General features: G+C 44.6%; 1 protein-coding gene across 1 annotated transcript; it reads left to right on the top strand.

The window, feature by feature from the left end:
* The first annotated feature begins 29,579 nt into the window (after positions 1–29,579).
* IRS2 (insulin receptor substrate 2) lies at positions 29,580–61,264 on the top strand. The gene is made up of 2 exons (XM_034936972.3): positions 29,580–33,705; positions 58,805–61,264. The coding sequence occupies exons 1-2, from the start codon at positions 29,688–29,690 to the stop codon at positions 58,807–58,809; spliced, it is 4,023 nt and encodes a 1,340-aa protein (XP_034792863.1). The 5' UTR covers positions 29,580–29,687; the 3' UTR covers positions 58,810–61,264.
* Positions 61,265–72,089: the final 10,825 nt, after the last annotated feature.

Raw genomic sequence — 72,089 nt, 5'->3', positions numbered from 1 at the left:
TAAATCCAGGGTTTCTCAACACCAGATCAATTGAGATTTTGATCTGAATAATTCCTTGTCCTGGAGGCTGTCCTGTGTGTGGAAGGATGTTTAGCAGCATCTCTTATTTCTACAACAGATACCAGTAGCACCCCATCCCCAAGGCCCCAGGTGAGAATCAAAAATGTCTCCAGATATTGCCAAATGTCCCCTGGGGGACAAAATCACTCCCAATTGAGAACCACTGTGCTAAATATATCTACCCCAGTTATACACCCAAAAACTGGGGCAATTAACACAATGTGTGGGTCCTTGTAGCCACTAAACTTGCAGGGACTTTGGTGAAACACCTGGCCTCATTACCCCCACTGCAATCACAGGGGCAAGATGGTGACTTCGGTTTCCTAGTAGCAGTGTCTGTTAAAGCTCTACACCCAAAAGTTATCAAAAGAGCAGAGCATTTCTCTTTTCCCAGTGTGCCATTGCCATTGAACCACAGCTGGTGACTTTGGGAAGATTATTTACAGAATATTCTGGGGCGGTGGGTCTTTTCTCAAAGGTGCACTGTCTCCCCTTCAAATCAGAGGGCTCTGGGTCAGTGAAGTGGCCCAGACCTACAGCCTGGACAAGGGCCACTACTTCCCCCTGAGGAGGCTGACATGAGTCTGCCCCTCCCCTTTCCCTTCTTCCGGTTATGAAGCCACAGGCCCACGTGTCCTGTCCATCAACATCATCCCTCAACACCATGATCAGTTATCTACTGTCACCTTGCCTTTCCATTCAAGGCCCCAGCTTGCCACCTGGCCCCACTGCTCATTCCCATAATTATGTCTACCTGTTGATTAGGTGTCACTGCTTGGCTTCTGCCATTCCAGGATTTTAGAGTCCACTCTGATGCAGGTGACATGGTTGCATCACCTCCTGTGGACTCTGCCTGGAGGAGGCATTCTATCCTGAGCTCCTCAGGGAGGTCACTTCCCCAACCAGTTCCCCTTGAGGAACAATAATCAGGTGGTCTACCCTTTAGTCCCAAGTAAGAAACCCATTCCAGTATTCCTACAACTCTGAGCCTTCTGACCCGTTCCTAAATACTCTCTCCTCCTCATCCACTGCAGGGATCACACAGCCCCAGATTCGGGAAGCTGTTCCAGCAGCTACTAAAACTGGCTCCAAGGTCCTTGCCAGTCATTACGTCCTATTTCATAGATGAATGTTCTCATGGAAAAAGAATTCCCCTGTATACGTCTATTATCCATAATCCCTTCCAACACCCTGAGGACCCACTCCACATTTCTGTATCTCAGACAGGTGCATTTGCTTCCAGAATGGAAACTATTTCTCAGGTTCACCTGTTCAGAGCTCTGACCCTGGTTATTGGCCTGGAGGTAATGCATGAAGTGGTGGTGCAGTCTGAGGAGGGTGGGCACCACCTTGTAATAGATTCCCTTCTGGCGATGTTTTCACAGTCTCTAGGAAAGGGAAGCCTGCTCTCCCCCAGTGAAGAGAGGGGTTCTGCAGGCAAGGAGCTCTAGGGAGTCTGAGAGTTCAAGTTGCTCAGGCTTATCCACCAAGGGTCTCCACCCCGCTCCCAGGGACCCTCTGTTTCTCACCATGGCCTTGAATTCGGTGTAAGACAGCTGTGTCCCTGCTGCATATTCAATCTGCTTTGTAGCTCAATTAAACCTGGTGCCTAATTCTCAGCACAGTCTGCTCTGAGGCTGTAGGGAATCAGGGCTCTTTGAAGACTTGCATGGCAGCCTTCTGGCTTTCCCAGTATAATTTTGTTGACAGTTGGCAAAGCTGAGTTTGCTTAATCTTTTAAGGCTCCCATATAAGTTAAACAAAATACAACCAACTCCATGAGAGTTTTAAATAACATTGTTCTATATTGTTTGATAGTCATAGTTACAAAAAAATAAACATTAGAAACCCTCAGTGCTTTCCCTTCTCCTTGCCTTCAAATCAGAGGGCTCTGGGCCCGTGGAGTGGCCCAAACCTACAGCCTGGATGAGGGCCACTACTTCCCCCTGAGGAGGCTGATGTGAGTCTGCCCCTCCCCTTTCCCACAACTCTGGGCCTTCTGACCCATGACATGCTAATGCACTGCAGGCGAGAGCCTCCGGCAAGTATGAAGCTCCTGCACTTCCAGGGCTCACCCCTACTCCACTTCCTACCTGCAATGAGGTCCTTCCTCTTTTTCACTTAGAAAGGAAATTTTTATGGGTAGGCAGTAGGTGTATATATTTATGAGATACATGAGAAACTTTGAAACAGGAGACAATGTGCAACAATCACATCAGGGAAATGGGGTATCCATCACCTCAAAGATTCATCATTTCTTTGTGTAATGAACATCCCAACTGTACACCCTCAGTCATTCTAAAATGTGTAACAGATCATTGCTGACTGTAGCCACCCTGTTGTACTATCAAGTGCTAGATCTTATTCATTGAACCTAACTATATTTTTGGATCCATTGGCCATCACTGGGGTCCTTGTTGTCCCCTGACTAGTGAACCACCCACTTTCAGAATCCCGTACTGAGAGTGTGTGTTCTACGGCTATCCTGGCTCCGACTTTCTTGGCCTCTGTTCTGCTGAAAGCAGAGATGGAGACCAGGGCTTACCTAGTTCTTGTTTATGTGGTATCTGTTCCCAGGAGGCAGGAATGAGAGGGTGGAGGGCGCAAAGCAGAAGAGGGAGAACATCCACCCAGAGAGGACATCCAAGTGGCCGCACCATGAGCAGCTGGTACCTGAGCCCGTGGGGACCTTCTGAGAGGCCGTATCCATTCTGCCACAGGAACTGGCTGGTCACATGGAAAAGGCAGATGTCTGTGTCCATCGCTCTCACCCTCCACAGCCTGAGAGCTGCCCACGGTGGGTGAACCCCTCCCACTTTCATGCAGCATAAGGACTCAGGAGCACTGAGAAGGCTTTTCTTTACATCTTCAGTGTCAAAAATCCCAGGGAAAGAGCAAGAGATGAGTGGTAAACTTTCAAGCCGAGGTGCTGTCGGCATGAGGGGAGCTGCAGCCTCACAGAATCTTCCACACTGCTGCGCTGGAGTCAGAGGGGAGGGGAAGGGATGTGGGACATGCACAATACCACGTGGCTGCTATGAGGGGCCAGGATGGGGACACACATCCAGAGGAGGGGGACACACGGCCAGGCCAGGGGCAGGGAAGAGGACACACAGCCAGAGAAGGGGGACACACGGCCAGGCCAGGGGCAGGGATGGGTACACACAGCTGGTGCAAGGGGCCGGTATGGGGACACACAGGCAGGCGAGAGGCTGGGACGGGGACACATGGCCAGGCAAGGGGAAGGGACAGGGACACACAGCAAGGTGAGGGGCTGGGACGGGGGACACACAGCAAGGCGAGGGGCCGGGATGGGAGTGCGCGGGGCTGAGATGGGAATACACAGCCACTGTGAGGGGCTGGGACAGGGTCCAGGCTGGGCTCCTACATGCCCATCCAGGGTGGACTTGGTAGCACCATCCCCAGCACAAATCTTTCACCTCTAGGTCTAAAGTGGTGGCTCTGGGTCCCACGGACACAGGTGGACTCAGCCAGAGGTGTGTTCTCATGCCCATTCCACACAGGACAGTGACATGAGAGGGCAGCTATTCACACCCCCTCAGCTGGAACTCAGTGACTCAGGCACGTCTAAGCTCCAAAGGCAGCAGGCGAGAGCCTCAGCCAGCTTAGCCAGGGGCTTGTGGGCTTTCCTGACACCCTGAGAAAGAAAGAACGGGAGAATGGATGTCGGTAGATGCGGACAGCAGGACCCGCAGCCGGAGCAAGGCTGGGAAGGAATGCTGGCAGCAGGCACCTGCCATACTGTGTCCAACAGAGGAGTGCTCTTTGACAGCTTCGGAGGGTAGTGATGCCAGTCCTGCTCAGACAGGGAGGACTCGAGGGAGTTAATAAATTGGGCTATGGGCCTTTAAGATTGATGGAATTCCTTCATTTTTATCAATGTGGTCTCATTGCAAGGGAATTGGAGTTCTCTCTTTTCCATACTCAGCTCAATCTTTTGCCTGTTGACACCTCTCATCTTCTCTCAGGCCAATCCTCCTTTTGGGTTATAGCAGAATCTCATAATCATTTTTCTTCCATTCTACCAAATTGCCTGTGCAAGATACAGTAGCTGTTCCAAAGACTTCAGACAAAGAACAATAGCTTAAAAATATTTATACTTGAGTCAATTTTTAAAATAAATGTGAAGCCAGGCATTTCCAGGAACCCTCTTAGCCCGGTCATACTGGGTAGCAACAGACCGAGCCAAATGCTGGGAGCAGGGCATGGATGGAGGGAGGGGCTGCTGGAACCCACGGGCACAGTCAGACCAAAGACATCTAGTGGCTTTCCGCAGGGGGCATCTGTCGGGTGTTTTGGAAGCATCCAAACGACAACCCACATCTGTGGACCGGGGCGTCTGCGAGGCAGGATCTTCTGTGGTCTGGTTGCCATCTTGTCCCCGAAGAGGATCTATCATTCTCTAAAACCCCAAGCTCTCCTGGAGCCAAACTCAGTGCCTTCAAGAGCTTAGGGCTAACGGTAGCCTTGGGCTGCCCAGGAACTGCCTCCTCCTGTCCTTCCTGGTAAACATCCTCACTCAGAGGATGGCAGGGAAAGGTGCTAAGCGAGAACCTAATGCTCTAGGTCCTTGGTACATCATAAAACCATGATCATGCAGACACTTATGTCTATGTCCAATTCGATTGTGAGATGGCTGAGGGCACAGGCCAGGGGGTGCTCTCACACTCCTCCCTCCTCCAGGGCGGGGCGCAAAGTGCTGCACACAGGAGGCCTGCTGCTGCTCTCTTTGCTTAGCTAACAATGAGAACACGACAGGAGTGAGTTTTGGGCCAGATTTCCTGATTAGCAGCTGCAAACATTCTGGAGCTGCGTCATGCCTATGCGCACCACATCACTCCACAATACACTGTGCACTCCCAGGCATCCAGCCTCTGCACAGCCTGTTCCTTCTGCCCAGGTGGCAATTCCTTACTTCTTTCTCTTATTACAATTCCAGGCTCCTACGTATCTGTCCTCTGATCTCAGTATAGATAGAGCTTCCCCTAGGAAGCATATTCTAAATCGTAAGCCCCGGGGAAGGGCTTCTCTGATGGTCTCCCATGGATCTCCATACCCACTCCTAAAATAGACATGTAATCACACAGCCACTTCTCCAGGACCTCTGACTGAAACCTTGTCAAGTCAGGGACCACGTTTGTCTGCTCTCTGCGGTGTTGGGCACCCACACTGTGCCTGGGCACAGCAGATGCCCCATGGATGTTTGTTGGATGAATATACAAAAATGACGGCTACCACTTAGTGCTTATCAAGTGTCAAGTTCTGTGCCTGCCTCTCCACATAAAGTATCCCAATTTTTAAAACAGTCTTGTTAGGTAGACATTACCATGCTATATTTAAAGACAAGAAGAACAAAGCCCAGAGAGATTTTAAAACTTTTCTAGAGTCCCATGCCCAAGAAATAGTAGAGATGCAATTTTGACCTTGGTCCTTTGAAAAGGAAGTGTGTTCTTTCCACCACTGGTGACTGTGTAAGCTACTGAGGCAGCAGCCGGATCAACTCGTCCCTGCTGCTTTTTGAGAGATGGGCTTAAGTAACCTCCTTCCCTTGTAGTCTACACTGATGTTTCCAAAACAGCAGACATGAATTTCAAGAAGGCACAACTCAAATCTTATTTCCCCATGAACTGTTTTCCTTTGCATATTCATAATTTATTTTTCACAACTCGTGGTTCTGTAATTGAATGTATACTGTCTTAATTCATTGCACACTCATTTCTTATTTACATAGGGCATATCCTCGAAGAGCATTTAAATGAATGAGGCTTGCACTTCTCCTGTTCTTACATGAACCCCAGGTGCTCAGATGGCTGTGGTTGTCAGGAGGAGACAGAGTGGGGTGTAGAATCATCAGAAACAACCGTTACTGGGACAGGGCGTCCAACTTTCTCTCATGCCACAGTCAGGACCTCACATTTAAATGCTTCCATCAAAGCGACAAAAGCAATTGATTCTATTTGTCTTCTTCTTGAGGCCACGGAATACATTTTGGAATCAAGAAAGTGGTCCCCCAAGCATAGCTCGAAACCAGAAATGAGCTGCTAGACCTTGGGTTTGATGGTGTTTCAGATAACTGGGAGCTGCCTGCAGCAGAAAGAGTGCTCCCTTCGGGGGAACGGACAGCCAGGATGGTCTCAGGATGCCTTAACTTTCCTAATGAGGTGCCAAGGCCATTGCGGATGCCAACTGAGGGGTAAGGCAGGTGTTGGCCCACAGCTGTCCATGCCAGACTCCTGGGGTCCGTGGAAATCCCTCTAGAACAGTCGCTGGCTATGCAGCCTCAGTCCTGTGCTTAGCAGCAGATTGTCAGTTAAGCATAATGAACGTTGAACCATAGGAACTTTTGGAGCTCGGGAGATGCAGAGGCTGTGGCCCCGGCCCTCAGTGACAGCAGACGGTGTCTTTGGGAGGCTGGGGTTGGGGGGACTCCTCACACACTGTGCCAGGCTGCTTCTGTGCACCGTCAGGAGCTCCACCCGGGCTCTCACAGGATTTGCAAACTTGATCTGCAAAAGGTCAGAGAGTCAATATTTGGGGGTTCGTGGACCATATGGTTTTTGTCAGAACCACTCAACAGGTGGGTTGGAGCCAGGATTCTAACTCAGGTTTATTTGACTCTAAATCCTCTGAGCTCTTTCCTATGGTTACCCTGATAAAATAGTGACTGCTCACACCTTACATGCCATATATGCCAGACATTGTAAGCACACTTCAAAAAATTAACTTATGTGATCCTCAACAATTTAATTTACTTGAACCTTTCTATGAGATAGGAATTGGCCTTATCTTCATTTTAGAAATGAGGAAACTGAGGCACAGAGAGTTTAAGTAACTTTCCTGAGGACACACAGCTAATGGTGGTGGTGCTGGGATTTGAACCCTGGCAGACTGCCTAGGAAGTCTGGGCCCCTATCCACTACACTAAAACAGAGGTGAATCAGATGTCCACAATAAAAGACACTGTATAATTGAATGCACAGCTTGGTGACCAGGACTCAAAGCGACTTCAGAGTTTAGGGGGGAGTCCATCTGGAACAGGCCCAAAGTATCCCCCAGCCCCATGAAAGGAGGACAGATATGACAGAGGAGGGCAGGAGAGGACAGCACCAGTCCCTGTGGAACCAGGCAATTTGCTCCTTGTCCAGACACTTTGCATCTAACCCATAACCAAAATTTATCGAGCACTTACAATATGCCTTACTCAATTAAGCACTTTCATTTCTCTAAAAGACAAATTAATCTGTTTTACTACATAGATAATCAGAGAATATTAAAACTAAACAAGGCTTTAAAAATCACCTAGAGGGTTCCAGCTCAGAGCAGGGGCCGGAGTTACAATCTGAAGACCAGGCTGTGGAGGCTGCACCACCGTCTGCCGAGAGGCTTGGCAGGTGGGATTTCTCTTGCTCAGGTGGCAGACAGTCCAACTCAAACTGGCCTACATCAAAAAAGTGGAGACACATTGGCCACATGCTGAAAGGTCTGGCGGTGAACTCAATATGTTTACACACAATGGCACGATCTGGGCTCACTGCAACCTCCGCCTCCCAGGTTCAAGCAATTCTCCCGCCTCAGCCTCCCGAGTAGCTGGGATGACAGGCATTTGCCACCACGTCTGGCTAATTTTTTTTTTTTTTGTATTTTTAGTAGAGATGAGGTTTCACCATGTTGGTCAGGCTGGTTGCGAACTCCTGACATTAGGTGATCCACCCGCCTCGGCCTCCCAAAGTGCTGGCATTACAGGTGTGAGCCACTGCGCCTGGCCAGCAACTCATTTTTAAAGAAATTACAATCAATAATCAGCCCTATAACGTACTGGACATTTGGGTGATGAGAAAATTGAGACACACAGAGGACAAGGTGCTGGCCAGGGTGACTTAATAGAGTGGAAAACCACTGTTTTCAGGATGCCAGCACCCATTCCCACCTTGTGAAGACACTGACATTTGCTTCAAGGGAATGGCTCTGACACCACAATTTGAAAAGCATCCTATAATTCATTGCTAGGTCAGGTGACAAAGACTCAAAATGGCCTGGGAGGATGAATCCACCCCAGCACCAGGGATGGCTTGTGTCCTAGACCCATCGAACAAGCACAGAACCTCTGTCAGCTGGTCAGAGACAGCGAGTCAGCTCCAGACCTTCTGACTGAGGTACTGGGGTAGTATTTTCTGATTCTCTCTCTCTCTCTGTTCAGCTGGTGGTTGAGAAGCAATAGAGCTCAAGCATCCAGGGCTGCTATTGGAGGCTACGAGAGGGTGCAGCAGAGCCACAGATGTGGGTAAGAAATGGAGACAGAGAGCCCAGATTCCAGTGGCCGCGGCTTGTGCTGTATAGTGTTTCACTTTGTGAATATATTCTAACTTTTTGTCTGTTCTATTTTTGATGGATATTTAGCTTGTTATAGTCCTTGCTACTATTGAAATAGTGCCAGGAATATTTTTGTACATATTCTTTGGTAAAAATAAGTACCCACTTACGCTGGATATTTACTAATGCCTACAGAAGAATTTAAATCATGACAACTTTATGAATAACAAAATTTGCCAAAATATTATTTATAATTGAAAAAATAATAAAGATCAACAGGGAAATGATAGGTCATTAAATACACAGTCTTGGGAAGAAGTGTTTTGATTTTTATCTTCACCATTTATCAAAATAAAAGCATTAAATACATAAGGACATAATAAATTCTAAGAAAGCATAAGCAACACCAGACAAGGAAGAAATTTCTAAGTGTGAAAATGTATTAAGTAAACCACAATGGAAAAATTTTGAGTACATAGCAATTTTAAACTTCTGTGGGCCAACACATATAATTAACAAAATTATAACTTATCTAATAATTCAGAAAAATATTTATAACAAATACATCACAAAGGTTTAATAAACTTACTATAATCTAAATTCACATAAATTGGTGATAAAGACATTACCAAACCAAGAAAAGTTAGCAAAACTGTAGAAATGGATTTACACCTGTGCTTAATAATGAAAACACTTCAACATTTCTAGTAATCAAAGGAGAGACGATTGAAACATGGGGACATAATTTTGCACTATCACGAGGTACAAATATTTAACACTATTAAAACAGCGCTGAAGAGAATGGGGAAAAAAGAGGCACGGTTATATGCTGTTGGGCTAACTTCTGCAGGAAGCAACTCAGCAATATACATGTGAAGCTTAAAAACATGCAGAACTTCTGAATCCGTATTTCTACACTCAGGAATCTGTTCTTCCCCAGTAATAATGCGAAACACAAACAAAATAAATGTATACCATATTCATCAAACCAGCATTTATCATTGAAAGAAATAAGAAAAAAAGCAATACCTAACAATAAAAAAGTAGAGAAAAATGGCTATTGACCGTGTGATGGAATATGATGCAACCATTAAACGATGGCGGTCATTAGGTTATGCAGAGCAAGGTCAAGTAGCCAAGTGGCATGAGCACCACCACTCCTGCAGCAGCCTGGGCAGCTTCCACTGGGCAGAACAGACCCAGGATGACAGGCCCGTAGTATAGGACTCCATTGTCCATCACACCCCACCCTGCTAGGTAGCAGCAGTCCAGCCAGTGCAGATGTTTGTTGCCTGGAGAGAGTCTGATGCCTGAACTGCAACCTTCAAACTGCGAGACTGGGGAGTGTCACTGGGGTGTCTTCAGGACCTTGGATAACTCCAGTGAGGCCGTAAGATTAGAGATGGCACCAGGAGACAGTGGGAGATGGTTGTCCACCTGCAATTGAAATAAGGACATTTCTCATCGCTTCACAGGGAGTGAAGGTGTCTGTGGGCTCGTCAAGTTGAGTAAGAAAGAAAGATAGATGTGGAGGAGGGACACAGGCTAGGGGAGAGAAAAGCTGGAGATACCGACTGATAAAAGAGTCCCCTTAGAGACAAATGTATGTGTTTGTATGTTGAACCAGACACAGTGAGGGGCTAGGCATTCTTCTTTGGCAGACAGGAGAATGTAAAGCAAGAGGAAGAGCAGTTACAATTCCTGTGATCCTATCTTTAACTTCATGTTGTGCTGAGCTAACAGACATGTTCTGTGTTCCAAAGAAAGAGAAAAAGAAAAGGAATCACGTTACCTAACTCACTGTTGAGATGAAAAGGCAGTGGATGGCGGGCAACTGGGATGAGCAAGTTTCTTTGCTGCTGCCCTTCGCTTCAACCAAGCTGTTTTTATGGCTTTATTATGTAAGTTAAAGTTTTTAAGAAGTTAAATGAGTGGCAAAAATGAAGCAGAATTTGTGGCAATTTTATATGTTCTTTCAAAGGTGTGCATGGTGGGGATAATAACATTTATATAGTGATTTCATGCATATTATCCTTTTTATTCATTGCATGGACTTTACTATGATTCTGATGTCACAGGTGAGTAACTAAATGTTCAGGAATGTTATCTGCCGCAGGATCAGGGCAGCCACACTGTACACAGCCAGGTAGCCCTGTTCATAGTGTAGTATTTGTGGGTGGTGCTCCTGAAGTTGTGTGTGGCTTTATGTGGCACTCCTGACCAGCCAGAAGTAAATGGCAAAAGGTGCCTCTCAAAACTAGGTTCTTTGTCATCTCCTCCCAGGGTGTCACATTACTGAAATCTGCTAGTTAAGGAAAGGAGGATTTCTCTTCTATCCTTTGTTTTCCCATACTACAAAATACAATTCATACTGCAAATAAGCTTCCATTCCTACATGATTTATTGAGGAAATAACTCATCCTTTTAGGGTTCAATTATCTTTAAATTTTTAAGCAGCTTCTTTGAAATGTATTTTATTTGGTATTGCTATCTATTGCTGTGACACTGTATTCACATCAAATGTCATTTAAAGACTATATATAAAATAGTTACATGTTCTTTCTAGTACAAAAACAAAGAATGAACCATAAAAAAGGTTTTTAGATAGAATTCAAAAAAAAATTGAAAGCCTCTGGTTTTCCCTTTTGGGCAAAACGTCTAGTCTTGATACCCTGAAAAATCTCTGCTATAAAAGACCTCTAAGGCATAAAATAAAATAAAAATCCACATCCTTTTAAGTTCATAATGACCTTGCAAGAATGTAGGAGAAATCCCAGGGGACAAAACAAAAGGGGGCACACACGTCGTGGAAAGGCGGTGCAAGGAATGACGGCTCTGGGGGAACCTGGTAATTTCCCTACACCTTGTGCTGCGGTTTCAGTAGCCCCAAAAGGCAGAAGACAACATGGAGGCTCTTGGAAGGGAAGAGTCTCCCAGGACCTTCTCATGCAGCCAGAAACTCCAAGAGCCATGCTGAGTGAAAGGACAAACACACAAAGTCTCTGCCCTTCAAGGGGAGAGAAGGTGACTTCAATATCTAGGCACAAAGGTTGGAAGTCAGCAAACAAACCAACAGATGATGACTCAGCCATACAGCTCCACAGCCAGATGCTGGAACTATCAGACGCTGAGCCCCTCTCTCAAGGTCCTTTTTAAGGGGAACGCAAAGTTAAAGAACGACCAAGTTAAATCTATTCCAGAAATGTAAATTTTGTTTAACATTGAAAAATCAATTAATATAGTTAGCCCTACTTATAAATCAAACTAGAAAGGCGTAAGATCACCTCAGTAGGCACTAAAAAATATTTGATTAATTTTTATATCCATTCAGCTTAAATTCATTGGCATAATGGGCTACAGGAGAACTTCTTTAAACTGAAAAAAATTGAACCTACCAAAATCTTAGCACAAACATGGTACCACATGGTAGAATCTGGAACATTCCCTTTCAAAAAGGATTAAAACAAGGTTGCTTTTACAGCATACATGGGTGGCTCTAGCAAGTTCAATAAGATGAGAAAATCTGTAAGCGACACATGAAATGGTATTATTTGTGTATTTATAAAGTATTTCCCTCTAAACATCTTTAAAGCATTAAAATTAATATGAGGGTTTAACAAAATGATCAGATATAAGATAAACTAAAAATTGATTTTATTTCTCTACCCAAGCAACAAAGAGAAAATGTAGTTTTTAAAAATGGATACTGGCTGGGCGCGGTGGCTCACACCTGTAATCCCAGCACTTTGGGAGGCCGAGGCGGGCGGATCACGAGGTCAGGAGATCGAGACCATCCTGGCTAACGCGGTGAAACCCCGTCTCTACTAAAAAAAATACAAAAATTAGCCGGGCGTGGTGGCAGGTGCCTGCAGTCCCAGCTACTCGGGAGGCTGAGGCAGGAGAATGGCGTGAACCCGGGAGGCGGAGCTTGCAGTGAGCCGAGATCGCGCCACTGCGCTCCAGCCTGGGCGACAGAGCGAGACTCCGTTTCTAAAAAAAAAAAAAAAAAAAAAAAAAGGATACTTTTTACAAGAGTAACAAAATATATAAGGTGCTAGGAATAAATCTAACAAAATATTTTAAAGATCTCTATGGGGAAAATTATAAAACTTTATAAAAAGACATTTTACAATTCCCTAAAGAAATAGGGAAACGTGCCACATTCCTGGCTAGGAGAACTCAATACCTTAAAGATGTTCAATCTTTCTAATTTTATCTCAGTCCTAACAAGGTTTATTAAACTTATCAAGCTGATGCTAAATCATAAGGAAAAGAGTTACAAATATCCAAGACATTCCTGAAGGAAAGTGAAGAAGTAGGTGAAGGAAATGGTCTACCAGAAAGTGAGATTTGTTAATAAAATATAGTAATTAAGACAGTGTGGTAATGGCATAAGAAGAAGCAAAAAGAACACCAGGGGAAAAGAACAGAGGGCACAGAGGCTGACTCATGCAAATCTAGAGACTTGCTGTATCTGAGAAGCGCTATTCAGACCAGTGGGAAAAAGTCAAATATTTGAAACACGCCTCGGAAACAATTTAAAAAAAAACTGAAATTGAGCCACTATCAGACACCATGCACAAACATATAATGCAGGTGAATTAAAGCTAAAAAAAGAGAGAGAGAAGGGAAATACAGGAGTAAATACTTGAAAATTTGGCGATAGAGAAAAAAATTAAAACAAAATGAAAAAGGCACAAAACTCAAAAGGGAAACTTGATAAATTTCACTCAGTTAAAATTTAAAATTGATGTTCATTCAAAAGAAAACATAAAGAAAATAAAAAGCAAATAATAAATTTGACAAATCGATTTTTATAAAAGATTAACACATGGCATATATAAACAATGCCTACAATCCAATGGGAAAAATTGTAAAACACAATGACACCTTATTGGTGGAATTTTCAATTTGTACACTCACTTTAGAAAATGATTTTTATTACACATTAAAATTAAAGGTGGACAGAATTAACACTGGCAATTCTATTCCTCTGTCCAAAACAGTGTGCCTAAGAATATATATGTATGCATAAATAATTGTTAAAAGGCACTTTAATTGTTCAAAGGTATGTAATTGTGAAACATACTTTTTAAAAAAACAAGTCATGTTCAAATAGAAATTTTAAAAACAACTACAAATAACCTAAATTTCTATTGGCAGAAGTGAAAAACAGTTATATATTTATTACAACTGAAAAAGATGAACTATGACTTCAGAAATCGTAATACATTTCTCTCAAAAACATAACGATGAACAGGGACAGAGAGAAGACTTGTGGCCACCAGGGGTGAAGGGAGGGGAACTCAAAAGTGACTGCTGCGGGCACAAAGTTTCTTGAGGTTTCTTTTTGGGGTGATGAAGATATTCCAGACTTAGATTGTGATGACAATTTCACAGCCTTGTGATTATACTAAAAAATATTAAGTTGTACATTTTTATGGTATCTAAGTTACATCTCAGTAATAAAACCATACTGTTGAGCAAGTTGCAGAAGAATATTAATAGGAATGATAATATTTGTATAATGCTTAAATTTAAATACAATGCAAAATGTTTACATACATATCCAGTAAAATCATGAAGACAGCCAAAGGACAATAATCACAAAATTTCAGATCATGATAAGGCTAGTCAGTGGACTTCAAAATAAATATTGGTAATGTTCTACTTTTTAGGCTTGACTATGCCAATTTTAAAGTATTATTATTTATAACTTATATATATGTTAAATATCTTTTTGTATGTGTGTACTATGTTGCACAATATAAAGATCCAATAAGTAAAAAATAAAAGTTCTTAGGGTAAATAAACTGAATTTCATCAAAAATTTGAGAGAAAAATTGGAAGAAGAGTAACAATGGGTAGGTGTGAAAAATAAAAGATAATAAATACCTAGTATATTGCTGAACCAATAAGGAATTCAGAAATATTAGGGCAAAAATATTTATGAGGGGTGGAAAGAAGTGAATAAGCTTGAGAGATACTAAGAATAGAAAATTGACAGAATTTGGCAATGGATTGGGATTCGGGGTGAAAACTATTGCAAGAATGATTTCCAGGTTTCCAGCTGCACAACTGGATAGATGGTGACCTACTTATCAAGGTAAGAATCACCTCCCAAATAATCATTAGCAAGGGCAGTTAAATTTTTCTTTGCAAGAAATTAGAAACACCAAAACGAAGCAAGTATTAAGAGGTGGTTAAATGAATCATGGTACAATGGGGTGGAAGAATGGTATGCAGCCATTAAAAATCATGTTTTAAGAGATTGATGACATCTCTTAGAATGACATCTCTTAGAATATGTGTGGCATTTCAAAATGCAATTAAAATCACCATGAGTCTCTTCAAGTCCATCTCTTTAGGACTCCGATGTTACATGGAAGGCTGCAAAATCACACATTGTATCATGCATGTGCTATGAGGTAGTCTGGGAAACTGATGAGGAAGAGAAATGTTCCTGATTGTTTGTTATGAAATAATTATGTGGCTGGGGTTAAAAGCCTCTTAGGACAATCAAGTGGCAGCTTTCACTCAAGACAATTTTAATGCATTGGCAAAATGGCTTCTTTTCAAGTGCACCCCAGGTGATTCAGGGTAAAAGCTCAAAACAGCACCTTTTTGCCCAAAGCTACCTTCAGAAAGAAGGGTTGTCAATTTGCTAGAAATAATTTTTGTAATCTTCTAGGGTTATAGGCACAACATGGTTATTCTCTTTCCCTTAACTTTGGAATGCTGGAGTTTTGCATGTCTATCCCTTCTCGTCCTTTTTTCCATTTTCTCTGTTACTATCTTCCACTTTCTTTCTGTTTCATCTTTCAAAATCAGAATGTCCTTTGGAATAAATATTATGTTTTTATTTGTTTATTTATAAAAGGACAGTAGTTATGGTATTGTTACTTTAACCTTCTCTGTGTAGACATAATGTCTTAATCATGGCAGTTCTATTACATAACATGAAATTATTCATTTTAAAATATGCCATTCAATGACAATTAGTACTTTCTAGTGGTAGATTTTTAATACATTTATGTTTAATATACATCACTGAAGAAATAAGATTGCATTGAATTATATAGGCCTCCAAACAACAAAATGCAAATTGAAAACATTTTCTACCTTGCCAGGATGCATATTATTTCATTCGTTAAAGGGAAATCCCTGCTTAGATATAAACTTCCTAAATTAATATAAATATCCTTACACAGTTAAATATGAGTTTAGGAAGCAAGTGTTTACGTAGCAAGGGATAATTCATTTCCATTATATGCCATTAGCTCTTGGAAGGTAGACTTCCAATTATGAAAAACACTGATTTCATTGAAATGAGGGTTTTCTACTCCTTAAAGAGAAAGCCATGGGAATAGGTAGTTTTATTCAAGTGACCAAGTATGGCAAGAATCACCTCTCACCTCCCTCTCTGCATTAACCCCACAGATGCAAACAGACTTCTCTCTAGTTCTAAAGATTACACACTTCATCTTAATACTGTTGGGAAATGAAGAATAAGAAGAAACAAATTCTAGATTACTACAGTAGCACATCTATAAGATGAGATTTTACAGATTAATCCTCTTTGCTGCAAAACTAGATTTTTTTTTCCTCTAAAAACTTTCAGCTTTCTTTGATTGGCTTTACCTGTTTTTTTCCCTCTAACAATGGTGAAGAGACAAATTGTACTCTTCTGGAACCAAATCTTGAAATATTTAATAAATACCTAATTTATCTAAATCATGTATTTACACATATTTGTTCAGAATACGTAATATGGCATAATTTGTCATTTTTTAGTCATAAACCTCCTCTGACTCCTTCACAAAGGGCTCAGGTTTCCTTGCCTTGGCCAACTCCCTTCACAAGAGACTCTAGGATTGGTACTTCCAGAAACCTGGAGGCCAACTGGGACCCCTCTTCCCCCTTCCTATACTCCCTTTTCCACCTCCCTGCTCCCAACATGCTTTGCTCTTCTCTATTCTAGGTCATTCACTCCATCACAACCTCTGGAATTTCCACATCGTTACAACACAAGCTTCTTTTATCCTCAGATACCAGCTCTTCACTGCTCGAACAGAGAGGATCCGTAGGGCCCCATCTTTGTGGCCTGTAAACCAATCTGATACAGAACACAAACGATCATAGCCAATATGTACTGGCTGTGTCTACTGTGCCAGGCGGGAGCTTTCAAAGGTCTTTAATGTGTTAATTTATGTGAACTTTTCAGTAGCCACACAAAAAGTATTTAATCAGAAAAAAATTACATAAAATTGTAATCTAAAAACATAGAAGAACAATCCTGAAAAGAGTGTGTTGAGCACTTACGATGCAGCAGGTTCTTTGAGAAAGCCTATCAAGCATACAGAGTGAATCAAAACACACCCAGGGCAGGTTCCAGAGGCTACCAGGAATGCTCCTTGAGGAAGTGCAGTGGAGAAAGGACAGCCTGCAGGACTGAGGACCAGAAGAAAGGCCAGACCCCAGTCTCCGTCTCTATTCCAAGATGATGCCAACATCATTTGGTCTCACACGTCTAGTGGCATCTAACAGTCCTCTAATGGAGAAATCTCTGGAAATGTCTGAGCTGAAGTCATTGGAAGGGAGGTGTTAAATGTAAATGTGTCGCATTCATTACCAGTTGCTACATGAATGCATTCTAACAAGCTGCTAGAAAGGGAGTCAAGGAAAGGAAAGATTCTGATCCATGTTCCAAAAATGCAAAGCTGAAGAGATGTTGCAAGATGACATTCAATTTGAGGAAAAGCCCATAATGGGGCTTCTCAGCTTTGCAAGAAAACCATGAGATTAAGAGGAATGATGGAGACCCACCATCCAGACATGATGGAAGCCCCTAGGGTTTCATACCTGGGCTCCCAGGGGCTTTGACTCAAGCAGAAAAACCTGGGCACACCCAGATCTCTGCCTCTCCCTGTAGGCACCACAGGGCCCCTGGCTGGAGCCTCTTTGCTCACTGATGACAGCTATTGCTGCACTCACCATGGATGCCAATGCAAGCAGCACAGAAAAGGGGGTCTGCAGTGCTCCTCTCAGATGCCAGGTCACACTTCCAGGCTACAGTTGAACTTCCATCTTCACAGACACCATTAAAACTCAACCTACCGGCCGGGCACGATGGCTCACACCTGCAATCCCAGCACTTTGGGAGGCTGAGGCAGGTGGATTGCTTGAGGTCAGGAGTTCGAGACCAACTCGGCCAACATGGTGAAACCCCATCTCTACTAAGAATACAATAAAGATTAGCTGGGTGTGGTGGTGCACGCCTATAGTCCTAGCTACTCAGGGGCTGAGGCAGGAGAATTGCTTGAACCTGGGAGGCAGAGGTTGCAGTGAGCCGAGATTGTGCCACTGCACTCCAGCCTGGGTGACAGAGTAAGACTCAATCTCAAAACAAAATGAAACAAACAACTCAACCTACCATGCGTCATATTTCTGCCCACAGTAGAAGCCCTTAGAGCTATCCACTTTCTCCCATGGGGTTATCCTAACTGATGTTTTCCTTTCACCCAGCCTGTTTTCACTCCTTTACCTCCCAAACACTTCCAGTGTCTTCTCTCAAGTGTCCTTTCCATTGCAACACTACTCCCATGCTTTCTGAGTCTCAGCCTTTCCTGAAACCTGGCTGCATCCTGGGGGCACTGACTCTTCTGCTCCCGGAGGATAATGCTTATTTTGCCCCTGGATTTTCCTTCGGATTCTTCTCGTTCTCCAATGTTTCTGCTAAATAGCACTTTGAATTCATAATGCAAAGACTTCATTTATTGAAAGTTCATTCTCATGGATCCTGCCCCATCTGTCATGCCTTCTCCAGGCTGCATTCCCCTCTTCCTCACACCAGGAAACCACGCACTAGATCAACATGGCTCCCATGTCACCAGGTCCCCTGCCTGGACCACTCATCCTCGTTACCCCTGGCTGGCCAGTCCCTGCTGCAATGCTCTCTGCTGTCCACTCCCGTGGTTCTTCAGCAAGCTAGTCTGTGCCCTTTCATTGCGTTTTCTCTGCTAGATTATCTTTCTGTCCCTGACTTCTAAATGTTAAGAGTAGTTGGGTCCAATCCCAGGTGCTCCTCTCTATCTCATCTCTCACAGTCACTTTCGGCAAATCCTAGGGACTTAAATGCAGCTAGATGCCCATGAATCCCAAATTAATATCTCCATTCCAAGCCTCTCCAACAGCCTATCCAACATCTTCTCTCAGATTTCTATTATGTCCAACCTCGTGTGTCCAAAATAAATCTCTTAACTCTCCCTCCCCCATCTCAGGAGAAGACCTTGTCATCACCCAGTGACAGTGCAGGACACCGAAGGTCCTCTCTTCCTCCCCCACCCCCAAATCATCACCAAGCGCTACTGAGCCTTTAGAAATTAAAGTCAATTATTTTTACACTGTTAAATATTTGATACATACTTGTGCTACAAAATTCGGAAAGTCCGAAAAGTAACACGATGAAACGTGAGTCCTCTCCCCAACCCGTCCCTTCCCCAGGAAGCCAGGTTGGCTCCTCGCATTGCCATGTTTGTGAGGTCACTTGCAGTAGGTATCTGTGCACATACCCACACATTTTAAAAATAAAAAAAAATGGCTGTACTATACTATACACACTGCTCTGAAGCTTGTTTTCCCACCTCACATTATACAGTCAAATATTATTCTGGGTCAGTATAAACAGAGCTGCCTCGTTTGTGTTACAGTTGCATAGGGTTCAAACCTTTGCCATTACAAGACAATACTGTAATCATGTGTATAAGTTTCTATTCCTAACAATAATACAATGAACACCCTTATAAAGAAGTCATTTCCCATCACATGAGTAATTCCTGGAAATTAGATTGTGGGTCAAGGAACATGAGACATTTTTCGTTTTGATAGATACGGCCAAATTGTATAGATGCTGTTCGGTCTGTACCAGCAGCAGCCTTGGGTGGGAACCTGTTTCCCAACATTCTGGCAAACACACCGTGTTATCAAACTTCTTGATCTGTGCCAATCTGATAGGTGAACTATTCTACCACATTGTGGTTTTAATTTGCATTCATCTTATTACAAGAAAGGTTAAGCAAACTATCACACATTTAAGCCTTTCTTGCATTAATTTTCATTATTGTGAAATTTGTATTCAGGTCATTCACCAATTTTTAGAATGTTTTTAGTTTCTTATTTTTTATAGCGCTCTTTTAAAGTATTAAATAAGCATCATTAGCACTTCATCTATGATACTGGCTGCAATTTCCTTCCAGCTTCTATTTTAACTTTGCTTTTACTGTTTTTGTTTTGTTTTTACTGTATTCCCCCTACAGAATCCTATTTTAGAAAGTCAAGTTTATCAATATTTCTTTACTTTTCTACTTGGTTTTATGGTTTCATGTTTTAATATTTAATTTTTTGCTTCACCTGGCATTTTAGTGAAAGGAGACAGGCATCTAACTTTTATGTGTCTACAGGTATATTTTCTGGTTCTGCCAACCCCATTTACTGAATAATCTCTTATCCTCCAACGAAATAAACTGCCAGCTTTATAATATGCTTTGACCCTTGTATCTAGATTTATTTCTGTACTAAATACAACTGGCCTTTTGATTTGGCTATGTTCATGTAGGTTCTCCACCTCCCACTGATTTGTGAGCTTCCTAAGCACACTGTCAGGGTCTGAGATTTTATTCCCTTTCCCTTAGAAAGTAATGTTAGCCCGTCACCGTTAGGTGGATGCTGGCAGAGGATGTAAGCCTTTCCGGTCAGAGACTCATGGCACAGAAAGCGGCATGACTTGCCTCTATTCCTCTTGCTTCCCGGGCAGCACGGGGCAACAGGGCGGGGCCTGTTGGATGCCACGTCTGCAGTGGGCTGTGTTTCGGCTGACACAAAGGACTTGGGTAATCCACCATTTTTGTAGCAGGAAATAAGCAGGCCCGCACTTTGTTCTGGAATGCGACCTCACCTTTTAGTGTGGTTTGCTGCAAGCACAACCCTTAAAAAAGGCTTGAGTAAAGCGAAGCCAGGGTCTTGCGTATTTCACTGACCCACTAACAGGCGTGGGAGCAGGAGAGACGCACAGAGGAGGGCCTTTCCCAGCAGACACAGCTGGGTGGTTGTGGTCGCTTTGCATTTTGATGTCCACAGGATCAGTGTCTAGTACAAAGTAGATGCTTAAGACGCGTTGATAAATTTGACCGAATCCAACATTTCATTGGGTTAGAATGAATTTACCACCACACAGCATAACTACATCACTACATCTATTGAGTATTATTCTCTGCTACACAGATAGTTCCTCACACTATGGACCCAGGCAGTGTCAAGAGTCCAAAACGGTACCTTCTAAAGGAAGCAACCTAAAAATAAAAGAAATAGAATTACTGTTTGACTCATTGAAACTAATTTCTGTGAAATGAAATTTAGAGACTTTATTTACTATCTTCATTTCCTGTGAAATGTTCAGCTGATAACTTGGAAGCAAGCACTGAGTTGAAACACCCCTAACCGGTTTTTAGTGGCTGTGCCATATTTGTCAATGGCCCTTGGTTATTATCACTGAAATGTTTTAATCATGCCTTATTATGTTTGAAATTACTATCTAACCATGACCAGGAACACCATCCAGTGAAGAAACACGAGGAGATAAAAAAGCGTTTTCCCTCTTATGAAATTAGCTAGAGATTGCAAATACCATTTAGAAACTAGAAAAACAAACTTCTTTAAGAACTTCAAGGAAAGAAGACCCAATGGAAAACAGTGAGACAATCAGCAAACAGTTTAACTGTACTTAAGAAACATTTGGAAATGAATGACAGGAGACGCAGTCTCATTAAACATGTTGACTTGTGACTTTGTGCCTGCACACTGAGTAAGAATTGAATGACTCGCATGACGCTCTCTGTGGAAGCACATTAGAAGATAGTTAACGTCACAGGTGGATGTGCTGCAGACCTCACTGAAGCTGGCACACTGAAAACAGCTCTCTGGATCACTTACAGATCAATTTAAATGTTAACATTTAACATTGATACATTAAAACAAAGGTTGCCTCAATTTCCCTTCTACTTGTTTTCATTTACCTAGTGTCTTCTAACTGCAAACATAATTTCAATCAGAGGATAAATCCATTTAACGAAGATGGAGTTCCATTCTTTTTTTTTTTTTTTTTTTTAAGAGATGGAATCTCGCTCTGTTGCCAGGCTGGAGTGCAGTGGCGCGATCTCGGCTCACTGTAACCTCTGCCTCCTGGGTTCAAGTGATTCTCCTGACTCAGCCTCCTGAGTAGCTGGGACTACAGGTGCACGCCACCACACCCACCTAATTTTTGTATTTGTAGTAGAGGCAAGGTTTCACCATGTTGGCCAGAATGGTCTCGATCTCTTGACCTTGTGATCCTCCCGCCTCGCTCTCCCAAAGTGCTGGGATTACAGGCATGAGCCACTGCACCTGGCCCATTCTTGTCTTCTTACCCTATCTTTATATCACTTTTTCTTGGAATTTCCCTGAATATGTAATCTGATGTGATATTTGATACTTTGTGAAACTTCCTCAGCTCAAAGATAAAAGTCACTTTCTCTACTATACACCATTAGTAAGAAGAAGGTAAAATTGCAGCATTGGACATTAAAATCAAGCACTAAGAAAGTTTTTTAAAAAAAGCCAGATGATGGTTATAATATATGGCAATTTTTATCTTCAAATTATGTGTGGCAATATTGTAACAAAAGACATAAGAAAAAAATATTTGAGGAAAGAAATATTTGAGGAAAATAGTGCCTTATTACTTAGATAGAAAGCTAATGGGGCAAAGACCTATGTTCTGGGTAATTCTTAGTATATGTTTGAGGCTTAACAAATATTTAGCATATTTTTAGTAACAATGTTTGCGGATTTTTATATTTTGAATTGAAAAAGCCATAAATGCACCTTCACGATAAAGGGTGAGCCCACTTTTGTATTATTCTGTAACTAAAACATGATGATATTTAAAACAACAAAGCAAAATGATGATCTAGATATTAATTTCCTTTAAAGTTTATATTGTGAGAGACAAGGGTGCCATTTTGAAATTGTGGTGTACTTTTAGTGTGAAGAAACTTTAAAACTAGGTACAAGTTTATCAAAATAAAACAGGTAAGTATTGAGTCTCAAAAATATGTATTTCATTTTCTGTGTTCTTTTCGTGGCAGTGAGAATCATGTTTTTAAATTCTCACTTTTACTACCTAAAAGGAAATTTTTGTAGTATAAAATATAATTTTAAGATGTTTTCAATATAAAATTCCTATTTTTTTTTTCTCTTTTAGCAAGACAACCTTGGGCTGACATTGGAAACTTTTACTAAAGAACCAGCAAGTATTAAAATGCAGGCTGATGTTTACACTTTCAGTAGTAATTCTTAGAATGTGTTTATCTGAACTGAAATCTCCACTTAACAGTCAGCGGGAAATGGCAATAAATGGCATCTGCCCTAAATTTCACAAGTTGTTGCTTTATTTATTTTCTTGTGAACCTCATTAATCCATACTCCCTCAAGTCACTTTAGTTTAGTTAATATTATTTGTGTGACAAAAGTGTTTTGAACAAGGAAAAATGGAAAATTCATGTGTAAATAGCTAATCATTGTTCTTAAACATAGCATATACATGGAGGCTCAGAGGACAGGTTGGTAAAGATTACTCAAAAGGAGAATTAAAAGACCTTAGCTCAATTCTCAGTTGTGTCATAATCATATCTTTACAGTAGCTACATATTATAAAATGTTTTATATTTATCCCTCATACTAGTAAGTGTCAAATTCATGATCTTTGTGAGTATACTGACAAACTACTCTCACAAGCTATTACTATTATTGATATTTTATATATAAACTTTTTTTTCATCCATAAAAGCACCTCAACGACATGTTCAGTAGCAAATAAGTCAAGTTTTCAGATCCCTTCACTCTATTGAATAACAGCTCTGAACACTTTGACTAACTTGAATATCTTCTATTTGCAATGCCTAAAGATTGAGAATAAAGCAGTTAAGAAGGAAGGTGTAATTTGTAAATTTAGAATTGCCAAATTAGTAATGAGTACGTAAGTTCAAACAATTTTACGCAATCAAAAAGATAGTGACATTCGATGCTTATTAATTGCCATTTGTTATTTATGTTTTTAAAATACATTTTTGTTATGTGTCATTTTCAGAGTATGTTTTCTTTCCTATCTTACTTTTTCCAATTTGCTTTTCAGTATCTTTCAAGATGACTTTGGCTTATCCTAAAAAGAATGTGAGACTTAAAGGTCAATGTAGGGCAAAAATACAATTAAAAAACACTTGGCTTGCCAGATAAGCAAATCTTGATTATAACTTATTTTTGATTAGGTAAACATTCTAAAATAATACTGAATTTAGATTCTTGTTTTTATTTTGTTGGCTAGTATTCTAAACTCTTAAGTGGGCAGGGATATACATTTCTATTAAACTGTATAAGTAACTATGCAAATTGGGATATAAATTGCATTAGAAAATATGAACATATTTGCTTGATACTTAATTCAACCATAAAAAATAAAGTATTGCACTTATTAATGTTCTTTTCCCTCATTTGTCATCTGATATTGCTCTTAGTCACTCACTATCAAAATTTCTTTGTTTAATCTTACTTCTATTAATTTCCTTAAAGATTCATGCAAAGCAAATTTATGTCAGGTTGTAAGCACCTTTCTCTCAAAGCAACCACCACTGTATTTGTGACAACTCACACCAGAACCCTGAATCTGCCTTGGGAAGAAACATTGCCAGTTGGTGGCAGCATTCACAAGAGAGGGTCACATTTCCTCTGTTATCTTTAGGTTGAATTTCAAAACAACTCTAGAAAACAGACTCAGAGGGCTAGCCTTGGAAACAGCATGCAAACAACTGCAGAAAAGCGGAAGGTTTCTGACTATAATACAGTTCTGCCAAACAGCAGAGCATGTGGCAAAAAAGCAGGCTGGCTCCCTTCCTCCTGTTTACCTCCTGAGCAGTGTATGAAACAGGGTGAGCTTGCTCCTGGAATCAATAGGTGAATCAATGAACACAGGCTGATCTTCCCCACTTCATAACATCTGTACTCTGTACAAGGACACTCCGGGCCACCCTCGCTGAGCATCCTCCCGCCCTCTCCCAGAAAATATAGCTGTGTCATCTTACAGACATTTTTAATGTCATCTGCTTATGATGTGCAGATTGAGAAGCAGACAATTTTGTTCTGCTCTGGCATGAAAAAAAAAACGTTTTAATCGGCAGCTAGGATAGCAACATGAAGCAACACACAGGACATCAATTTCATCATGCAAAATACGGGTGTATTATATTACAGGGGCCAAGCATTCCAAGGAAAAGTAATGATCTAAGAAGATGCTCTTGCATTTTAAAAATATCTACTAGTGTTATACAGTCATTAATGTGTAATTTCCATTTCAATAATAGGAAGCCTTCTGGGAAAAAAAGCTTGTGTTGCTTCTTAAATCTAGAAACACATTCTCAAAATTCAAACAGAACAAAATCCAGAGGCATATTAATAAATATTTTAAACTCCTAACCGCAGTCACTTTTTAATTGGGCATTTATGTATTTCTTCAACATAATTATATTTATAATGAAAAAATGTTGAGAATACTGGATTAGCTGCATTTGTAACTACAACATATTTTTCTAAACAGTATTAATTCAATTGATAGACTTTAAAAAAGTTATAGTAGTTTGTTCTATCATATATGCACATAAAATAATCATTTATTTTAGAAAATCCTCCCTCATAAAATGAACATTTAGGAAAGAGACTGATCCATATTTTTAACAAGAATAATAAACACACAAGTAGAAAGCCTTTATAATTTCCAAGGAGCTGATCAATTCCATTAACAAATCCTGATACTTTAAATGTTTGCAATGCCATACATAGCAAATGATCCAAACAGCAGTTATATTCTCTCATGTAAGTCATTCTGTTGCCCATACACAGAGTTAGCACGTTACAAAACTCTTGTGAAATTTCAGTTGAAACATTAGCAAATAAATTTGCTGGTAAAGTGCAAGAAGTCTCCTTATAAACCCTAGATGAGGAAAAGTCTGTCCACAGTTCATTCATCAGAGGAATGGAATTTCTCAAATGAGCTACTGAACAACATTATCTAATAAAATGAAATATAATGAAATGGTGCCACTCATTTTAAAGATTAAATATACCCTTTGACAGAAACCTGTGAAGTTAAAAATCCTTCCCTCTTAAAATACCTTTTAAATTAAAGCTATTCTAACTAGTTATAGAGCATTCCACTTAATCTGCTTAGTTTTTAGATTGAGTTCACCTAAATACAAAATACTGTCAAACACCTACAGGGCAAAGAACTAAAAAAAGAAAGAAAATTTCACAAGCAATAAAATGCTATTCACCTTTCTCCTCCCATACTTGCCTTTCCTATATGAAACAAAGAAAATAATTAGTGATGTTCATTATTGGTAGTGCTACTAGTATTTGTATTGTGAACCTGTAACGTATTTTTAAATCTCTACACTTTTATATAATTGATTCTTTCTTGAAAAGTAATTATTTCAGAAGACTTCTAATAAAATAATCATTATTGTATATGATTCTGTTAAAAATAGAAAAAACAAACAGAAAAAACTCCCTGCTGAAAGATATGGCCATTTTATTAGCTGTGAAAGGAAAGAAAGCTTCCAAGGAAAGATCTTGGACCATGAGAAAAAATTTCAACCAGGCTGTTTGCTGGCAAGAGGCCATGCCAGCCCCAGCCAGTCCTGCGTGCAGAGCATGTTGGCAGATGTTATTAGCTGACTTTTGTTGAAAAAGTATGGAAGAACAGTTGGAAAATCACAAGGTGTAGAACAAGCTTTAAATAAATAAATAGCTTATCTGGCAATAGAAAGGGGGAAAGAAAACAAGTTCCTCGGTTGAGGAAGAGGACTGGGATACTTCTAATTACACAGTTTCTTACTGTTGGTTTGTTTCATGGGCTGACTCTCAATGAGAATTGAAATTGTATCACCCACATTTGTATTTAGAGGTTCTAACTGCAGAATTGCAATTAATTTCCAGTTTGCTGTAGGAAATTTATACTCTCTATGACAGAATACCACGGACATAGGTGATAATTCTTTAACCTTCTCTCTTTTGTCCCCAGTCTGGTAACTGAGGCAGTACATGGGGAAAGTGCTAACTGCCAATCCAGAGCTGCTGACACCTTAAAAACACTGGCCTTTAACACTAGGATGGCCCCAAGAAACAAGCAAACAGGAGAAGATGACACTTGCTAACGTGTGACAGGCATAGCAAGTAAATGTTCAATACGGATATGCAAATGCAACTTCATAATAAAAGTCAAAATGAAAAAGAAAAAAATTGCAAAATATACTTTCTCAGAAGAAACCATCACATGATGTTTAAAAGTGGTGGTTCCTTTAGCATTGTCTACTGATGGCTGGCAACATACAGGAACATAAAAGTGGCCCATTTACATCCTCATAAAAGTGGGATGTAAGTGATCACAAAGCCAATAAAACCACACCACATTTTCTTCAAGCACCAAGATAAGAATCCCTTCATCTTTTCTGACTAGACATATTGCTAGGCAACATTTGTGAACATAAGAAAAGGTAACAAGATCTAAAAAGAACGCCGAAGCATACTGTTCATAAAGGTGGCGCCCCCAACACACACAATCATACACACATACCTATACACACACAATCATACACAATCTATTATATAAACAAACACGCACACATGCACACATAGGTGCACAGACTTAACATGGCATTTCTTGAGGTATTATTTTTTTAAGGCATGATTTAAAAATGGAAGATCAACTTTAAACACACCTTTTTGAGGCACACTGGGTGATATTTGCCACAATGATTATTCTTCCCAAATTCAGGCTACTGATCAATAATCCTAACTGTATACATGCTAAAAATAAAAACGCTATAATCTTTGAACTAGTCAGGGCTCTCTTGGCACATAAAATTAGCCAACACAATCTTCAAGTCACATGTTACAAAAACATATTAAAATATATATCACTCTTTCAAAAATTACACTTATTTTCTCTTAGATTAAGATTTTATTACTTTTAAGATACTTCTATGAATTATAGAGGACATCCAAAAGTAAACATCCGGGACTTAAAAACAACCAATATTATAAGATAAATTATTGCTGTAAATTATTTCATGAAGGCACAATTAAAAAAAAATAAAATAAACAGCCAAAGCCTGTTTTGTTGAGTTTTCTTCGTTGCGCAGGATCGGGAGCTTGCTGGGATCTGAACTCAGGAAGCCCTCACCTCACCCTGACTTGGTCATTGAGGAGATGTAATTGCAGGGGTGCTTATTTGCTATAGGCTTTGAAAGTCACAAAAGCCCAGTAGATATATGAATTCGAAGCAGTTCTCCAAGGGCATCTCCAACTTGGCAGTCACCGCCCGCACCGCGCACACAGGTAGTGGACGCCCGCCCACCTGCCCGTCTGCTGGGCGCAGGGCGCTCCTGGGGTGGGGAGGGCGCTCCTGTGGGGGGAAAAGGGGCGCTCCTGCCTCGGAGGTGGAAAGGACGTCCCTGTGGAAGGAAGGGGGGCTCCTGCCTCGGAGGGGGAGAGGACGCCCCTGTAGAAGGAAAGGGGGGCTCTTGAAGCGGTGTGGTGAGAGGACGCTTCCGAGGAAGGAAGGGGGTGCTCCTGCAGCGGTGGGGGGAAAGGACGCCCCTGCGGAAGGAAGGCGGCGCTCCTGCGGGGGCTGGAGAGACGCCCGCGCGGTCTCCCAGCTCAGGGACCGCTGGCTCGCGGGTCCGCCCTCTCCCCGGCGCTATGGAAACCGCACTTTCTCCGCCTGCCGTCCCCGATCTCTTTCTCCTATCACCTCCCAAACGCGATTTCAACTTCCCGACAAGCTGACAAGTGAATGGCGCAGAGGACGCCCCGTAAAGCGCCCGCGAGCGGGTGGGACACGGGCGCCCCCTCCGCGCCCCTCGCAGCCCCGCTGTCCTCCACGGAAGGGCGCGCGCCGCTCTCGATCCGGAGCGCGGTGCTCGCGAACCCGCGGCCGCGGGCCCTGGAACCTCCCCGCGCTTCGCGGCTGCGGGGGACGGAGATGGGGACGGGAGACGGGGACGGGGGACCGGGGACGGGGAGGGGGCGCGCCCACCCGGAGCGCGGGAGCGGCCGCCCTAGCCCAAAATGGGGACCCCGCGCCCCGAGAGCACGGCCCGGCTCGCCGCCCACGCTTCCCCTGCAAGGCCGCAGCCCCCGCCGCCGATCCCGATCCCCCGCCCCGCCCAGCCGCGGCCCCGCCCGGCGCCCCCTCCCCGGCGGAAGCTCAAGCCCAATTAATTGAGTCCGAGGCGGGAGGGAAGGGCCCTGCGCGCCGTGGCCCGCCCCGCCCCTCTTCCGCGCCCCTTTTCCCGCCCTGGGTGGCATCTCCTCCGCCTGCATCCACAACAAGCCGCTGATTAATGAGGCCCGGGCCGCCCCCACCCCGCCCGGCCGGGCCGGGGCCTCCGCGGGAGGGGGAGGGGACGGCGGGAAACGCGGCCCGGGGAGAAAGGGGGGCGGGGCGGGGGCGCGCGGCCCGCCCCCGCGAGCGCCGCGCCGATTGGCCGAGCGCGCCGTCCGTCGGGGGGCGCGGCGCCAATGCGAGGCAGCGGGGCGGGGCGGCCGCGCTGTGTGTGCCTGCGTAACGCCGAGTCACATGTTGTTTTGCTCTTCTTAGTTCAGTCACTCGGTGCGCGATGTGTTACTCACTGTGCGGCGGGGACCGCGACGAGCCCGGGTCGCCGTTGGCAGCAGCAGCAGCAGCACCAGCAGCAGCAGCAGCCCCGGCGGCGGCGCGGACCCCGAGCGCCCGGGCGCACCCCGGCTTCCCGGAGCGCGACGCGGCGGCAGCAGCCCCGGTGCGGCCGCGCGCGCCTTAGGCTCGGCCCCGCGCCTCGGGGACCCCGACTCCCGGCCCAGCCAGCGCGTCCCCCGGCGCCGCCCGAGAGCCCGAGGAGGCAGCGGCCGCAGGCAGCCGGGGAGGGGGGCGGCCACCGCCCGCGCCGGGCATCCTCAGGAGCCCCAGAGCGCGGAGGGCGCGGCGCCGCCGAGCGGTGCTGGCCCCCGCGGGCCTCCCCGGACCTTCCCCACCGCCTGGGCCCAAGGGACGCGTGCTCGGGTGGGCGGCCGGGCGCAAGGGTGGGAGGGAGCCGCCCCCGCCCGCGCCCCCTCCGCCCCTCGCCCCAACCCCTGGGCGCCGGGCCCGGGCCGCGCGGCCTGAAGCGCCCGCGATGGCGAGCCCGCCGCGGCAGGGGCCGCCCGGGCCGGCGAGCGGAGACGGCCCCAACCTCAACAACAACAACAACAACAACAACCACAGCGTGCGCAAGTGCGGCTACCTGCGCAAGCAGAAGCACGGCCACAAGCGCTTCTTCGTGCTGCGCGGGCCCGGCGCGGGCGGCGACGAGGCGACGGCGGGCGGGGGGTCGGCGCCGCAGCCGCCGCGGCTCGAGTACTACGAGAGCGAGAAAAAGTGGCGGAGCAAGGCAGGCGCGCCGAAACGGGTGATCGCTCTCGACTGCTGCCTGAACATCAACAAGCGCGCCGACGCCAAGCACAAGTACCTGATCGCCCTCTACACCAAGGACGAGTACTTCGCCGTGGCCGCCGAGAACGAGCAGGAGCAGGAGGGCTGGTACCGCGCGCTCACCGACCTGGTCAGCGAGGGCCGCGCGGCCGCCGGAGACGCGCCCCCCACCGCCGCGCCCGCCGCGTCCTGCAGCGCCTCCCTGCCCGGCGCCCTGGGCGGCTCTGCCGGCGCCGCCGGGGCCGAGGACAGCTACGGGCTGGTGGCTCCCGCCACGGCCGCCTACCGTGAGGTGTGGCAGGTGAACCTGAAGCCCAAGGGTCTGGGCCAGAGCAAGAACCTGACGGGGGTGTACCGTCTGTGCCTGTCGGCGCGCACCATCGGCTTCGTGAAGCTCAACTGCGAGCAGCCGTCGGTGACGCTGCAGCTCATGAACATCCGCCGCTGCGGCCACTCGGACAGCTTCTTCTTCATCGAGGTGGGCCGCTCGGCTGTCACAGGCCCCGGCGAGCTGTGGATGCAGGCGGACGACTCGGTGGTGGCGCAGAACATCCACGAGACCATCCTGGAGGCCATGAAGGCGCTCAAGGAGCTCTTCGAGTTCCGGCCGCGCAGTAAGAGCCAATCGTCGGGGTCGTCGGCCACGCACCCCATCAGCGTCCCCGGCGCGCGCCGCCACCACCACCTGGTCAACCTGCCCCCCAGCCAGACGGGCCTGGTGCGCCGCTCGCGCACCGACAGCCTGGCCGCCACCCCGCCGGCGGCCAAGTGCAGCTCGTGCCGGGTGCGCACCGCCAGCGAGGGCGACGGCGGCGCGGCGGCGGGAGCGGCGGCCGCGGGCGCCAGGCCGGTGTCGGTGGCTGGGAGCCCTCTGAGCCCCGGGCCGGTGCGCGCGCCCCTGAGCCGCTCGCACACCCTGAGCGGCGGCTGCGGCGGCCGCGGGAGCAAGGTGGCGCTGCTGCCGGCAGGGGGCGCGCTGCAACACAGCCGCTCCATGTCCATGCCCGTGGCGCACTCGCCGCCCGCCGCCACCAGCCCCGGCTCCCTGTCGTCCAGCAGCGGCCACGGCTCGGGCTCCTACCCGCCGCCGCCCGGCCCGCACCCGCCTCTGCCGCATCCGCTGCACCACGGCCCCGGCCAGCGGCCCTCCAGCGGCAGCGCCTCCGCCTCAGGCTCCCCCAGCGACCCCGGCTTCATGTCCCTGGACGAGTACGGCTCCAGCCCAGGCGACTTGCGCGCTTTCTGCAGCCACCGAAGCAACACGCCCGAGTCCATCGCGGAGACGCCCCCGGCCCGAGATGGCGGCGGCGGCGGTGAGTTCTACGGGTACATGACCATGGACAGGCCCCTGAGCCACTGTGGCCGCCCCTACCGCCGGGTCTCGGGGGACGCGGCCCAGGACCTGGACCGAGGGCTGCGCAAGAGGACCTACTCCCTGACCACGCCAGCCCGGCAGCGGCCGGTGCCCCAGCCCTCCTCTGCCTCGCTGGATGAATACACCCTGATGCGGGCCACCTTCTCGGGCAGCGCGGGTCGCCTCTGCCCGTCCTGCCCCGCGTCCTCTCCCAAGGTGGCCTACCACCCCTACCCAGAGGACTACGGAGACATCGAGATCGGCTCCCACAGGAGCTCCAGCAGCAATCTGGGGGCAGACGACGGCTACATGCCCATGACCCCCGGCGCGGCCCTCGCGGGCAGTGGGAGCGGCAGCTGCAGGAGCGACGACTACATGCCCATGAGCCCCGCCAGCGTGTCCGCCCCCAAGCAGATCTTGCAGCCCAGGGCAGCCGCCGCCGCCGCCGTGCCCTCTGCGGGGCCTGCGGGGCCAGCACCCACCTCTGCGGCGGGCAGGACATTCCCGGCGAGTGGGGGCGGCTACAAGGCCAGCTCGCCCGCCGAGAGCTCCCCCGAGGACAGTGGGTACATGCGCATGTGGTGCGGTTCCAAGCTGTCCATGGAGCATGCAGATGGCAAGCTGCTGCCCAACGGGGACTACCTCAACGTGTCCCCCAGCGACGCGGTCACCACGGGCACCCCGCCCGACTTCTTCTCCGCAGCCCTGCACCCCGGCGGGGAGCCGCTCAGGGGCGTTCCCGGCTGCTGCTACAGCTCCTTGCCCCGCTCCTACAAGGCCCCCTACACCTGCGGCGGGGACAGCGACCAGTACGTGCTCATGAGCTCCCCCGTGGGGCGCATCCTGGAGGAGGAGCGTCTGGAGCCTCAGGCCGCGCCAGGGCCCAGCCAGGCAGCCAGCGCCTTCGGGGCCGGCCCCACGCAGCCCCCTCACCCTGTAGTGCCTTCGCCCGTGCGGCCTAGCGGCGGCCTAGGCGGCGGCCGCCCGGAGGGCTTCTTGGGCCAGCGCGGCCGGGCGGTGAGGCCCACGCGCCTGTCCCTGGAGGGGCTGCCCAGCCTGCCCAGCATGCACGAGTATCCACTGCCACCGGAGCCCAAGAGCCCCGGCGAGTACATCAACATCGACTTTGGCGAGCCCGGGGCCCGCCTGTCGCCGCCCGCGCCTCCCCTGCTGGCGTCGGCGGCCTCGTCCTCCTCGCTCTTGTCCGCCAGCAGCCCGGCCTCGTCGCTGGGCTCAGGCACCCCGGGCACCAGCAGCGACAGCCGGCAGCGGTCTCCGCTCTCCGACTACATGAACCTCGACTTCAGCTCCCCCAAGTCTCCTAAGCCGGGCGCCCCGAGCGGCCACCCCGTGGGCTCCTTGGACGGCCTCCTGTCCCCCGAGGCCTCCTCCCCGTATCCGCCGTTGCCCCCGCGTCCGTCCGCGTCCCCGTCGTCGTCTCTGCAGCCGCCGCCACCGCCGCCGCCCCCGGGGGAGCTGTACCGCCTGCCCCCCGCCTCGGCCGTTGCCACCGCCCAGGGCCCGGGCGCCGCCTCATCGTTGTCCTCGGACACCGGGGACAATGGTGACTACACCGAGATGGCTTTTGGTGTGGCCGCCACCCCGCCGCAACCTATCGCGGCCCCCCCGAAGCCAGAAGCTGCCCGCGTGGCCAGCCCGACGTCGGGCGTGAAGAGGCTGAGCCTCATGGAGCAGGTGTCGGGAATCGAGGCCTTCCTGCAGGCCAGCCAGCCCCCGGACCCCCACCGCGGCGCCAAGGTCATCCGCGCAGACCCGCAGGGGGGCCGCCGCCGCCACAGTTCCGAGACCTTCTCCTCCACCACGACGGTCACCCCCGTGTCCCCGTCCTTCGCCCACAACCCCAAGCGCCACAACTCGGCCTCCGTGGAAAATGTCTCTCTCAGGAAAAGCAGCGAGGGCGGCGTGGGTGTCGGCCCTGGAGGGGGCGACGAGCCGCCCACCTCCCCACGACAGTTGCAGCCGGCGCCCCCTTTGGCACCGCAGGGCCGGCCGTGGACCCCGGGTCAGCCCGGGGGCTTGGTCGGTTGTCCTGGGAGCGGTGGATCGCCAATGCGCAGAGAGACCTCTGCCGGCTTCCAGAATGGTCTCAACTACATCGCCATCGACGTGAGGGAGGAGCCCGGGCTGCCACCCCAGCCGCAGCCGCAGCCGCCGCCGCTTCCTCAGCCGGGAGACAAGAGCTCCTGGGGTCGGACCCGAAGCCTCGGGGGTCTCATCAGCGCTGTGGGCGTCGGCAGCACCGGCGGCGGGTGCGGGGGGCCGGGTCCCGGTGCCCTGCCCCCTGCCAACACCTACGCCAGCATTGACTTCTTGTCCCACCACTTGAAGGAGGCCACCGTCGTGAAAGGTGAGGAGGCCCTTTGCCTTGGCGTCTGGTGGGAAGGAGGGGTGGGGCGCTGAGGGAGCCTCTCGGGTTTCACTGCTCTCACTTTTTGGGGACCTTGACCCAGAAGCCAACAGCCTGGCACTGGCTCCTTGTTTTGTTTTTCTGCGGGCTGCCCTGTTCTCTTCCCTCAGAGAACTTGCCAGGAACATTCGTCTTTGAGTTGAATGTGACGTTTTCCGCGTGGGAGGGAGACTGATTTTTTGAGGCCCCACCCATTCACCCATTCTGTGCGTCCCACAGCCCCCTGTCCCTTAACACAGTGGAAGTTCTCCCAGACCGGCCACACTAGAGGCCGCGGGGCACCCGACTGTCTTCATCTGGGTGCGTGGGTCCGTCCTTCTGGAAGGACCTCGGGTCCGGACGGCTGCCCTCAGCCGCAGCTTTCACCTTTCCCTGTGTTCCTGGAGCTGGGCTCCGCCTGATTCTTGGTGAGCTTGAAGGTTCAGACCTGAAAGTCATTTAAGAAATGAGCATCCATTTTGATGGCTGCTAATAGCGACAGTTAACCGTTTCCATTCTACACATAAACTGTGGGAGCTTTTCCATCAGAGGCATTGTTTTTCTCTGAAGGGGTGAAACGGTAAGGCTGCACACAGCCTAATGCAGTGGTGTTCAACTTGAGCATATGTGGGAGTTACCTGGAGGCTTTGCTGAAACATGGATCTCTGGCCTGTGTTAACCCCGCAGTTTCCGATGCTGTAGCTTTGGGGCGCGGCCCAGGCTGTGCATTTCTAGTGAGTCTCCGCATAATGCCAATGCTGCTGGCCGGGGGACCACCCTGTGAGGGCCCTGCCCCAGGTGAGACTCACCTGGGGAGGATTGAAAAATTACCTGTTGGGCCTCACCCCAGACCCATTGAAGTGAAACATGAGATGGCTAGGAGGCAGGGACGGACATTTTTCAGAGTTGTCCAGGTGATTTGAATGTGCAGCCAGGATTTACAATCAGTGCTTTGGAGAAAACAAGGGAAAGACAACACAGGTCTTCTCAAGAACAACTGGATAGGAGGGTGCCTGGTATTGTTCTTCCCGTTCTGATCAAATATCCATGAGGAGAGAGAGCTGATGCAGAATGCAGCCAGTGGTGCATTCTGGCTGTCTAAACTTTGAATGGTGTTTGGGGTCGGGGAGATGAGAGGGAAAGGTGAATGCTCAATTCGGGAGACTTTATTTAATTTTGTAGCTGTTTTCTTTGTAGGGTTCCTAGCAGGATAGAGGCTTTGTGGGAACAGTGAAACATATAGTAAAATTTGGATGCCGGATTAGATGTGAGCCTAAGGTGTAAACAGTCTTCAAGGGTCATGAGATGAGGATCAAGGTGGGCTGGAGATTCACAGCCTTTTGTTCTTAAATAGACCAGTTTAGTGCTATCTAAATCCAGTATCTGTTTTATAGTATACTTAGGACTGTCGGTCCATAGGATTTAAAATTATAGCTGTGGGGTGAACTCTCTGTTATTCTAGTGTAATAGAGAAAAGCTATTTCCTTTATTAAAACCGTATGCTAGAAGATGAAAAGAGTCACAGAGAATTATCAGGAGTGTGGTGCTTCAGCATCCAATTAAATCATTGGAAGTCGCCAGAATGTATCCTGTGAACAGTGATTCTCAGCTGAAGGTCACTTTGGTTGGAGTTACTTATACACTATTGCTAGTGTGTCAGAAAGTTGAAGGATTAGCTGCCTTATAAGACACAGACCATTATAAACACAGCAGCAGCAGCAGCAGCAGCAGCAGTATAATTGAGTGGGGAAAAACACACATATTTATGGTCTGCACAAATGGGTATATGCCAGAGTGAACATGAAAGTAAATTACATCTTGCCCGAATCTGATTCTAATCAGAAAACAGCCAAGAACATAACACCTTTTCCTGCTTTCAGTGGAGCTGGTGGGACAAACCTGGACTGGGTGGAGCTGGGGCCCCAGCAGTGGGCTCTGCCATAGCAGGCGCCATAAGCTGGAATTTGTGCCTCCAGGCCTGGAGGGACGCAAGGCGTTTCTGATGAAGCCGATACATTCAGAATTGGGGTCCAAATAGGAAATAATGCCCTTTTCAGGCTAGTGAAAATGTTGAACTCTAAGAGATAAGTTTATTTAGAGACTGGATTGAGCTTTCGTTTAAGATTTCCCACCTGCGTAAAATTCCTTTCAGCCCATAGGATTCTTGATTCTGAAGTCCAGACAGAAGCCTGTGTTCTGTAGCTGCTGAACAAAGATGAGAGATCATTGGGGCTGCTGTTTGTCCGAAGTTTGTGTGGGTATCATGATGAACCCTCTTCTAAGAAGTAAAAGGACTCTTAAATCAAAATAGACAACTGCAGTCAGTCCACCATGCGCAACGACATTTTGAAAAAAAGAGATATCTGCCCCATTGGGTTTCTAGTAAAGTAAGTTGAACACAGAGAACAGCAGAATAGGAAAGGCTAGTGTCACCTTGGTCTACATAGCACCAAAGTTGTGGTCCGTTGAGACAGAAAGGAAGCATTTAGGAACTTGGGATAAATATCCACTTTTATTTAACTCATACATGCACTAGAAATTTGTTTGGGACGCTCATAAATACAGAGTTCACAGTAGATCAGTGTCCTTTGAGGAAATGATTTGTAGAAGGCCGACTTGCAAAGCATTTCTTTGAAGATGAAATAGAGAAAGCACTTCCTGGGCGGCCCCCTGCCCTGCCTGGCTCTTAGAAGTGGCCTGTGTTTCCACCCTGAGCTCTTCCTGTTCTGCATGGGAAGACCTCGTTAGTGATGCTGATGCAGAATAATTTGGGGGTTATGTGGGTAATGTTTGGTATTTGCATAAGTGATAGCAGAGAGGTAAGGTTCCAGCCATGTCTGGCACTTGTTTACAATAGAATCGTGAATGGGGGTGGGCTTTCAATGCAAGAGCCAGTTAAAAAGTATATCTCAGGTACATCTGTTTTTATTAGTCCAGAGCAAACTCTAGATTATGCATCTTATTTGAGGGCAGGTTAAGGTTACTTATCATGTGTTTTTGGTGTGTGTGCATGTGGAAAACTCTAACCAATTTGTTAGGTTTCGTTGTTGTTTGGGAATTGGAAAGACGCTACGAATTTCCTGTGCTTTAAAACTGATTTTTAAAATTAACTTTATATGTTTTTGTGTTAGGATGGTAGATTGATGAATGCCATAAAATTTGCTGTTTTAGTATTCCTTTTTAGTGATTTTAGGGATTTTATTCTAAAATTGGCATATATATATGTATGTATGTATAAGACAGATTAGATCAGAATTACTACTGAAAGTATCCATATTTAAATTTTGTTGAATAAAAGGATTATCATTTCTTAAGGGGAAAGAATGATAAGAGATATGTTTCCAAAGGGACAATAAAATCACGATTTACGTTGAAAAGTTTTGCCTTTTGAAGTCGTAAAGCAGAGAATTTTCCTAAATTCAGAAATCCAGTGAGGTGATTGACAAACCACACAAGCTTTCTGTTTGCTGTGGCGGGTGCTAGTTTGCTTTAGTTGGCTGGCTCTGGCCATAATAAGACAATAGCGTGCACTGCTGCTGCCCTTTTCGCAGGAGCAGACAACTAAGGTGCTAGTGAAAACACACACGGGCTTTCGTGAATGAAAGTCACATGACTTGTTCTGTTTCCTTTATTGAAAGAGAAACCTTTACAAAAATAGTACTTCATAGAAGGAAGCATAGTATGTGGAACACTAAACCAGGAATCAGGAAACCAGGTTTCTAGTTGCTGATCTTAATGAGTCATTGTGTGTCTATGGGAGAGCCACTTAATCCTGCCTTCTCACTTTCCCTGTCTGTAAAATGGGGGTAATTATAATCCTCCCCTTTCTGTGTCACAAGGCCGCTGGAAGGTAAATGAGGTCATAAACATCAAGAGTGTTTTAAGCTCTTCTAAAGGAAGATGCTAATAAATCCAGTTGTTGATACTTATTGCTTTGAAACCATGAATGTATACAGGAAAGACACTTTTGTAAATGGGTACTCTTAAATTGAAACAAACAGTAACAGCATAGTCTGAAAATGGAGCCAGCACCTTAAAAATTGCTTACCTTTACTGCTTATTGCTAGTTCCGCTCCAGGCTCCCAAGAGCCATTGTTTTCCCCCTTTATGTAACTTAAGATCTGTTCATAGATATTTATGAACAGATTGTAACAAAGTAGTGTTCTAAATTACATAGAAAAGTAACAATTAGGGAAAACAGTATGGTAATCCTGAAACTATGTTAAGACTGAACTTCTGATTACCTTTTATGACTTGTTTTTATATTAAGAGATGTTGACAAGATGAAAATGTATAATTAGAATATACATTTTAAAAATCGCCTCTTAATGCCGAATGCATTGAAAGAAAAACAGAACCCTGAGGTTGTTTGACTACTCATTGTTTAGTCTGGGGGTTCATTCTTTGGGGTCGATTTAATGAGGGTGGTCATTCCTGCAGTTTTGATGGTAGCACTGCGCTTATCAAACATAGTAGGAAAATGTGTGATTCTTTTGTTTTTCTACCACCCAAAAAGGAATCTTAGTAGAGAATTGATATTTTATTTTCTTTAGAAGTATGAGTATTTAAAATGAGGCTCTTTTTTCTGAAGAGAAGAACTTGGAAAAGTTTTAGTAACAGCATGAGTATAATGGGTTTTCTGTGAAAATTCCCACTAATGCATTTTCTTTAGAAGCATAGTTCTAAGAGCTAATTTTGGTATCAGATTTGGCAAGTAGAAAGGGTTTTTGTTTGTTTGTTTTGGTTTTTTTCTAGGGGGAGTAGCACAGAATCAAGTGTTCCCATTTCACCTTATAAACTTAAGGGAAAATGTAACTTTATTCTTTCATCTGCATTGCCAAGTAGAATGAGGAAAACACTGGGTGAAGCAAAGTGCTGTGCCCCCCGCCCCCCATCCTGCATTTGGACAGCTGTAATGCAGGTGGATTCTGTTTCATTTCTCTAGTACGGATGACAGCAGAATGTATATTTCTATACAAAATGAACAAAACATTTTAATGTTGGCGTTTTAATGAACAAATGAAAACAAAATTTTCTGAATGTCCAAAAGTATTGGTTATAAACATATTAACTGTCAGATCATGATTTTTGTGAAAAGAATGCTGTCCAAGTTTAGATAGGGACACTCTTTCTATATTTAGTTTGAGTGGGTTCTTCAAGATTGCAGTGGTTATTCTGACTCATTTAAGGTAGATTATTATACGCAGAGTTCAGTGCTAGACTTTTCTGAAGAAAACTAGTAAAGTCATCATTTGGCATGGAGGAGATGATGGGGTTGATGATTGCTACTGATTTCAATTTCTTTCAAGATAGCTACAGAGACTTACATTAACTGGGTGCTAAAATACAATGCATAGGTGAAGGTTAGTATAGAAAGAGTTGGAGTATATGTTGTGTACCAACATTTTGCTCTGTAGGTGCAAATAATGCAAGATACTTCTGTGTGTTATAGCTTTATTACTTAAGTGAATTCATTACATAAGAATTCTGAAATAGATTGGATTAAAACTTATAGGTTACATGTTTACAAATGATAAAATAGTCAATTTGGTGGTTCTGATTAATTTTCTATTAGACTAGAAAAATACTAAGTTTGTATAGAGTCACTTTTATGTGTCCAAAGACACTGTAAAACTTGAATGGGTAAAGGCGAAGCCTTGGAAACTCTGTCCAGTTTTCTTATGTCATATATGATATCTATATACACAAATAAGGTTTATAAAATATTCCTTGCTTACTGTGTTTTTACTGAAATTTGGAATATTCGATCAAATATTTTGACCCACGATATATTTTTTAAAAATAAGTGATCACATGCATTGCACCCTGTAAATGCTGGGTTTTTTTTTTTTTTTTTTTTTTGAGACAGAGTCTCGCTCTATCACTCAGTCTGGAGTGTAGTGGTGTGATCTCGGCTCACTGCAACGTCCACCTCCCGGGTTCAAGCGATTCTCCTGCCTCCGCCTCCTGAGTAGCTGGGACTAGAGGTGCATGCCACCATGCCCTGCTAATTTTTTGTATTTTTAGTAGAGATGGGGTTTCACCATGTTAGCCAGGCTGGTCTCGATCTCCTGACCCCGTGATCTTCCCGCCTCAGCCTCTCAAAGTGCTGGGATTACAGGCATAAGCCACTGCGCCCGGCCTAATGCTGGATCTTTTAATATTCATTTTAAAGAGTATCAGGTTTTCCAGCAACATGTATTTGGGGCTGGTGTGTGTGTGTGTGTGTGTGTGTGTGTGTGTGTGTGTGTGTGTGTTTCCATAATATCTCATCCAGTCATGCTCCAGGAGGCTGGATATGATATTTTTCTCCATAACTGAAATTCAAGTATTAATGATTTGTTCTTTGTTCATGTTGAAACTTTATAACTTAAGCATAGTCTACTGCTGCTTTATCCCTATACAGTTAGTACAAATACTTGAGTCAGTTATTACGGTGTGGTATGAAATTTCAATTGTTTTCAATGCATAAAAACAGATATTATGATATAGTTCATTATACTATGTGATTTTGTTACTTTACAATCCTATTATACTATGTGATTTTGTTACCTTAAAATCCTTATGTTTATGTTAAGAATGACTCATTCTTCGATGAGCATGGTGGCTCATGCCTGTAATCCCAGCACTTTGGGAGGCTGAGGTGGGTGGATCATCTGAGGTCAGGAGTTCAAGACCAGCCTGGCCAACATGGAGAAACCTCATCTCTACTAAAAATACAAAAATTAGCCAGCCATGGTAGCATGCACCTGTAGTCCCAGCTACTCAGGAGGCTGAGACAGGAGAATCACTTGAACCAGGGAGGCAGAGGTTGCAGTGAGCTGAGATCGTGACACTGTACTCCAGCCTGAGCAGCAAAGAGTGAAATTCAGTCTCAAAAAAAAAAAAAAAGAAAGAAAGATTTTGCATAGTATTAATGCTTAATCTTTAATATTTAAGAATATGAAATAGTGCTTTCTCTATGCATTCTATGGACTTAAATAAGTCAATCTTTGGCCTCCAAAGTATAAGTGTAACAGATAATCCTGCAACTTGGTAGACAACTGGCAACTGAAGATTTTGAAAGAATCTTATTGAAGTTGAATGCAATGACGATGTACCATTATTCTGATCAATATTAACGGATAACTGCCTGCCACTCTTCTCTTGGGGTTAAAAGAGTTGTGTAAAATTCAAAAGGTGTTTTTCTTCCCTTTATAGTGGTAAGACATTTTCCTATATACAATATTGTATAATATTCCAAAAAATCCTATGGCATAGGCAGAACCACCATGAACCCCATTCTTTGGAATCAAGAACCTACAGTGTAGAGAGGCCAGATGACTTGCTCCAGATCTCTGAGCCAAAAGGAGAAGGAGTGTCGGGTTCAACCTCATAATATCTTGGTATCCCTAGCCCAGTTCTCTAATGTCATATTGTCTGCTTGGGAAGCTCATATGCAATAATTACATTAGGATTTTATTCTAGACCCTTGCCTCAAGCAACATTTAAGTTAATATTTTGCTGGAGTGATAGTTAATCTCCCCCCCTTTTTCTTCCACTGGGTATCAATTCAAAGAAAAATGGGGACCATTGAGGAGGAAGACTGGTAGGAAAGCACTCTATTTATTGTAATCAGTTTTTACATCCACCGGTTTGGAGAGTTTAGTATTTGATACTATTTTCAAGGCTGTGATGTTACTAGTGAATTTTAAAGTTGACAATCAAGTTGGTGATGGATCTGTTCTGGGGACTCCAGTCATGCTTCCTGGACCTCTAGATGTGTCAACAAAGTGGAAAACTTAGATTCCTCTGGCTGTCTTTCATTACCTCTTGGTAAAGCAAACTGTATATGATACTTGGTAAGATACCTCCCCGCCACCGCCACCATCAAATACATTAAAACTCTTGCAACTCAGGTGGTGACAATACGAAAAAAATATACAAGGGTGTTCTGAGAAGGAAGAGTTGAGAACCGTTGATAGAATGTAACTTAGTTATTTAAGGTTGTGAAAACAGAGGCTGTGTGAGGTCCGGAGTCTTAGTCAAGGTCACTGATTCAATTAGTGGTAGAGTTGTTTGTAGATATCATCAAGAAAGAGTAGGAGAATGTGATACAAACAATGACACATCTCAGTTGGTTCTTTGTATCTTGATGAATAACTTTCTCCCAGGATACAGCCTATGCTCTTTAGAACAACTTTGTATTTGTAGAAATGATATTAGTCTTTTTACTTTGGAATATTTTAGTAACTTTCTTCATCCATAGACTAAAAGAAACCCTGAAAGCCAGAAATAGAGCATGCAGAATTCCTTAATGAAGAAACGCGTTATAAATCAGAGAAATATGGCTGTTCATGACTATGTGGACGGTGTTTACTGAGTGGGGAGAAGATTTGGCAAATATTTAAGGTCATGTATTTACTTTGTTAAAGAAAAGGAAACAAAGTTATTGTTTCATGAAGACCCCCAGTGAAATCTAAAGGCCTAGATTATCTAGCAGAATTGAAGGCGGCTTCTGTGTAACAGGTTCAGCCTGGGCGGTGACACAGTGATGAGTCAGCGGGTGTGTTCGGTCACTGCTCTCTGTGTCTCTAAGACAGGTGCTTGTTCTATAAGTGAAATATCATATATTCCCCATTATGCATAAGTCCATTAACATTTTTCTAAGAAATGAGTCATTAACCCATTTAATGAGTTTATTTGAAAACTAATCAATTTAGAATTTGCCTAAGGACCAATAACTAACTAATCAGTTGTTGCTAGGTGGTTATCTTCTGGGGAATTGAGTATTTTGTCAGTGCCTTTTTATTTTTAATAGCCCTTGTTTTTTTCCTTTTTTTTAATTCTCAGGAAAAAAATCATTTAACTGGATTTTTATATGAAGATAAATAGTTTTCATACAAATTTAATTTCACAGAAGCTGCCATTATTCTAATGACGTGGGTATAACCTCACTTTCAAAAGGAGAAAGAAACACTTTAGCAAACACATAAAAATTCTTAAGATATTCACACTTTAAAAAATGTAATAGGCAAATCTGTGGCCTGGAACTCTTGTGGGCAGTGCAGTGTTTGCTTTGTGTGAGCCGTCAGGCCCCTCAGCATCAAGAGACAGTACTTCCTTCCTGGCCAGCACCCCCAGCGGTGAGCCCCGTGACCCACCAAACAGCAGGTGAGATTGGAGACCTGGCTGGATGAGCAAAGCAGGAAAGCAGTTTTGCTACCTGGGCGAATGGAGTTACGGACCTTCTTCCAGGTTAAGAAGAAAGCCATGTTCGGAGCGCCCTGTGTTGCAGTGATGGGTTTGTTGAGCACCCACCAATTTAGTCAGGAAGACTGTTGCAGACGTGTGGTCTGGGGGTCTTCATGAATCGGCCAGAAGCCTTTTCCCCAGCAAGGTTTGGGTGCGTCTGGGAACTTTTGCCTTCTGCAGAGGACCTGGGAAGAGCGTGCACCTACCTGCACCGCTCCGTGCTATGAACCACCGAAAATAGGGACTGAAGTCAGGGACCATCTGACCCCGTGAATTCCTGGGTCTGCGGCAGAAGCCGCCCCCGATCCCATCATCTCAGTGGCCACCCTCACCCATGACTGCCCTGCGCTGCCTGGGCCCAGCGCATGCTGGGTGAGCCTCCCTGCCCTCCTTTCTTTGTTTGGGACTTCCCATACCCAGATGGATGGATAAATAAGGGGAATTGTGAAGCAGGGAGAAAAGTTTTGGAAATAGGCCAGAATTTCTTTACTAAATTTAAAAACCATGCCCATAATCCTTTAGAAACTCCACGCAATAAGCAGGATTAAGCAAGTCGTGGATTAGAGTGTATTGAGCAGAGACTGTTTTTGTTTGAAGAGGTCAGAAATGGAGGTACTGGGACCCTAGTATACTGTGGACATTGCAGGGCTTCTGAACTTCCCAGACAGCAGAAATTCCTGGAAAAGAAGAGTCTTGTGGTCAGTTTCTTACCCCACACCTTTGGTGCATTTTAAAAAAATAAATTACTAAAGTGCTTTGCTTCAGTTTTATTCTGGTATGATAGTAGGTATTCACTTTTTATTGTCTTCCTGCATAAAAGCAACCTAAAATAACATTTTACACACGCAAATGAAACAGAAAACAAATCCATAAGCTACCCATACCCTCTTCCAGTTCTATATATCAAGTGAGTGTGCTGAGACTTGTACAAATAACTTATGTTGTCAAGTAGACATCTACTAAATGTATAGTTCAACTGAAAGTATATTTGGGTATGCTTTAGCAAAATGTATTAGTTGCAAAAGTACCAAATCTCTTTTTCTCTTTTAAAGTATTATAAATCCAGGATTGTAAATTTATTTTAATTGCAGTCAGTTTCAGAAAACTAACTTTAATTTAGCTGGCTGAGAAAGCAAAAGAGAAAAAATTAAAATATTAATGTTGAACTGCATGAAAATACTAGATACAAAGGCTACACAAAACCCTTTTAGATATAAACATCCATGAATTTGCATTCATTGATGCAAAGACATTGTTGAGATTATTTGTTCTGACAAGTTTTTTAAATGAGAATTTTCTCCTAAAGGTTTTGTAGCTTCTACATGTAAGGGCATTTTGGTGTTTGGGGACAGATGAAAGTTTCAGTGGTCCAGTAGAAAGGACACACCTTGGTTCAGTTTGCCGTCTTACTGTTATTTGCAGCTTAGCTTATCAGTGTTCCTAGTTCCAGATGAAATAATCACTGCAATGAAATGTCCAAGTTTTCCCAGCAGGGAGCATTTAATGAAGTTCTTAGAACAAGTCTGGGTGATACACATTCATCTGTGTGAGTCTTGATCTGTCCAGGTTCGCTGGGCTGTTTAGAATCACTGGGTCTTCAGCCATTTCCAAAACGCAGAACACAGTTGATATTTTAAGCCAATCAATGTATTGAGAGTTCAGCGTGTGTCAGCACAAGAGTAGATGTCCTGGGAGATGCAGAAGAAATGTGAAGCCTGGCCTCTGTTCCCTAGGTGCCTTCAGAGTCAACTTGGCAGCATCCCACCGTGCACCATTTTCTGGGCAGCCCCTCTGATCCTTTTCATAAGTGTCCACCCCGCAGGCAATCTTGGCTGAGCACAGAGAATGGGATGTTTCACGGGATGTCTCTGCTGCGACAGTGGATATCCTTGCTGGAACATTCACAGTACTGGTCCCATTCACAGCTGGGACCACTCAGATGTTTCACCCCGTCACCCCTGCGTGAACCTGGGGTGCATCAGATGAGGTAGTGTTTGTAAGTTTTCTTCTCTGAAAAATAGTAGCTTTGATTCTGCTGCTATCCCAATTCCTAGATGTCAGCTTGCCCTGAGCTCTTGGCGGCCTTGCCTCCAAGCTCTCCTGGTATTTCATTCTGTGCTCAGTCTTTGTTGTAAATGGTAGTATTCCAGAAACTTCCCCATTGTCAGGTTTCTTGGCTGCTTTTTGTAGGCAGCCCCAAAGGCTGCGTTAAGAGTATTGATCACATTCTTTTATAGGCATCCCTAGCCTGTTCAGGAAAGCCCCCTCCTTTCCTGCCAACCACAGCCCCCACCGGTTCAAAGGGCTGCTTCCCGCTCTTGGCCTCCCTGCCCTCCATGGTGGTGGCCAGTGTAGGCGAAAGAAGGAAGTCCCATTGGGTTGGGGAGCTCCAAGTCACCCACCCATGAGGCTGATGGGGGAGTTAGTCACAGATGAGTCTCCTCCCATTCTCACCTTTTGCCACCTTTTACAGTTTTCAGAAAAAAAGAAAAATAGGAACTTTACTTATGGGTTGCTTGAGAAAGGTAGAAAGTTGGGGGCAGAAAGGACGATGGCAAAAATGGTGAGATCTCCCTTTAATTTTTAAATGTATTCAAACTGTTAAATTTCTGCATGTTTTCATTACAAAGATGACAATTGTTGCATATAGACTATCTCAAAAATACTTCATCCATTTGAGCAATATGAAAGAATAGGCTAGAGAGAAACAGATTTGGTTTTTCAAGCTAAAAAGAATAACAGAAAGTGGGCGAGTCTTCAGTGAGCTGTCTGCCTTTGAAACCTAGGAAGTAAACTTAATTTGGATGTGCATTTAGGAGATGAAGCACTATAGGTGGTGAAATGCTCTGGCAATGAAGCAGGGAAGGGAGCGGGGGGAAAGGAAATTTGAGCCAAGCAACCTGAAGGTCAGGGGAAGCCGGTCTTATGGATGTTAAGGGAGGAATCCAAGTAGGCAAAGGGGATGAACAGCAGTGCAAAGGCTCTGGGGCAGCAGGTTGCCCGGTATGTTCCAGAACAAGAAGGAGGCCAGTGTTGCTGGCATGGAGAGCTAAGGCTCAAAGGAGAAAGTGAAGAGAAAGAGGTGGTAAAGGACCAGGAGGAATTGAGCCCGGCCAGCCGTGCTACTGATGTTAGCTCACATGTCACAGTGTGTGAGGGAGATAGAGCCCTTGGGAACAATAATATGCAGAGCTTTTAAAAATTTTCATACTGTAGCCATCAATTCCATCATCATGGTGGTGGTATCCCTGGGTGGTGGTGGTGACTTGGTAGAGTATACGTCAACTCGAATTTCTTCCTCAAAAGTATATAAAATTTGAAAAGACCTAGAAGTGATCTAGTGGAATGAAGACACTGAGATACCATTGAGGTTGGGGAAACTACTGGGACGTGCTTACAGGATAAACTGCAGAACAAAAGCAGAAGTTTGTAATCATGGAATGACATGCCTTATTCTGAAAACTTAACGTTTGTAGCGTACCTTATAATTCATAAGACATTTAAAAATGGTATTGAATCCCGATAACCTATGCGTAGGGTTGGATCTTGTTGCTATCCCTGTTTTTTAATGGAAAATCTGAGGCCTGAAGATGGTAGGCCATGTATATGCCTGCCCCGCCGTTGAGCCTGGCTCCTGCTGTTGGAGAAACTTTCCCAGTCTGTAGAGAGAGGATGTGGTCCTGGCAAGCCTGGCTCCTGCCTGATTCTGTATCTTCTGGTAACACACAGCCGTCATTTAAAAAAAAAAACACAAGGCCTTTCCCTCTGACAAACTAAAAGCTGAATCCGCTTATTTCGAACTCTGCCTTGAGGCAGGATGCCCCGTGCATTATGGTTAACTGTAGGACCTGCTAACCATCGGCTTATCAAACAAATCAATTTCACTCTTCAGCTAATTTGGAAATGAAAATTATAGAAGTTAGAAAAAATGTGCAGAAAATGTATTTTTCCAATGTATTCCATTTGTTTCATAGAGATCCTGGCTTCACAGGAAAGAGCCAAGGGCATGGGTTTTGCTGAGGGCATAAGAGCTTGGGGAAGGTGAGGGCTAGGTGTGTACGGGTGCCCTGATGTCCTCTTAGCCTGCTGGTGAGGAAAGTGCACGTTTAATAAATGGGCTCCAGCCAACTGTGTGCAGTTATTTGTAGCCTGCATAATTTTAAAAATGTGGTTGAGCATTTAGGTCTATCTTCAGAATTTAGGCTCCATTTGACTTAGTTTTCCTGAAATATGTAGAAAACTAATGGTGAAAGAGGACCTAATTCTTAAATTATCTGCTTGAACTGTGCTGCTAGTTATTCCAAGTAGAATTTGTAAAATGGTCCATCATTCTCTAAGCAAAATGAGGGAAATAACAATTATTTTATAGAAATTTCATATGTATTGAATATTACAAAATCATGTAACTGGAAATGTTTAAATGGTCACGCTGGGCCAGGCACGGTGGCTCACGCCTGTAATCCCAGCACTTTGGGAGACCAAGGCTGGTGGATCACAAGATCAGGAGTTTGAGACCATCCTGGCCAATATGATGAAACCCTATCTCTACTAAAAATAGAAAAATTAACTAGGTGTGGTGGCACATGCCTGTAGTCCCAGCTGCTTAGGAGGCTGAGGCAGGAGAATCGCTGGAACCCGGGAGGCGGAGGTTGCAGCGAGCCGAGATTGCACCACTGCGCTCCAGCCTGGGCAACAGAGCGAGACTCCATCTCAAAAAAAAAAAAAAGGGAAAATGGTCGAGCTGATTTTCCAGAATGGAATATCACTGCGTGATGCTCTCTGGGAAGAGAAGGCATTAAGTCTGTAACACACAGGACAGAACTATTGTCTATTCTGTATGCATCTGCTTGATCCTGAGTTTTGTCACCTTGGTTACTAAGAAGATGGTTAGAAAGTTACGTCTCTCTTGAATCCATTCTTAAAGGCCTTTGAGGACTCAGGCACAGCCTTGGGAAACCAGGAAATGTGACTGTGTCAATCATCACACAGTCCAACTTCCTTTTCGTGTAGGAAATGTTTTCTTTATCATTAATTGATCAGTTCTCCCCTTTCCAAACTTCTGGCAATTTGGGAAATGGAATCTTTATGTTGCTGGGTATTTTCTTCTTCCACACCTCCTTCTCCTTGCTGGAAAGGAGGGGAGGGCAGAAGACATGTTTGTGGCCACATTCCCGGTGTGGCCCGCCTGGACAGGAGCCAGGGTGCACACTGACCTGCACAGCCTCTGGCCCCTGTCCCTGGGCCTGACAGGCAGGAGCAAGGGGCCTGTCCTCACTCTGAATCCAACTGCTTCTGACTCTGGGCACCCTGCTGGACCCTCCAGGAGAAGTTGGGGCCCACGTTTCTAGGCTGCCCGCTCATCCAAACCTCCCTCCATGTCCCTGACCAAAGCATTTCGCAGATCTGGGTCCTCTGGTGTGTGAGGCTCCTCCCAGCCCATGAGCATTTGAAAATGTCTACAAGATCTTTGCCATTTTAGGTTCTACCGAACCTAAAGAATGTATGTTTCCTCTGCTTAGACTTAAGTTTTTGAGTAACTTTATAGACACTTTGGCATTTTGGCTGAAAGGGCATGTGCAGTAACTGAATATGACTTGTGCACTGTTTCAGTGCCAGTGGGTCACATGCAGGGGAGTCGGAGCCAGGGTGGATGAGGCTGGGATATCTACATGCTTGGTGGGGAGTTGGAGTCAGGGTGGATGAGGCTGGGATATCTACATGCTTGGTGGGGAGTCGGAATCAGGGTGGATGAGGCTGGGATATCTACATGGTTGGTGGGGAGTCGGAATCAGGGTGGATGAGGCTGGGATATCGACATGCTTGGTGGGGAGGAGGAGCCAAGGTGGATGAGGCTGGGATATCTACATGCTTGGTGGGGAGTTGGAATCAGGGTGGATGAGGCTGGGATATCTACATGGTTGGTGGGGAGTCGGAATCAGGGTGGATGAGGCTGGGATATTGACATGCTTGGTGGGGAGGAGGAGCCAAGGTGGATGAGGCTGGGATATCGACATGCTTGGTGGGGAGTTGGAGTCAGGGTGGATGAGGCTGGGATATCGACATTCTTGGTGGGGAGTTGGAGTCAGGGTGGATGAGGCTGGGATATCTACATGCTTGGTGGGGAGTCGGAATCAGGGTGGATGAGGCTGGGATATCTACATGCTTGGTGGGGAGTCGGAATCAGGGTGGATGAGGCTGGGATATCGACATGCTTGGTGGGGAGGAGGAGCCAAGGTGGATGAGGCTGGGATATCGACATGCTTGGTGGGGAGGAGGAGCCAAGGTGGATGAGGCTGGGATATCTACATGGTTGGTGGGGAGTCGGAATCAGGGTGGATGAGGCTGGGATATCTACATGCTTGGTGGGGAGTCGGAATCAGGGTGGATGAGGCTGGGATATCTACATGCTTGGTGGGGAGTTGGAGTCAGGGTGGATGAGGCTGGGATATCGACATGCTTGGTGGGGAGGAGGAGCCAAGGTGGATGAGGCTGGGATATCTACGTGCTTGGTGGGGAGTTGGAGTCAGGGTGGATGAGGCTGGGATATCGACATGCTTGGTGGGGAGTCGGAATCAGGGTGGATGAGGCTGGGATATCGACATGCTTGGTGGGGAGGAGGAGCCAAGGTGGATGAGGCTGGGATATCTACATGCTTGGTGGGGAGTCGGAATCAGGGTGGATGAGGCTGGGATATCTACATGCTTGGTGGGGAGGAGGAGCCAAGGTGGATGAGGCTGGGATATCTACATGCTTGGTGGGGAGGAGGAGCCAAAGATGTGGATTTCCTCTGTCTCCACATCCTTGGGCAAGGACTGGTGATCAGCTGCTGCTGTCTTATTTTATTTGCTTCTCCAGTAAATGAACTTTATATAGTTGGTAACTTGGCGTTTTCCATTTTGCATTACTGAAATTTCAATAAATAGTGCTTTAGTTAGATGTAAATCTCTGTCATTTGTGGCAGAGGAATTTAAATGTCGGCCTGCATTTTGTTGCACCTTTTTGTATAGAGCAGAGAGAAGGGAAGTGCTGTCTCCCAGTGGCCTGGACCAGGCGGAGTCCAGCCTGTTGATGATGCATTTTGTGTGCTTGGCATGTGTGACGTGGCAAGGGATTCGTGTTATCTATGGGCAGCTGCCTGAGTAGTAGACATGTGAGGCCCCTTCCCGGGCATTTTGTCCTGTCTTCAGGACATGAAGAAAGCAGCTAGGCAAAGGCACTCTTTGCAGCTTTAAATGGCCTAGAGTTACCCCCAGAAAAACAATTCTACTTGTGTTCCACTTCTGTCCAATTAAAACAAGTTTGTTCATTTTATTCTAGGAGCAATTTGCCATTATTTTTGTGCATTCGACAGTTGTTTATTTGCTGCTTGCAGTTGTGGTTGTTCGTGGTGTCATTCACGAATACAATTTTGAACGAGGAAGAGCTGTGATGACAAATGCACTAAGAGACACCACTGTGGCTCTCCACAAATTAGCCAGAACATAAGGGTGGGAGGAGCCTGTCTTTCCCTGGCAGCACAGGGCTGCCTGGTCTTAAGAAGTCTGTAGTTGAGAACACAGCATGTGGTTACATGTATACATTATTTGAAGGTGCACAAAGAAAGCAAAGGGAAGCCAACCACAAAATGCCAGTTGTGCTAGTAGCATGTGCTTCTTTATGAATGAAAGAACATACGTATTTTTTGTATTAATTATTTATATATTTTATACATGAAATCTCATTTGACAGATTCCCTGTGACTCCACTGGGGAATTCAGGGTGGGAGAGGTAGTGCCCCCATCTTCATAAGAGGGAGCAGACTTAGAGACATAGCTGTAGAGATTACACAGCTGGTAAGAAGTGGTTCCTAGATGCTAGCCCTGGGGACCTGGCTCTGGTGTGGCCACAGTGCCTTTCACACCTGTATCCTGAGAGTCGTGGGAATGGCATGTAGTTTAAAGTACAGAGATGGGGGCATGGAGTCATTCCTAGGCTCCCAGGGAAGAGCCAGGATGTTTTTGATATGGCCGATTAGGAAGAATGGGCACTTTGATCTCTGCAAAGAGAGCCTGCGCTTCAGTGACTAAGTAGGATTTGACCCTTCAACCTTGACTCTAGTAGATGGCTCAGTTAAAGGCTACGTGGTGATTCTTAGGAGGCTTTTAAATTAGATAGATGGATTTGTCCCTGGAGAGACAAAGCTGAAATCCTATATCACATAGATGTTATAGACCAGGGAGGGGGGATTTACCTACAGTTATTTAAGCTTTTAAAGTAGAAAAAAGGTCCAGTTGAAATGATATATAACAATAGGCTATTTGGAGATGGATATATTGTGAATAAGTAATTATTCTACATTCTCTTAATTTGGTAGCAAAAATATAATTAGGTTTTATAATTTCTGATATAAACAATATAAACATTGTTATGGTGTACATAAAATTTTTTTAGATTAGTAAGAAAACCATACGTATAAACGTGTTAAATCTGAGAAAAGAATTACGTCGTTCATTGGCTATTTGCGATTTTAATGCACCTCATATCACTTGGCCCAAATACTCTTAGGGCAGAAGCATAATGCTTACATTCACATTCTCAAATGACCCAAGAAAGAGAAAAGATTTGGACCCTTAATGAATTGTAGATCTCATACGTAAACCTTTACTTCTGTTAAAGGAAGAATGCTAGTGTAGGATGTATTTAGCAATGATTAGATTTATTGAGCACTTTTGTGTTATGCATGAAAAATCAAATAGAATAGCGGTAGCTAAGAGAAATTCATTCCAAAAGTGTGCTGGCTTCATAAATGATTTTGTGATGTGTGTCCTCTTTTTCAGTAGGGTCTGTAACAGGATAGTGTGGTTTTTAGTAGACAGTATTTCATTTCTAAAGTACGTAAGCTTGCAGATGATTTTCAAAGGGATATCAATTAGTTTCCCAGCATAACACACAGATGGAAATATATGGTGTTTTCCTGACAAATTTGCCTGTTTTTCTGCGCATTGTCTTCCTTAGTAAAGGTTGCCATGTTCATGTGCTCCTTGAAGGATTAACAAACATTCTGTGAAAGGTCAGGTAGTAAAGAGTTTAGGTTCATTGCCATGCAGTCTCTGTCACAGCTGCTCCACTCTGCTTATGGTGTGAAAGCAGCCATATGTAAATGCGTGAGCACGGCTGTGCCCAAATAAAACTTTATTTGCAGAGACAGGCAAGCCAGATCTGGCCTTACTTTACTGACCTCTGCTTGGAACGTCACTCTCCGAGTGGGCTGGAAAGGGTTTTCTTTTCTTCTGGGTCTCACGCAGTCCTAAAGCTTCGTTCTGTTTTAGAAAACTTTGTTCTGTTTTAGAAAACTTTATTGAGCATTTCTGCCTGTGAGAAATGGCATGAACCACATGGGGTTTTCGCTTCAATTTAATACCTATAAGCTTTACTAAGGACCTGACCAGCAGGCTGCTGGCTGCTGGGGACAGGGAGGTGAGAAGGCAGGGCCTGGGCATCAGCTGGCAAGGAAGACCGACCGTGGAGCACACCCTCATCGACTCACAGGCTTCACTGTGACATGCTAGCATGCTGTTTAATGTCCTTCGAGGAGAGTTTTATAAAGAGCTAGTGGTTCATTGTGGAAGTTGACACTCTGGGGCCCCAGGTGACAGTTGCAGGTGTCTCTGCTCCTGCCCTGTCCCACCCATCTCATTGTCACCAAAGGGGAGCAGAGAGGAAAGTGTTCTGGGAGAAGTTGAGGACCCTGTTCTTCCACAGACTGGCAGGGAGGCTTCAGCAAGTTGTTCGTGCTTCCTGGTCTGGGTTTTAACTAAAAAGGGTCTAACATTTCATAATTTAAAAGAAAGGGTCCACCCGCAATTCTTGGAACTTTTGTATCTCAGGTGTTTGTGCAGAAGAATCATCGATACTGTTTCTTGTATGGCATTGGCGGCTGCTGCAGGGGCAGTGGGCAGTTCTTGCCATAGACGAATAGCTCACATCATGCACATGGCAGGGTTTTTAACAATAACACTCAGAAAAGAACCGTGTACATTCTGTGTTACACAATCTGCTGTAGCCGTGCACCGTAAAATTTATACAGGCTCCTGTGTAGGAAAGTTGAATGTGTAGAGGGAATTTGAAGTGCAGTAGGTAAAAGTTTAGGAGGCCTGATTTTCCTAGTTTTGGATGAGTAAGACCAGGTCTTATGTGCAGGATTAAACAGGAGTTAAAGGGGGAAGATACCTTTTACCAAACCCAGCCTGTGAGACAACTAGATTGTCTCATCCTATTTTGTATTGTGTCATTAACATCAAGTTGCAACTTGATATTCGGAATTTTTTTTACTAACAAGCATTCAAAATGAAATGATTTTAATTGTCAGTGGAAGTGATGAGCTCATAGAAAAGAATGTTTTCAGTCTTTCTCAAGGAGGGCAGCAGGAAAGCAAGTTATTGCCCCTGTTTGTCATGGGGAACTTATTCTTCCATATTTTCCTTTTAAGTTAGTTTTTTTTCCAATTTAAAAGAAAAGTTCAAGTAACCGTTTTTCCTGGAATCTCTGGCTTTTGTTATCATACCCAACCTTACCTTTTTTTTTTTTTTCATGTTCTTAGAGTGTCTTGCTTTAGTAAAGTCTGGAGATACTAAATTATCGGGTTTATTTTTCTCAGAATTGCTCCTGCAACTGAAAAGTCAATTTTCCCTTGTAATTCTGTGTTTAACATAAAAGGCTGAAACTGGGCACTGAGATGTACCTGTACGATATGTTTGAGCTCATGGAAGGTTTCATTGCTTTCGGAATCACATTTGCTACTAGAAATACAAATTTTAATTTTAAGAAGTGTATCGTTTCATTTTGTCAAGTACATCAGTATTTGTAACACTCCTAATTCAGCTATGGCTGAAAATGTGAAAGCATCTTTACCTACTCCATGAATTTGGCCTCTGGGTAGTCCAGTGTTGCTCACCAAAGGCCTGTGAGGCCCCATGTCCCACAGCCGTGCCATGGGGCCCTACGTGGTGGCCGTAAGCCCCTCTGCAGAGAGGACCGGGGCCTCCCTGGGCAGAGCTACCACGACCCAGGTGTATATCCTGGATTTTGAACATCGAAATGTAACATTGGAGGCAAACATGTCCAAACCCAAATTGTCATGAGAAATTATGAAGAAAAAGGATTGGTGAGTCAGACTGTGTGCCTAAAATGCTGCCTGATTTTATTGGCTGGAGCAAATTGACCTTATTTCCAACATGTTCTAGGCTTGATGCCCACTTCAGTTTTCTGTAATGTGATTGCAGTCATGGTGCCCAGCTCCGTGTGACATGTCATTGTTGGGACATTGTTCCATATATTACAAGGAAGCTTTCCTCCTTGTCTTAATCACAATGTTTTCTAGTGATTTGTTTTCTTTCCTCCTTTCTCTCTTTCGGGGGAGTCAAGTTGAGCAGTTTGAAGGTGGAGCTTTTACTGACAGCTCTCTCCTTCATTTGCATTCTGATTGCTCTTTTAAGTGGAGGAGAAAAGGGGAGGAATTATTGCCCATCTGCAGGGCATTATGGTGAGTGGCACAGGGGACTGTATCCCACGTATGAATGTCATCTGTCACAAGCGACAGCAGAAAGGAGATGCGGAGTGGATACACTGCACGACATGTCACATGGAACAACTCTCATCTCTGCTAAAAGTGTTTTTGTTTGTTGGTTTTATTTGCTCAAATAACTCTACGTGGATACGTCTGTGGATGGATTTCCTTACAAAGCAACGTCTAAGGGACAGAGTAGTACAGTGTGTAATGAGCGATGTGACAAATTCAATGAGTATCAGTAAGTTTACATTTTTTATATAGATTACCTGTAGCAGCAGGTGTGGTGTGTGGTGTTCTGTCATTGTGTTCATGAGCAACACGTGAGTCTTATTGTTTTCTTTTTGGTTTTGCCATTACAGCTGATGAATTCAGAAAATCTCTTCCTTCTTAGTGAATATTCACGGTTAGAACAGCCATAAAATTAATAATTCTTTGCTTCTACTAAAATGAACACAGATAATACAACAAATAAATTTTTGCTGGAATCTCATCTTCAGGAAGCCTGAAGTTTGATGATATTTAAAGGTTGAGGATGTCAGATGATTAGTGTTAGAAAATTGTTGGTGTGTTTTTTTCCCCTGGTCAGGATGAACCAGGCTGATTTTCAGGGTGAGGGATAACTTCAGTTACTTTGAAAGTAAATGAATATAAAGGCAAAAGTTTACCCTCATTCCTAGGTTTGAATCTCTGGAGTGTTTTCCAGCTTTCTTCTTCCTGGGGTAGGGGAGTGTCACTGATGAGTGGGTGGCTGTCAGGTGGGTGGCAGGTATCGTGTTGCCGTGGTGGTTTCAACCAGGGGCACCAGCTCTTGGTGTTTGGTGTCTGAAAGCTGTGTGTGAACTACAGAGAGCCCTCCTGAGCCCTTGCACGTGTTAATCATTTAGCCCTATGCCTGGGGCCTTTAATAGTATGTGTGGCAAAGATTCTACCACCAGCTCAATTGGAAAAAGGTATTTGAGACATCAGTTCAGGCAGATGGCTTCTGTCTTAGACCTTCTTTCTCTAACAAATGAATAAAAATTATACTTAGGGTTTCAAAACAGATCCCTTTTTTCCACCATAAATTCTTAGTACTGATGCTTCTTAGGTCTCTGTTGTATCCCAATCCCTCTGCTGTGGCTGGCAGGTCCTAGTCATCTGGGTCCAATCTGAGGTGTGCTCCAGCCTTTTCCTCGCTGCCCTTTTGCACCTCCGCAAAGGATTGTTTCTGCTGGTTAATTCTGTTTAAATCACCGCGAGCGCTTCCAAGCATCCCAAAGGGTCACCTGGAATCAGCCGCAGCCTCCTGGGGTGGGGGGATGTCTAAGCAAGCAGGTCTGTGAGAGGCAGGGCACTGAGGAGCAAAACCACAGGCCTGTGCCCGCTGAGCACACCCAGACCACAGTTCTCGCTTTACCGTGAAAGGAGGCGGCCGTTGAAAGCAGTTGTATTAACCTAACAGGAGACAGGCTAGGTGAGACACATGCACGTTGGGCTTGCGCTGGTGCACGTGTGTGCATGTAGATGTGTGTGAAACGCCGCACAGCTGACACCCCCATGCCTGGCTCTGAGCGGGTGGTCATCCTGTTTCTGGTCTCCCTCACCTCAGCTCTCTTGTGTCCTTTGAGTGTGCCAGTAACAGGTTCATCTTCCTGTAATAACCCTTCCTCCCTTCTCCTTCCCCTTCCCCCTTCTTTTTTTTTCTTTCCTTCCCCTTCCTCTTCCCCTTCCTGTTCCTCTTCCGCTTGCCCTTCCCTTTCCCCTTTCCTTTTTTTTTTTTGTCAGCCATCTTCCCCCAAGTTATCAGTGAGGCCTTGCACCAGAGTAGAATTAAAAAAAGAAAATTGTTGAAAGGTCATTGCATGAATAAATGCATGGATGAATTACTTCCTTGCCATTTATCAGCTCTTTTCTTGCATAATGCTAATACTTAGAAATTAACGTTTTGATAACTGTATTCTACTTCCAAAAAATAAAATTACATGTTCAACTTAATTAGAGCTCGCAAAGATGTAATGATAAGAGTTGAATTTTACAGTGATACAGCATCCTAAAAAAATAATGAAAATGTCAGTGGCCTCATGAAATCACAAATGAAAATGGAAAGTAATTTTTTTCAGCAATAATTTACCCGCCATTTATATGACAAAGTGCTTAAGTTTGAGAAACTGAAGAACTTACTTGTTTAGCTGTTTTCAAAATAACAGACTTAGAGTTAACATGAGATAATTCAGCCACATTTAGCTAATTGTTAGTGTCAAAATAAAATAAGCAATTGATTAGAAATTCTTCTGTCAATGGGTTTGCAGAGTCTCAGTTACCTGCTTTGTGGTGGCCATGGGATTCTTCCCAAACCAGGGTCTCAGGGACAAAATGCAAGCTCATTTTAGGGTGAATTACAAGTCAAGGTGTGTTTTAGCAAATGCCTGTTTTTTTTTAGGGGATACAAACAATTAGATTCTCACTGAAGTCTCCTGGGATTGAAAATCACAACAATAATGAATCAGATAACTCAAAGACAGATCTTTCCTTAGGAAGAAATTAATTCTGTTAAGGTTCATTGGCAGAACATTGTTTACTTATTAAATTTATAATGGACATAAAGCTTTTTAAAAATAACAAGATAGGCCGGCCGCAGTGGCCCACGCCTGTAATCCCAGCACTTTGGGAGGCCTAAGTGGGTGGATCACCTGAGGTCAGGAGTTCAAGACTAGCCTGGCCAGCATGGTGAAACCCCGTCTCTACTAAAAATACAAAAATTAGCCAGGCATGGTGGCACGTACCTGTAATCCCAGCTACTTGGGAGGCTGAGACACGAGAATTGCTCAAACCTGGGAGGTGAAGGTTGCAGTGAACCAAGATCATGCCACTGCACTCCAGCCTGGGTGACAGAATAAGACTCCATCTTAAAAAAGACTAATAATAATAATAAATAAAATAGATAAAACAGCCTCAGAATGTCGCGTTGTAGGGAATTTTAAAATGTTCACTTTGTATATTGACAAGTATTTTTTCTGTAAAGCTTTTGGGGTTTTTGGGGGGCTATAGCGTGTAGTGCCTCGAGTTCATAAGCAGATGTGGTTTTGAGGGACTCACTCTCAGCTTCAGGGCACACTGGAAGTTTCTGTGTTGTTGAGTTCAGTCCTCTAAACTTAAGATGGAGAGAAAAGAATTTGGTTCACAAAAAAGTAAGTCAGGGAGTATGATAAGAGGCTAGGATCAGAATTCTAAAGGATTTTAGAAGAGTGTCCAGAAATGCAGTTGGTATAAATGCATCTGCAAAGGAAGGAAATGTACCTGTTTGAGAGCAAAGCAGTGCTCACCCTCATGGAGCTGAGTGATGAAAATGAACAGTATGTCATTTTGGTTAAAAAGCCAAGAAGCTTAGAAAGAAGAAAACAGCACGCTGTGAAAGGTCAAAATCTTCCAATTTGTTCTGTCCCTTGAAGAAGGAATATATCAAGTAAAAATAGGCCTAAAACACTGGAAATTGAGAAAGGTTAAAGAATTTTGATCCTTCATCCTGGAAGGGAGGAAGCAATTAGATCTGGCCACGTGTCCTCAGTCCCTGTCCCCTCTGAGCACAGCGAAAGGGTAAATTACTTAAACTGGAACATATGAAAGTTGAGTGGATAAAAATAACCCTTTCCTAATGTTGAGGGTTATGCAACAACACGTGAGGCCGTGCAGGAACCTTCCATTGCTGGGCACGTTCAAAAAGAGGTAGATGATCCGGTTGGAAGTTTTCTGAGGGCAGAAGTGTGGAGTTATTAGTTACTCCACTTTCATAACATAGTGCACATTTGTAGAATAAACATAGTTTACAGAGCATTGTAATGTGTGTCATAGTTTTTCATCTCTGCAGCCCTGGGAGGAAGGCAAGTGGATTCTGTGTATCCCACACAACACAGGAAGCATCAAGGCCTAAGGAGTTACAGGGGTCATTCCATCACAGAGACACGCAGTGCAACCTGGGAACTGGCCCTTCTTTTTCTTTCTTGTTCGACAGAATGATTCACAAAAACACGTGCGAATATTTTTCTTAAATTGAAAATACGAACCTAACTGTCTAGACAACTCACCATGAACCTAACAGCTCTGCTTCCAGGAAAACTCAAGAGTTTTCCCACTGAACTCACCTCTGGAAAACAGAATGAATGCATGTTTCTTTCTCAAAGGTCATCAGTTTATGAAAATGACCCAGGTCCTAGCTGTGGGTTAGAGGGGCCCTTTCTGGAACTCCAGAGATTGCTCTGTTCTCCTGAGGGTCTCTGCTAACTTCCCTCCTTTCTTTTTCAGAGTGAAGATCTGTCTGGCTTTATCACCAGGATGTCACATGTCAGAGAATATCATTAAAAGAAGACGCTCAGCACTGTTTCAGCCCGAAGCTGCTTGCAGTTTTCTTTTGGATCTGAGCAATGACTGGAAACATCTGTGGACTCTGTTAGATGAGGCATCGACAAGGCAAGGTCACCTGCCTCTTTCCCTTGTTCCCGGATGGGGCATTCATCATTGTGCTGTTTGCGTTTTGTTTTGTTTTAACAAAATTAGCCGAAGAAGTTATTCTCAAGAAAATTGGATGTTTTCATTGGCCTTCTTAAATTGTGGCCAGTGTCTTTTAATTTCTTCTTCTTTTCCTTTTGGCAAAGCAGATATAACCCTCAGCATGCTAGGAGAGTGCACCCGTACCTATGGAAGTGGTAAAATCTGGTATTTACTGGCTTACACTCAAAACGACCACAGTCCTACCTCAGTTCAAGGTAAAGCCGGATTTCCGTGGCGGGGTCCGACAGGACCTCCTGTAGTAGCCCCTGCGCTGTGTGTCTGGAGCGCGGTCCTCGGCCTTATTGAAATGGTCCAAGTAGACAGCTGCTTGTTGGATTCCAGTGCAGGTACCTGCGATGTTTACGTCCACACCGAGCCCAGTGTGGGACTGACATTTCTCAATGGAAGTGAAATTTGGGATTGGACTTTGAAGACGGATTACTAAATAATAATTATTATATGTAACTGAAGCAACCTACTTTTGAAAATCAACTGTATTGGGTAGTGGGAGGTGGGAGGGAAGGGCTTTGGGAAGGGGATGAATATCTCTTTTTACCTTTAACAGACTTGTTTAATCTTCTCGATGTAGATGTTTATGTAGGTACTTCACATTGCAAACGCCTTTTATTCTATTTACAAGCTCAGATGTCTCTGCTCTCCTGAATCTTGGGCATGCCTTTCTGTAACCAAAAATCCCTGTAGGCGTGCTAGCAATTCCAGGGTGGTCCGGGTTTGGCAGATTTGATTTTTTAAAAATGTATTATCTTTAATAAAATGTTATTATGTCAACCAGTGAGGCTGCCCTGAACAAAAAAACAAAAAGAAAAAAAAAAAAGGAAAGAAAGAAACTGATAAAAAGAGGCATTCCAGCCCCTATGTTATTGATGGAAAAAGAAAAAGAAGAAAAGCAGTCTCGCAGTACATGTTACTTGTCGAAAAAATTCCGGACAAGACTACCCTTGTTTTATGTTTTCAGTATTCTGAAAATACCAGTGTGTGGCAGTTCTCGCAGATGTTACCTAAAACTGCTGAACTTGACCGGCAGAATGTTCTGCCGTTTTCTGCTCCCTCGACACTTGATTGGAGGGCTGTCGACCTCTCCTCCCGTGGGGGCTTCCCCAGTGCCTATCTTCTCTGATAGTCATGGAGAGGTTACACTAATTCATTGGAGATGTAAGTTGTTGGTTTTGTTTTGTTTTGTTTTTAGAAAAATATATATAAATATATAATAGATATCTATCACTATAGAATAATGCATTAATAAAATGAGGCTTTTTTAGAGGAAGACCAAAAAATTCAATGTCTTAAAAATATATTTAATGGCAATGCAAAAGTCTTCCTGCTTCCGTGCTGAACTTTAGAACAGAGGATTGTATTGCAAGACAAAGTTGAATGTAAAGTGATCTCCCTGAACATTTTTAAGGTTTTACTTTTCTGAAATTATACATCACAGCAGTGCATAGGCCATATAATGTTAGCTGGAAGGTCAATTTCAGTGTATGATATACTTTATTAAGATGTATAAAACATCCTGAAGTTTTTATTTAGTTTTGGGAATAGGCATCAATGGGTGGTATTTGCTTTGTAACTCCCCCCAGGTACGATAGGGACTGAATATGGACCCTGCTGAAAGCAGTGTAGTGATGCATATTTAACTCGCCCTCTATCCGTAGAGTAGTCATGACACTATACAGATGGTTCGTGTTCATACTGCAGCTTAAAACAAGCAAAATACACAGATGATAATATGCTAAATTTTCCTCTATCCTGTACATTTCAAAAAAAGGCATATGCAATATTTACATTTTTAATTTAGTTTACAGAATGGAACCAAAATGTATAAATGTTATGTTTGCTAAAACTTCACAATGTATATTGGGTCTTTGTACATTTTGCCTGACTTACCTTAAATTTAAAATATTTTTTGCTATATAAACTTTAACAGTTATTAAACAGTGTTTTCTTTTTGGGTACGTATTGTTTCTGGATATCAAGATGTTAAATATATTTCTTGCTATTGTGATATGACAAGAGACTTAACTTATCTTGCTCTGTCTTCCACTGTACACGCTGTATATAGGGGTCAATGTGATGCTGCTGGAGACGAGAATAAACTGGACTAGAATAGTGCATTGTATTTAGTCTGTATTGATCATGGATGCCCTCCTTAATAGCCATATGCAATAAAATAAAGTACATTATTTATGAAATGAATACAGTCCTGAAGATTTTTTCTGTACGAATTCTCTGTTTAACATAAAGCCAATCTACTTTTAGAGTTTGGGAGTAGGTGAGGAAATACTAGGCTCCTAAAAATACTTGGATACCCCTTTTAATTTTAAAACTTTTATTCTGGAAGCCAAAAAATACCTGCAGATAACAACATTTATGAAAAGTCAATGTGTTCTATAACAAAACAGAACATTCTATGTACTCTACGAAACAGAGTCCTTATGACGTGCTCGATGCTATTCTAAATACATTACAAATATTAACTTCTTTTTAGCTCATGACAATCTTAGGAGGTAGGAATTGTCATCCTCATTCTACAGAGGAGGAGCCCGAGGTACAAAAATGCTAAGAGACTTGTGTGAGAGCACACAGTCCATGAGTGGTAAAACCAGGACCGCTCCCCAGCTCTGCAGTCCAGAATCTGCTTATGCACCTCTGCTTAGTGCTCCCTTCCTGATGTGCACACAGAAGATACACCAACGTGTACATCAAGAATGCTCCCTCCGTGACATGCACACAGAAGATGTACCAATGCATACATTAAGAATGCTTCCTCCGGCCGGGCGTGGTGGCTCACACCTGTAATCCCAGCACTTTTGGGAGGCTGAGGCAGGCGGATCACCTGAGGTCAGGAGTTCGAGACAAGCCTGACCAACATGGAGAAACCCCGTCTCTACTAAAAATACAAAATTAGCCAGGCATGGTGGCGCATGCCTGTAATCCCAGCTACTCGGGAGGCTGAGGCAGGAGAATCGCTTGAACCCGGGAGGCAGAGGTTGCCGTGAGCCAAGATCATGCCATTGCACTCCAGCCTGGGCAACAAGAGCGAAACTCCGTCTCAAAAAAAAAAAAAAAGAAGAATGCTGCCTCCATGACACAAACACAGAAGAAGAAATACCGATGCATACATCAAGAATACAAAGAAGAAAATCATCAGATCCAGGAAAATGCAATTCAGGAAGCAGAAAATAGAAAATTGATGCTGTGAATTTTTATCCAGGACAGTTTTACCTCCTTGCTTGAAACATTTGTCCATGCACCACTTTGCCCTAAAATGATAGTCATGTAATAATGTGTGTGTTATCTTTTGAACAAATAAAATCAGTGCAATTTGGAAGGTGATTTTTAAATTACGGTTTTTAAGTCAGCAAGATGGACTCACACTGTGGTGTGGAAATCTGTGATGGGATAGCCACAGGCTGCATCCCCTGTTTGTGCCTGGATGGTTTGTTCTGGGGGAGCCTGTTAGTCACACAGAGTAAGAGGCTTGATGTGCAAGGCTTGATATACCTGAAATCTGATAACCATTTCAACAATGAAAGGGCAAATGATGCAGTCATTCCACAGGCCTCATCTAAGGCAGGAATGTACAAGTGATTTATCTGAAAGAGCCATTGTGGAGAAAGTACAGCAAAATGGAGTTGTTTCAAAGGTCCACAGATTCTGGAAATACCACTCAAAACCAATGCAGGGCCTTTTCCAGAATGTTAAGTGTTATATGACAAGATGAGAAGACTGCAGGCTGCAATAATTTTGGAAGAATTTGGTTCTAACCCACTGATGGCCTCGACAGGCAGCTTGCAAGAGGTACCTTAGCTCATGGTACTGTCATGATACTTGAGTCCCATCCTTGAGCTGATCTGCAGCTCGTCCTTCCTCAAACCTTCCTTAAGCATTGCTTCACAGATTAGATGGGTTGTTCATTAGTGCATTTCACTGTGAGTTGACCAGGGGTAATAGCATTTGAGTGAAGCTAGCATTACTTGACATAGCAACTTTTGGATGGCACCAGTTGAAGGACGGAGGGGACGATTCCTCCACTGAGAATGTGCAGTGTCTCTTCCCTGTCATTGCCCCAGTAGTATTTCTCTGAATTCTATAACCAAGTGAAATCTGATGTTTATGGGTCTTGCTTTGGCAATGATACACAGATGATAGACCTAGCATGCTGCAGTTGATAGCTTGAAAACATTAAGCATCCCTTTAGGAGCTCGTTTTAGATTTCGACCCTCACAGCTGTGTCTTTCCTCTTGTCTCTTCAGCCTTGTTTCCCTCTGCAGATCCCAATGACCCTAAATAGCAATTTGGTGGTTTCTTGTCCTCTTATCATTAGTGCCTCCTTCATTTCACACTGGTCCCGCTTTCCTACCTGAGCGCTCAGATGACTCACAGCCTTCCCGCTGCATCTGGAGACTCTGTCCTATTTTAGGCACTTGGTTCCTCTGACAGGAGCTCTGTCTGAGTTTGTGCCTCTGAACTTTTCTTTTTCTGCATTTCAAAATCCTCTCCTTTCACCTTGGAACTCAAAAAGTTCTAAATTTTTACGAAAATTACTTACACCCCAGGAAACCTACCCCAACTCTTTTCCAGCCTGTCTGGGTGTGTCAAATACATATCAGGAACTGTACAACATGCTCCTGTCTCTCCAGATCTTTCTGGTTATGACACTTAATTCTCAGATGACATTGACAGAAAACATACTGATTGATAGGTTTTTCTAGAAAAGATGCATAAAACAATAAAGGAGCTGTATTAATTAGCATGCATTTAGCTGCAAGTAATTGAAACCTCAATTCAATGGCTCTTAGCTGATCTGAGCTGCTATAACAAAATGCCATAGACTGGGTAGCTTATAGACAATAGTATTTTTTTTCCCTCACAATTCTGGAGGCTGAGAAGTCTAAGAACAAGCTGCTATAATGTGGTGTCTGGTGAAGGCCTGCTGCCTGCTTCATAGATGGTACTGTCTCAGTGCCCTCCCATGAGAGAAGGGTTGACCTAGCTCTCTGGGGTCCCTTTCATAAGGGCACTAATCCTATTCATGAGAGCTCTGCCCTCATAACTGAATCACTTCCTAAAGACCCCCACCTCCTAATACCAGCACTTTGGGGATTCAAATTTTAATATAGGAGTGGTGGGAGGACACAGACATTCAGACTGTAGCAAGCTCACAGCAGTAGTTCTCAAACTTCAGGACTTCTTAGAATTATCTGGAGGGGCTTGTTAAAAACAGATTGCTGGACTCCACTCCTAGACTCTTCTCAGCAAGTCTGGGGTAGGGCCCCAAAATCTGCATTTCTAAAAATTTCCAGATGATGCTGATACTGGTCTGGGACCACACAGTGAAAATCACTAAATTGCAAAGGGATGTGTTAACTCACACAACAGGAAGCCCAGGGCTGGTTAATTAGGCAGCTAAGTGGCGTGCACAGAAGCCCTGGATCTCTTCATCTTTCTACTCAGCCATCCTCCCGATCTTTGCTTTCATTTCAGACGCTTGGCCCCCTGTGTTTGTAAGATGGTTGCGGCAGCTCCAGGCAGCATATCATCTCATAACAATGTCCAGCAAAGCAGTGTCTCTTCCTGGGGTGTCTTTTTGGAATGATGCAAATGACCCCAGAGCCACCCCACCACCAGCTGCCTCTGCCTCACTTCCATTGTCTGGGATTGGGTCCCAAGCTCCTGGTTCCATTGATTATGAGGAAGGAGATGGCTGATTTACACTAAAAGAGATGCACCCTCCAGGGCTGGGAGGTGTCCACATCCCATGAAGAGACAGTTGAACAAAAGCTGGGCATCGGAAACCAGGAAAAAGGAGTACTGTCACTTCAGTAGCAACGAACAGTGTCTGCTACAACAGCAGAAAATGAAAGGGCCATCCTTTTCAAATGCAATTATATCTCTAATGTATGATCTCCATCTACAGCGATTTTGAAAGGGGGGATTTATAATAGGGTAAAAGTAGAACAAAATTATGAATCTAGCATGGTCAAAAAGAGGATGGCGTCATTGCTTCACTATAGGCTTCATGTATCTTTGCTTTTGTTATTAAATTTTGTGCAACATGGGAAGCTGTTTTATAAAAGATCAAGATATAAAGGATTGGAAAATTGGACATTTGAAGGTACATCAAAGAGCTAGGACTATTTAGACTGGAAAAGAGGAAACTACGTGGTGATTGATTAGCATTGATAACATTAGGGGCTATAGATAAAATAAAGATTAGTCAGCTGACCTCCTCAAAAGATGATAAAACCAGAGAAAGGGGTAGAATACAATTAGAAAAATGTGTCCGATTTCCATAAAAAATAATTTGATAATAACGAGGGTTATTAAATATCAACTTTGAAATAATTGTTGATTTCATTGCCTGGAGGCCTTAAAAAATAGGGCTTTGCAGCTGTCTTTCTTCGTAGTGATGGGAGAGGGGACATAGACCACATAATCTCGACCAGCCCCTTCCCCCAGAGGCTCAGCATCACACAGCTGAGGAGGCAGCCACCCCCTTTGTTGCTCATGTCAACAGCTCCCCTGGACTTGCACAGGGCATGGCCTGAAGCCTGAGATCCTGGCTTCTCTGGAGGATGAGAGAACTACTGAGCATGGATTTAATCAGGAAAAAGAATCACCATAGTTTTTTCTGCCTAGTTTAGTCTGTAAAGTGTTTACCAAAGTAGTATTTAGGAATCTGAAGGAAAGATCTGAAATTTGAAGGAAGGATCAGAGTATGAGGTCCATCCTGAATAGTCCAGGTTCATAAGATTATAAGATCATAAGATCATGCTGATAGAGCAGCTCTAAATCATGTTGCTTAAAGAGATTTTTAAATACAGGACAGCCAAAGTGACAAAGTGATCTTTATCAAATAGCCGGGCCCTCTTGCTGGCACCTGTAGTCCCAGCTACTTAGGAGGCTAAGTTGGGAGGGTCACTTGAGCCCAAGAGTTGGGGGCCAAACTGCACAATATAGCTAGATCCTGTCTCAAAAAAGAAAAAAAAAATAAACGCATGTATAATTCAAATTCTCCTTCCTCCCCACTCACCCATTATCTTTTAGGAAAAGTCAAAATTCCTGAGCGTGGTAGGCCTGAGACATAAGGCACTATATGAACTGGCTTCTGCCTAATTCCCCAGATGCATCTTCAAGGCCCTGTCCCTCCCGCTCCACCCCTCCCTGTGTCTGCACCTAAGGCTTCCTAGAGCATATAAAATGCACCTAGCTCAAGTAAGGAAGAGAACATAAAATGAAAAGACAAAGAATTGCTGAACCCAAAAACAAATGTTTATCTACCAAGAGTTATTATTTCCTAAAAGATCCCTTGAGGAAAGGTATGCAACAAGTTAGAAGCATTTTTAAAAATACCATTTAAATGCTGTACAGCATTGCTTCATTTCTTCCTTTGAAATCTGAGGACATTCATCATCTCATTTCCATTCACCTCTCCTTTCTCCTTTTTCCCCACCTTAACATTTGTCAGTTACATTATTTTCTGCATTTTCAAGGTAAAAAAATACATTTTTTTCTGTAATGTAATTCCTATGAGTTTAAAATACTTATCCTTCATTTACATTGATCCATTTCATGCCACCCGTTCTTTGAACATGCTTATTTTTTAACCATCTATTAATTGCTTGGATTTTGTTACTGAAAACAAACAACTCAAAACTTTTTTCCAGACACTTTTTAATATGCTCTATTCCCTGAGCTCTCTCATATTTGAGAGGTAATTTGCCTGTTGTCTTTATAGATGAGCAACAAATTGGCTATGTAGATCACTCTTAGGTCCCATACGCCTTTCCAAAGAAGTTTGTGACATTTCTCCAGCCTTCCTATTTATTGAATCAGGAGATTTTGATGAGTGGTTTTCAAGTTCAAATTACTTTGGGGAAATTCACCTTGCACAAAGGTGCCCTAAATATACAACCCTATCTACCTAACCAGACTCACCTTCTGCCTTCTACCACCCCATGAACCCAGCGTTGGTCACAGTTGCACTGATCCTATCACCAAATTTTAATCCTTTTATGACTCTGCTTTGCATAAAAATTTCATTTGCCCTAGAGTGTTGAAACCTCTTTCGTCATCTAGAGACTTGTACTGACTCTTCAAGACAACTCTACTATGTGTCAGGAGAAGGAAAACTGGAAATATCCAGTGAATGCTTCCAATGACTATAATGCAACCTGATTTCAACTCACCTAAACAGAGCTAGTGACCCACTTCTCCAGATTCTCAAACCACTCTGCTTACCCTTCTGTTACGGCACCTTCCAAGTTTCACTGTATTATCTGTTTATCTGTGTTTCTCCCACGAGGGGGCTCCTTGATGGAAAGGATCACATTGCAGACATGGTAGCTAGCAAAACTGTGTTACTGTAACCGCTGAGCAACTCTGTTCAGACATTTATCTACCTCTCATTCCATATTCACACACCTCTGAGAACTAAGTGCTATTAAGAAAACTGAAGCTCAGAAAGGTTAAACACCTTGCTCAGGGTCACAACTAATAAGCAGTGAGTCAGAATTCAAAGCATTTATTCCAATTCCAGCTCTTTCCTACTGTGTTTTAGTGAACCTAACACAATACACGACACATAGTAGTAGGTACTCAACAAATATTTGTTGAATATTTGAATGAATGCATTTGTCTTGTATACGTCTAGAAGACTCGCAGGCTAAGAGACTAGGTTGCCTTGAATGATTGTATTCTATATTTGCACAATTTCTTCAACAGTTACCCTGTTTTATTGGCTTTATGAAGGCATAACATTGCTCAGAGAAGTAAAGTGCATTCGTTGAATTATAATAAGTGACTAAAATTGAATCCCAATGGTTCTCTGATATATGTATAGGAAACCTTTAACTATATATAGCAGAAAAGCCAAAACAACAATGGCTGGAACATATATAATGTTTTATTCTCTCAGATGAAACTAGACAGATGTGGGCATTCCCAGGCTGGCACCGGGTTTCCATCACTTCCCAGGACCCACCTTCCCACCGTCATTCAGCTTTAGCATTTTCAGTGCACACCTTTCTGTCTTCAAGGTGCCTCATAGTCCAACGTGGCTCCTGAAGCTCCAGCCATCACACTGGCTTTATCCACAAGAAAGGTGGAAGGGGAAAGTATAAAAATGGGTGCCTCTGCTGGGCGAGTCAGCTACTTTATAAGTGAGTCTTCCACTTAAGTCTTGTATGCTGCATATTTGAAACACTTCACTGAGAACATTTCCTTTCTCCATGATTGATTTCTGCAACTAATTTCTATTGCATTCTCCTCCTCATCCGATATGCTTCTGGATACTGGAGATGGAGTGGAGAGGAAGCCTGAGTGCCTGGACTTATAAGGCCTTCTTCTGGTGATCAGCAAGTAAACAAATATGAAACACAAGATGAAGATGAGAACCGGGAGGAATAGCCCAGGCGTGGGGGAGAGAAGGCTGGTTTCCAGGGGATGGTCAGAGGAGGCCTCTCGGAGAAGGCAACACTTGATCAGAGTTCCCAAAGGGCCTACTGTGGGGACCTGAAGGAAGAGCAGCGCAGCAGGTGCAAAGGCCCCGGGGCGGAGGCATACTTGACATGGTGGAGACCAAGAAGGAGGGCCACGACTCGGTCCCTCTCCTCTCATTCCACTTCTTAACAGTTCTCTATTTAGAACTCCCATGTTTCAATGAGAACCTATTATAGAAACAGTCTATCAAAGTCTTGCCATTTAAGGGTGATCATTAAGAGCTTTGCTTTACTTCTTCACACAGAGAAGGGGTGGGAGAGGAGGAAGGACAGTGTGAAGCAGACAGACAGAAACTCCCCTTTGGCTTTGAAGGTGTATTCTTTGGGGGTGCCGACATATTCCACAACACAAGGCAGGGCACAGGGAGGCTGGGCGTTCACGTAGACAGTGTGTCTTCCAGCAGAAGGTGTGCGTGACGCCCGCCTGCACAGGAACGGGTGCAAGCACTCAATACCTGGTTTCTATCGGGGCACTGCCTGGGCTCTGCTGTTTCAACAATGCACTTGGCTTCTTCCATGACCCAGAGCTGCTGCAGAAACCACTGCTGAGAGTACGATTGATTCTCTGTATGCCGACGTGTCCAAGGACAGTTAGTAGGAGCGGAGGTTTCAGGGCATCAAGGAGTACTGTCCTTGCACACGGGCACGGTACTGATAAGCTGTTCTCTGAAGCCCGAGAGCCGGTGCACCCTGCCGTGACCAGGCGCAGCTCTGTGCTGCAGGATAACGCGAGCTATCTCATCACTGTCTGATCACTCAAAAGGCTTCTGATGAAGCCCGTGGCTGAATGGGTTCGGTCTCATGCTAACAAAATCTTGATGCGGATGCACCCTCCACCCCATGTTTAAGATCTTTAATTTTATGGGTACAAGTAATAAAAAATAATCAGGCTGTGTATTTTCTGTATCCACTGATATAAATGTTGCTATCAGCATTATTATAATCTTAATTACCATCATTGGTTACATCTGCTAAAAATGTTCACGCTGTCTAAAAGAAAATAAAAACAAGCGGTGGCAGGACCCCTGCTCTCACACAGTAAAGGGCAATAAACATCGACATGCTGAGGAGAGGAGATTGTCATATCCTATTAAAACAACCAAAGATAAGGTTTTAAAGAATTCAACCTGTCGGGCTGTCTTTTCATACGAAGGCCAGAGACTTCCCAGAAACCATGATGTCCGCAGTGGCGTGGTAGGATCTGGTTTGTAACCGTACACTGCTGGGTGTGTGAGCGCAGGCGCTCCCTGAGCAGCGACACAGACCTGCTCATTTGAAAGGCATTAGAAGAGAAACTCCTGCGGTCAGCCTTGCCAACCTCCTTTGTCCCTGTGGATGTGTCTGGACACCCTTCATCACCCTCCCTCGGGGGACGGGAAGCCTCAGTTAAGAGCGAGGCCCGGTGCCCTCCCTCCAGGAAACCCCATAACCTTCACTTCCGGGGTAAAGGGCTTCGTCTACACAAGCTCCACCCCTCAGCCCCAGCAGCCTTTGAGCTAGAGCTGGCGGAGGGCACCGCCCTGCCCTTCAGAGAGCCAGGCCAGGGAGTGGAGGCATGAGGGGCGAACCCTAGGGGCGTCTGCCTGGGATTCTGCCGTTGGCCTCCCTGCTGGGTGTGGCTGAGGCCCGATGCCCACTGCTGCATGGCGCCCCGGCAGCCCTTGCCCCGCCACCCCATCCACAGCCCTAAGGAGGCTTCCTCAGCCGCTCTGTGGAGCTTTCGAGGATCCGCTTGAAGATGTCAGCACACTCCTCCCTGGCCGGCAGCCAATATTTTGTTTATTGCTCTCAAAGCACACTCACACTCTTTCCTCCCGTCCAGTCCATTTTCTGAAAACACTGAGCTCTTGGCTCACGGTCAATGCCTTCTGCTTTTATCTGCTCGGCCTGAAACAGTGACGTCCAGCCAAGAGGCCAGAGCTAGGGCTCCTCCGATGCTCCTCCGATGCTCCAAGGGTGGTGGCCCTGCTCCTCGATGAGGCCGGTTCCCGCAAGGCCGATGCTTAGGCATTTCAGAGAGATGCACTCTCCCTCTTCTTATCGCTTTCCCCTTCTGCTTTATTAAAATTAGGTGACTTTTCAAGACTCCATGCAAAAGGTGGCATGCATAGCTCTGGCCATGCAATAGAAACTAAAGTAAGGTTCCCGTGTATAATCCAATCACACAGCTGCCCCGCCTTGGTCTCACACCAGGTCTGCAAGATGGCAGCCCCTTTGGTTTGCCCTCCAGCCTTCTCTTAAGTCCTGGAGCCGCTCTGGTAATTGAGCCTTCCTTCTGGCATCCTCTGGAAGGCTAATTGAATACAGCAGGAGGCAGTCACAGAGCTTTTTAGCATTTCTACTTCCTTTCAATTGCACACTTTTCCAATAGGAAGCAAAGCTACTCAATTCAGGAGAGAACTCCCCTCTCTTCCTACTTAACCTTTCTCCTGCATACACAATCGGGCTACTCAAAGGTATGCTGTTTCCTTTCCGCTAAAAGTTTCCTCCTAATTACCTCGAGGCATCCAGGTGTGGCTGAAAATATGCTCAACCCCGGGTGTAAATATCTGCACCTAAGGGCAGTGAGTAGCAGAGCAAAACAGCTTGTGCAGGGCGCAGTGTGCTTAAAACAACCTGCAGCTATTTATCGGGTGACTCAGACAGGATGCAGGGGCCAGATGGTTAGCATCTTGCAAAGGCTGACGGGCGCTTTCATTTGATTGTTTAAGAATAAGTTCACACCGGAAAGGGGATTTCACACGTCCTCTTCCATTCTGGAGTTTCAGTGTTTCATTAAGCTACTTTATAAACTATTATCTTGGAGAAGAAACAAAAAAACTTTTAATTATGTTTCCTTTGCATTGGCAGTCAGGCAGACAGATGAAATTTTTAATTATTGAACTGCTCCAAGGTGTGCCTGTAAGTATATCTAAAATATGTCTTGAAATAGTTATTGTACCTTTTTCTAGAAAATAACTTCTATGTTTTCTTTGTAAAATAAAAACCCACTTGTGACTGGTATACAAGGAAGGAGCTGACCTGAAGCTGTCTAAATAATAAAGGCAAAACTAGTAGACCCCAAAAAACGACAGAGCTCACTCTTCTCTGTCTCTGGCACGTGGAGAAGGCATGGAACTATCAAAGGCCCCAGGAATTGAACTTGGGAAAACTTGGTTCAAGTCGGGTGGGGCAGTGGGCAAAGGGTTGATGTTGTTGAACCTCATGGACTTCATAATCAGTAGGCATAAGGATATGATCGCTTAGATGTTTAGCGTGGCAGTGAAATAGTAAAAGCGCATAAAGGTAGTCTTTAAAGAGTGAGCGAAGCACCATGCCGGGTAGGTATTGAAGCCATGTCAGTCACTAAGCTGAACATCAACAATTTGCTTTGGTGCTTTGGCGCATACCTAAAATTGTCAAGTGAGTCCTTTATTGAAAGGTAAGGACGCTTGTCGTCTAGTTTCTTTGGATGTTTTTATTTGGAAAACCTTGGGTGAAGTTTCATTAAATAATATATGATACGGCTTTTCCTTCTT

Source organism: Pan paniscus, chromosome 14, assembly GCF_029289425.2.
Source record: "Pan paniscus chromosome 14, NHGRI_mPanPan1-v2.0_pri, whole genome shotgun sequence".
Lineage (NCBI taxonomy): Eukaryota > Metazoa > Chordata > Mammalia > Primates > Hominidae > Pan > Pan paniscus.
This window is presented reverse-complemented; position numbering and strand designations above follow the sequence as displayed.

Bases quoted from the DNA above. Each gene is read 5' to 3' on its own strand.
- IRS2 (XM_034936972.3), top strand. From the start codon at position 29,688: ATGGCGAGCCCGCCGCGGCAGGGGCCGCCCGGGCCGGCGAGCGGAGAC.